The sequence below is a fragment of the Pyxicephalus adspersus genome, chromosome 6, assembly GCF_032062135.1.
Source record: "Pyxicephalus adspersus chromosome 6, UCB_Pads_2.0, whole genome shotgun sequence".
Classification (NCBI taxonomy): Eukaryota; Metazoa; Chordata; class Amphibia; order Anura; family Pyxicephalidae; genus Pyxicephalus; species Pyxicephalus adspersus.
Window position 1 is genome coordinate 22,265,561 of NC_092863.1, and position 72,089 is coordinate 22,337,649.

Below are 72,089 nucleotides of genomic sequence, written 5' to 3' on the forward strand. Positions count from 1 at the left end.
AAGATCAATTTCTAAATCTTGCAGGAACAATGGTGGTGTGAATTGTTTAGACCTGAAATGGTACACTGTGGTGACTCTAATCAGTTATGTGCAAAATTAGTAGCATGGAACATCTCTCTACACTGATGTACATATTGACCAGCAAAACTTACTCCAAATACACCTAATTTACATGCGTCATATGAATTTGCAGATTTGTTTCCCTCAGAAGATACCTTCAATATACTCTTGTACTCTAACTGTCAGACTTGGCATAAACTTAGAAATGAGTATATATTGAATAGCCATTCCTCATTCTGTCTTCCTTTTTGGGGCAATCCAGATTTCCAACATGTGGCCCATCACAAGATCTATGAAAAAGTAGCCCCCGAGATATTTAGTGCTTAGTAGATAAAGCCCACAAAAAAACATTGTCACATACAGATGCTGCAGCACTATATCCTTTTTTCAAACAAGAACTCTTTGTTTACAATTGCAGTCCTATAGCTCTCATAATTCTCCTTCTGACTGGATGAACCCAGTGGATGGCTTGTTATCTTAGCCTAATCCAACTAGGAAAGTGATTTCAAAGGTGTATAAAACAAATTACAAATAAATTATGAGACAAGTGAAGAGCAATTTCTCCTCATGCTGATGGTTTGACGCGTCTATTCAAATGATAAATTCTTTACTAATGTAGCAGCCTCAGATTTATTTTGATATTTTTAATTTATTCAGGCCTTGTCTGCCATTCTCCCAACTTTGTTCAGGGGGAGGACTTTTTTCTTGCCTTATCTTTCTTATTTGATGGGGATTAGCTCTACCCCTACTTGCTCTAAGCTGTTTTGGAAGCAGGTTACCAGCTTTGCAATGGCTAGGTTGGTGAATTACTTACCTTTCACACCAGAATTGGCTGTATTTGGGTCTTTACATATGCAGGGCGTTCAACTCACATGGGGTAGCAGAAAACTCCCATTGTTTCTTTGTTTGGAAAAAAGACTATTTTACATGTGGATATCTCTGGAGGAGCCTACTTTGAAGCCCTTCCTGGAAAAGATTTGTTTTTTTAAATGGATTTCTTGAAGACATCACTTGATAAGGAATACCCATACCCTACTGAACACTTCTTCAGCATATGGGAGTCTTACATAGATATTTTACCAATATCTATGAAACAGGCACTAATAAGCAATTATTTCAACTGGCTTCTTAGTGCATTACTAGACTGCTTTCCAATGACCCACCAATACTACTATGATACTGTAATTGCAGGTATTTCTACTTATCACAATGTAATAAACCTAAACATGTGTCACGCTTGGAGCCATAGGGCCTCTAGGGGGTGCTACTACTTGCACAGAAATGGTGTGAGCCTTCAGAAGGGGCAAGGAGCAGAATCTAAGCAGTAACCAGGTCTTCTCCAGAGACTCTAGCGGTGAGGATGTTGTGCTGCTGGTTACTGACAGGTTGTGTGGTCCTTGGGCACACCAGGGTGGAAGTCGAGGAAGGCTGGAGTCGATGTAGGCAGCAAGCAAGAAAGATCTGGTCACAAGCCAGGGGTCAAATACCAGAGATCCAGGAGACAGACACCAGTGACACAGGGGCCACTGCAGACAAAGGGAAACATGGGAGACGCAGGAAGGGACAGGGGACAAATGTGACACGGGAGGCACAGTGAACACTGCAGACACAGTGGAACACTAGGACAGCAAAATGGAACAGGCAGGGAAGCTCCACACTGGGGAATAAGGGGTTAACACAGGATCTGGACAAGAAGAGCACTGAATTAAACAGCAGATGTAGAGGAAATGCTTAGCAGAACTAGGGGGCTCGGCACTAGTGGAGAACGTTGCACAAATGCTGACTGCTGTGTCCAAACTAGCCATATAGCCAGGGATGATTAAGAGGCTGTTTCCTAATCAGGCTGTGGATGGGCAAAACTGATAAAACTTGGGAGAGAGAACTGCCCACATGTGCAGGAGAGAGGCGCCTGCGCTTTAGGGAGGAATAGGTAAGTGTGACAACATGTAAATGTATTGTTATGCTGCATTTATATTTGGATTAAGGCATCTGCCTAGGCACTGTCTTTTTTTGTGTGATGATGCCTCTTCCACTTTGGTTTGCTTTACCTCCTTGTTATCAATGTGTATCAATACAGTTTTGTCATCCACATTTTTTTTAAAAACAACAATAAAATAGTTTTTTTCCTAAACATTTATTTTAAATACTTTTAAACACAGATTTAAATTACATGATCTTTCTAAATTACAAGACTTGTAAATTTCAATAAATTACACACCCATTTGAGGTGACATAGCAGGATATGACTTTGACAAGCTTTTGTAGTTGTGTTTTCCATACTGGTGTAATCTAATGTGGAAAGCAGAGCTGGTTTCACATTATTGTGAAATTTACTAATCCTCTTTTACAGGTTTTAAGAAAATGTAGAAGTAAAATGCAATTACACTATATGACTCATGATTTGAATATAATATGTATACTTATGTGTTCAGGTTCTAAGCATCAATGCCCATTGTCCAGTAGACATTCCTTTTTACCAGTTCTTGTGCCATGTCCTATATTGTTACATTACATTTGTAGCATTCTGGAACAATTGCTATTGTTGCTACCTGATTAGCTCTTCTGAATGTAGCTGGTAAAATAATATTTTATTTTAAAAATATACAGTATAAAAAATAAATATGTGCTCAGAAGCACATCCAGTGCCTCATGATGTATGGGCATAGTATAGAATACCAGACAATACTGGTTTCTATTGTTTTTTTTAATGTTTTCTAGGTAAAATAATGCCACAAATCAGTAGAGACTCTAGATTGTCTATGCTTTAAAAGTCAGATATGCCATACATTGGTGTACAATGAATATCCACTTATGTGTATTACTTTAATATGGGCCTCATATAAGTTTATATTAAGCTATAGCATACAAAATAATGTGCACAAACTATGCAGGGACATCAAAAATGTGGACTTAGCCACAGGCAGGGTGGCAAGTTAGATTTTACTTACACATACACAAATTATATTTGAAGACAGTGGATGGTCCACAAAGAAGCATGTGACAATCAAAAATGTTTATATTGAACCTTACTAATTAATATTGATGGGCAGGAAATGTTCAGAGCATTATCTAATACCTGAGGTATTAGTGTTTAATTTACCTTTTGATCACTATATCCTTCTCCATGGACCCGGGCAAAGCTGTGGTCCCATGGTGTAGCATTACATGGGTTTATCTTTACGTCCCAAGCAGGAACAACTTTTTTCTACCACAAATGAAACTGTTAATGACAGTAAAATTATGTGTGGGTGGTTAGCGCCACCCTGGAAGCACTTCCACTGTTTGCCTAGGTTGGTCAAGCAGAAGTCTAAACTTGCAAACCATTGTACAGTATGATAGTGCTATATAAATACAGGTAATAATTATTATTATTTTCCAGTTCTGTCCATAACATTGCAACATCTATGGACGGATCTGAAAGCGACTATAAACCTTATTTTCTAGCAATTTGTTATTAGTCTCTGTAATAAGTGCTAGCTTGCTATGTCCAAGGGTCATTCGCTTGTTTGCATCTTCCCTTTTAGTATCAGTCAGTGGGATATTCCTGTTGGCAGAAGAGCCATTGTAGCTGGAGACTTTATTTAGTGCCATATCACTTTTCAATCTTGGGGATGCTTTATTTTGTAGGAATTTATTCTGGATTTGTTCAAACTTGGTCCTGAGAGCAGAAGAAGGCTTGTCAACAAGATCAGGTGAAGATTTTGATAAGGCATGTCTCTGCATCACCATGAGGTTATTCTGGTCAAAGGGAGGATCTGACTGTCGTCTCTGATCATTGACTTTTTCCATAGTTTCTTCTTGTGTATCCTTTGAATTTCTATTCAGATTCTTCGAGATTACAGGCTTATCTTCATGAATCACTGTTATGGCCTGATTTTTAAAAAATGGAGGTGTCTTTACACTTGACTGGCTATCTGAACTAGAGTTGCTATCTGGGTGTATAGAATTTTCTATGAGTGGTGCAGGTTTAGGAACAGTTTTAATAGGTGCCCACCTGGATCTTGTGGGATTTTGCCCAAAAGGCTTACTGTTCTCATTTTCGAGACATGAGAAATAGTCTGCTTCCAGTGAACAGGCATATAAGCAGCGGAATTCTCTATCAAACTCTTCCACTATGTTCCCCTTGAAGTAGGTTACCATGTTGTTGTGAACTTGACTAGAAAGCCAGCTAAAACTAAGGAATAAGCAGAATGAGTTAGAATGAACATCTCAGCAGAATGAAACAATATAATTTATGCTAAATCTCAAAGTCATAAACAATGACCTAGTGTTCCTAAAAGAACTGTATATAATATAAAACTTCATGTTTGTGATAGATTTTATATATATTTTTTGAAATGTAATTTTTTGTTGAGGAATTTAGATTTGCTATAATTATTAATATAAAGTTTTAAAATAATAGAATTCACAGTGGTGCTTGAATATTTGTAAACCCTTTAAATGTTCTATATTTTATTATGAATGTGACCTAAAACATTTAACAAAATGTATTATATTTGATCATGTATTTGTGAAAATGATCCAATAACATATCTGTATGCGGCAAATGTAAGTGAACTGTACACAGTATTTGTTCCGACACCCCCTTGTGCAGTAATAACTGCAACATCAGTAACTTGATTCTCCATTCCACCATATAGAACAGCTTCAGCTCTTGGATATTGGAACATTCACTTTATTTTTCTTTAACCATTCTTTAGTAGAAGGACTTGTTATCTTACTTCATGACCTGATGACCAGTTCACAGACAGATGTCCTGACATTTTCCTTTAAAATTCTTTGGTATAGTTCAGAATTCAATAGTATGTTGTATGGGATTTGGTTGGAGGATGAGAGCAAATACTCTATTGTTTTCAATTTTTCCCTAATGTTCATGCCTATACAACACATTCAATATACACAATTTATGAATAAATTGGTCCACAACTTTTGTCAACTGGTTTAAATCTAAATTAGACCTTTACAAATGGTAAGGTGTTTCACAGAAGTATCCACTTCATCAGACCACAGGCCAAAAATATGTGACAATTATCAAGCTGGATACACTAAAAATATATAATAGCATAATTATCAATTATTCTCAACCAATGAACTTGATAAAAATTTTAAAGCCAACAATTAATTAAACTTACATTATAATATTGTATGTGTTGTAAAGTCATGAACTTTACATGTGTGTGTTACATGTCTTTGTGTGTTTAAGATTATGTCCCTAAACTATTTTTTTATTAGACTAATAGTTCAGAATTCATTGTCCCACCAATGATGTAAAAATGTTCAGACCCAGATGCAGCAAAATAGCCCCAAACCTGAACTCCAACAGCGGAAAAAAAATGATTTCCTGATTCCACAAGGTAATCTGATGTTCCCTAGATCAACAGTCTCTGTTATCTTTACTTTAAAGTTTTAATACCTAGTTATATTCTGTGCTTCTAGAAAAGGATCTTGCTTTATCTTAAAGAAGTCTATAGTAGTTACTTAAACTACTTCCTGAGGGAGCATATTTCACATTTTAACAGATCTTACAGTGAAGAATCCTTATCTGAAGCTTAAACTTCTTTTCCTCTAGACGCAGAGTGTCCTCTTATACTTTGTAACAATCTTAAAGTTATTAGTTGGGAAGAAAGTTCTCTATATAGACCATTTATTTATTTATAAAGGCTGATCATATCCTCCCTTAAACATCTCTTCTCAAGGGAGAAAAGATTGAGTTCAGCTAATATCTCCTCCTAGCTGAGTTTCTCTATTCCTTCTCTATTATTAGTTTAGTTGCCCTTCTCTGCACTCTCTCTAATTCCACAATATCCTTTTTGTGAACTGGCACCCAAAACTGGACTGCATACTACGGATGTGGTCTGATCAATGCTTTGTACAGGGGCATGATAATGCCTCAATATCTGCAGTCTATTACTCTTTTAAAACAAGAAAGTACTTTGCTAGCCTTAGATGTTGACGCTTGGCATTGCATGCTATTATTAATCTATGATCTACCAGAACCCCCAGATCTTTTTCTATTTTTGACTCCCCCAAATGTATGAAGCATGCATGTTGATATCCCCTAAGTGCATAACTTTACATTTATCGATATTAAATATCATTTGCCACTTGGTTGCCCAGTCAAACAGTATATCCAGGTCTGCTTGTAGATTTTAGATATCCTATATGGACCTATTTCCATTACATAGTTTGGTGTCATCTGCAACACAGAAATGGTACTTTAATCCCAAACTCTATATAATTTATAATCATGTTAAACAGTAGAGGCCCCAACACTGAACCCTGGGGTACACCACTAATAACCTTAGACCATTCAGAATCATTATTCATTACTCTCTGGATGCAGTCTTTAAGCCAGTTCTCTATTCATTTACAGTCTTTTCTAAGCCAGTTGACCCTAACTTACATAATAACTGTCTGTTGGGTATTGTGTCAAATGCTTTAGCAAAGTCCAAATACACTATATCAACTGCTACTCCACTGTCTACCTATTCACTTCTTCATAAAAAGAGAGTAAATTTGTTTTACAGCTTTGGTATTTCTTGAATCCATGCTAACTATCACTTATAATAATATTTTCTAGCAGAAACTCCTCCATATGGTTCTTTATCAAACTCTCTAGGACTTTTACAACTATGGACATTAAACTTACTGGTCCAAAGTTACTTGGTATTGACTCTGCTTTTTTTTTAATATAGCAAGCACATTGGCCTTATGATAATCCATTGGTACCATGCCAGTGATTAAAGAGTCTCTAAAAATTAGAAACAATGGCTTTAAAAATAACTGAGCTCAGCTCTTTGAGGATATGTGGTTGTAATTCATCATGTCCTGGTGCTTTGTCAACCTTAATTTTGCCCAACTAATTCTCATTCATATCAATTGTGAGCCATTGTGGCTCATTTAAGGCAGTGACATTGCTATTAGCAATGTGGACTTCAGCTCTGCCATTTTCCTTTGTGTAGGCAGGGCTAAAAAGAAAGTTTTTAGTAAATTCAGCTTCTCTTTATCTCCAGGTACCAACCCAGAGACATCCTTTAATTGGCCTACATGCTCTGATCTGATCTGATCATTTTGCTATCAATATATTTAAAATATTTTGGGGGTTTGCCTTACTTACCTTTGCAATCTGTCTTTCATTTTGAAGTTTTGCATTTACATTACATTTGCATACATTTTATCACCTTTTAACATCTTTTGTTATATTCATTATAGTTTTCAAATGATGAAGGTGATCCTTTATTTTTATTTTTGGAATACCTTTTTCTTATTCTTTATGGATTTTTTAACAAGTCCTTTTGTTTTTCAGTTTTATTTGTACTGTGCAATCCAATGTTTGTGTGTAACATGGGAAACTCTGTATATTTACCCATAATCTCCCTCCAAGTATTGACAATCCACTCTCCACTAGTGACTGACCCGTCTGACCTTTTATCCCAGCTTATTTAACTGTCCTAACCCCCTCCGCCCTATAACCCCGCTAGTGGTAATCCCGAGTCACACTCAGGGTCGCTAAAAAGATTAAAAAAACCCACTTACTTTGTTCCGTTGTCATCCCCCTGCGTCCTGCTGGTCCCTGCAGCTCTTCCCGACATCTATTCTTTGTCCGATCCCCAGCCGGCGAATGCAGAGACAATCCCTGGGGTTTCCCAGTGACGTCGGTGCATGCGTTGATGGGGGGGGGGCTGGGCGGGGGTGTCAGGAAATTCAAATAATTTTGTATTGGATTCACAACAAAATAGCTGTACAATACAAAGAAATCTTGAGATATATATATTATATATAATATATATATATATATTTATATATATATATATATATATATATATATATTATACATGCTACTGTAAAGTATTATAACATGTATCACTATTTTTTTATTTTTAACAGATTTTTGTGTTTTTTTATTTAAAGTTTATTAATAAGTTTATTAAATATTGGACATAATTCGGTGAGTTATGCCTAAGAATTATAGGCCTACAATGTAAAATAAATTTCCATGCAAAAAAAGTAACGCTTTTTGCGTGGAAATACGAAGAGAATTAGAACGCTAGGGGGTTAAATATCCCTCCACCAATCCCCTAAAACTTTCCCCCAGTACAGCAGCCCCCCTTTCATTTAGGTGCAAACAGTCTCTGGCATATAGGTTGTACCCCAATCAGTCCAGTGCTCTAAGAACCCAAACTCTTTTACACCAGGACTTAAGCCACGTGTTTAGCTGTCTAGGTTTTCTCTGTCTTTCCTGTGTTGCACATGGCACAGGCAATATTCCAGAGAATAACAGCAAACTGGTTGAATGGATCTGGGCAGCAAACTATTCTATCAGTTTTCCTGATCGTAGAATCCCCTATGAAAAGGAGTTGTCAACGCCTTCCTGCATTGCCTTCCCCACCCCTACTATTTGGGCTGCTCTCCTGGCTGTTAGGAGTACCAGTAACATCTAGGGTCTGCCACCTGCACATCTTTTTCTAGATTTGCAAATTTGTTAGGGCTGGCCTCCTTTTGTGGGAGCCCCTACCACTCCCTCTAGCTACAGTAACCCAGCTCCTTATATATTCATCCTGATTAATCTTTTCAACCTTAACATCTATGCTAATGACTACCTGCTCAGTGAGCAGGAGACCCCTCTCAAGGTGATCCAGTGATTTCAGTGTAGCAATACGCTTCTCCAGATGTCCAATGTGAGAGTCCAGAAGGACAACTTGCTCACATCTGTCACAGCGGTACTCACCTAGGAGCTGTTGCTCCATTTGTGCATACATATGGCAGACAGTGCTCTGAACAAAAGCTTCCACCTTGCTGCCACTCATTTTCCCAGTTACAACAATTATTAATTTCACAGAGTTATAAAAGTTTACTTACACTTTGTAGTTACTTTAAAGCCATGATACACATCCATATCCCATTGATTGAAAACACCAGACTCTGATTTCACCTTTTCACCTAATTATATGATAATCTTAAGGATTCACTTATTTTTGCCACACACATGGTAATGTATCATTTTTTTTCCAATAAATACATGGCCAAATATAGTAATTCATTATTTAATATTTTCTTTATCTACTTTAAGACTGTTTAAAAATCATATGACATTTTGGGTCACATTCATATAAAAACCTAGAAAATGTTTAAGGGTTCACAAACTTTTAAGCACCATTTTATACATACCCTATTTGGTTCTGTTTTTGAAAAATCTATTATTACAGATTACAAAACTGCTAGTACAGTATCTACTGGACCAGCTTCAAAGCCAGGTAGCTAATACATTTCTAAGTAGAGGTCAGCAACTGCAGTCTACATATGTTCCAATACATGTTTCCAGTGAACACTGCTTGATATCCTGAAGGTCCTATACTACCTACAGTTAAAGTATAACTAAATCTAAAACCAAAAAGATATAAAGTGCAGCTTACTAGTCCTTGCCACCTACTTGTGTGGCTGGCTGCATTTGATCTTCTTTTCAGGCTATGAACGTTTACAGTTAAGTACAAAAAATATGTGTTAATGTACTAGTCACAACTGCCCCTATTAATTGACACGGACAAAGGCAGACATATCCAGTCTGGGTGGCAATCATATATTCTTTCATAGATATACTGAAGGAGTAAATAAATCCATATAAGAAAAGAAAATGTGATGTCCACATGATTACCAGGTAAATGTAAAGCAAACAAGCCAAAAAAAAAAAATACAGGCAGAACTCATCTACGGACTGCTATGTGGCAATATTTTCCAATTTTGTTTTTAGGTTAAGTGGGCAATTTTTTTTTGTGCATTTCAATGTGCATTTCGAGTGCAAACATTGAGAAACAAATTAGTTAATGTGACAGTATATAGATTTTTCTTTTTCTGTATGTGATGGAAGCTATGATGTGAACTCCTTCCCCTCGAAAAGACCCCATGCCAAACAGAAGCCAACAAAGATTTTTTTAGAATTGGAATCCTATATTTCTAACATTTAATCAAAAAAGATTTAATATCCAGGTAACAAATTTTCTTTTACAAACAAATCTCTTCTTTCAATCAGTCAAAACGCAAGAAAGTATCCTCTCTTTACCCTTTGACTTCTTTCCAGAAATCATGTTCTTCCCCGGAATGGCCAGGGACATTTACTCAGGTACCCTTCCTCTGAAGCTTGTTGGTTTATGAGGCCAACTTTTAAAACAATGAGCAAGGTACGTCAGAGAGAGAACCGGAAGATGAGACCAGAATCTTTCTAGGGGCAACAAAAATCAAAATGTCAATGTGTTATCAGTGCTCCTTACCTGTAGGAGCCAGCGATGACATGTTCACAGTCAATCAGCAGAAATTTTGATAGAGACTGTCCAGAGAATTTCTTCCCAGACTTAGTACAGTATGTATCCCCAGTTATAGTTCGAATCTTCATATTCTATTAAGTAAAAAATATAATGCAATACTGTATTTTAAGTACTTGTATGGAGTATTTGAAAATCAATTACCTGCGTTTGAGGAGTAAAACCTAGCAGGGCAGGGCCGAGGCAAAAGGCACTTGCCTTGTCGTCGTACTGCAGGGAGTATAGTGGGGGTTGGAGCCTTTTCTGTCTCTGCATCGCTAAGCCATGTTCTGCACTATGCAAGACAGGGCACCTAACCTGCCAGCCATGCAAATTACACTGGGAGATCAGTGTAACATGTGCCTTGTTTATTCCTATATTATTTTATTACTAAGTCAAAGGCATCTTTTTAGTTCGTGTTTGAAGTAAAGAAGTACTTTGCACCAAAATTCTAGTGCTTTTATAAAAGGGACAAATAAAATAGTTATTAGTTACCTTAAGGTATTATTTACTTTAATTTGCAGTTGAGGTTTTATTAATCTTTTTTTTATCAACTCTTCAGTTCCTTCCCTAGCCATGCAACCTGTCATGCTCCCAGTGTTCCAATGATGCCTGTGTATAAATACACAGTATATTCACAGAGGATGCCTATGAATGTTCACAGAGGATTTGTGTCTGTTTGCTCTATCATTTGAAAATTAGACTTTACAATAATTAGTTTATTACTTCAACAGTGCTGGAAAATAGCCAGATATTGCCAGAGCCTGCCAGTTTCTCTTCCCTCTGGCATTTTATGATCCTAAACTGGTACAGACACAATAATATTATTGCCAGGCATGATTGTTCATGATTCTCTCAGCTTCAGTACAGCTGCCCGCTGATATCATTTAGCAATATTTTGTGTTTGATCCCTAAATTAGCAAGACAAAAAACAACCATGGGTATTTAATGATGAGAATGCAGTGGGACACTTCTTGCATGATTTCCATCTTTCCTTCTCCATCAGAGAGTACTTTTTGCCCGTTCATTCAGACAGGAATGTAAATTTTCAGGCAATGCTGGATTTAACGTGGCATTCTGGGACTGGAATTGTTGTTTACACCTCCTTTTTTACATTTGTTTCATTAAACATAAACTTTAGTTTTTAAACAATCTCAGATGTTTAATTAGGCAGGCATTTGTGTGCAAGTCTGCCCCACCCAAAGGGCCCAAAACTTTTTACACTTCTTGAGCCTTCCTACTTGCTAGCAAGACCACCCATCACTAACAGGGAATACAGGAAGACCAAAGATGAACTTTAATAGGAAAATGTTACATTTGTATATGGCTTTGTATCAACCCATGCTATTTTTCTCTAAATGTTTTTTTTACTTAGTCTGAAATGCCCAAGTTAGTCATTTAATCCTTTTGAATTAAAATATTCTGGTAAAACTTCATGCAATAGATTATGTTTGACATCCATAAAGTACACTGTAGTTGCCAGATGAGGGGATTCTAAAGAATATAAAAATTGCATTTGCTGAATCAATTAAAATAAAACTATTCAATTTAATGCAATTGGAAATCTGTGCAATCAGTGCTCAGTTTGTGAAATATTGCTGTGTGTGCAGAAGACACAGTAAGTCAGGTTGAAAAAAGACATAAGTCCATCAAGTTCAACCCCTAGGCAAAAAAAACATATCTCAGATATAAAACCCTATAAAACCCATATGGACATAGTTGATCCAGAGGAAGGCAAAAAAAAACCCTGTATTTAAACCTCATCTGACAGCCATGACTAATCCCAAAACTGGACCTATAATCAAACTCTTTGAAAGACATAATTCAAAATTTTTTTTTTAATGTTATATGCATTTATAACTTACAGGTAGGTGAATTCTGTCAAATCCTAGCTTCTGAAACATTTCTATAAAGTACTTCAGATTTTGTTCATCAAGTAAGAGGTAAACAGGGACTTTTCTTTTGCTTGCTGCTTCTATAAGATCACATAGAAGGTCAACATCTGTGAAAAGATCCATTACTACTGCAATAACCTAAAAAAAAAAAAAAAAAGAGAACAAATTTATGTTGAATTTAATGTACTCAGGGAAATGCGATGATCATGTCCTGTTTTTCACCTTCACATCATAAGCTTTTGAGGGTACACCAATCACTGAAATAACATGCTTATGCAGTTATATAGAATAGTACAATTTTCATGGAAAGTAAACAGAAACTTTTTTTTTAATAAATGGAAGAAATTCACCAGTAGTTTGTTGTGTCTGTCTTTGTTCTCACCTATGCAAAACTGTCCTGCTGCTGAGCAATTTCTATATAACTCAGCCGGACAATTTTAAAACACAAAAATAGACCTAAAATTACTATAGTAAATCACTACATGATTTAGATACAGGTTGACAATCTAAAATCCGTCCCCTTCAGTTTTCCAGCATGAATTTCGGATCGCATTTACAATACAGGGACTGCAGTACACTGTTTGGCCACTAATGTTTCCATGGCGCTGTTCGGCAGGAACAGCTGTTAAGTCTTGCTTGCTAAACTAAATACATGTTGAGACGTCCCTGCTGCCTGCTCCCTGGAACTGTGCCAGATGTCCGCGGTGCTGCGAGAGGAAGGCTGGTCTGTGTGTGGAGGTAAGTTTAAAAAAAAATCCTGAATTTTCAAAAACTCAATTCGACACTCCTCAGATCCAGAGGTTGCCTGAATTTTGAATGTCAACCTGTACACTTTTGGATACTGAAGAGCATTCAGCATGTGGTAAAATAGTCCAGTAACACAACCATTTTATTAGGCAATAACAAACCAGAATGCATTAAAGACTAGGAGCACAGACAGGGATTGTACTACAAAGGATACAGCATTGTAAAATTGTCCACAAGCAGGACAGTTCTTTTTTATCTGTGGGAATGGGGGGGTGAATAAAAGTGATATAATGGACTTAACTTTCTTTTAAACAACACAACAGCCTCTCAGTGAAACCAATGTTATTTTAAAACTGGTAAGTATAACCAGAGTAAGATAAGATAACCAGAGTAAGATAATGCCTTTAGCAGACTGTGACGTATGTGAGTCCCAACAACATTGAAGCAAATATAAGGTGTATGTATTTTTTGTTTTTTTGTGTTCCTGTTAGGGAGATTCCACTTCCACAGATTCCACTTCAAGTCCAGTCTTGAATGTGAAAGGAAATCTTTTTAAAGTGAATTTGTAATAGGTGTGCCTATTGTGGGGTTTCCACCACCATTTGTTTTGACGACAGCTATAAAATTTTGGATTTTTTGACAATGTTCACAAGGACAAAAAACAGGTGACAGCAGTAAAAGATTAACATTTACATTTATTTACTATACCAAATAACTAAACATTGCCCTTACATACATGTTTAGGTTACAAATAATGTATATTGTGTATTGTGCATACTATAGGCAAGATTGTATTTTCATAAAAAAATTATTTCATCAATTTTTTTTTCTTGGTCCCAATACCTACCTTAAATACCATTAAACATGATCTGTGTATCTAATAAAGTCTACTAGATAATTTTACAAGCAGCAAGTGGTAACCTAGAGCAGGGGTCGCCAATCTTTCCGACCTCACAGACCACTAAATTCATAATTTTAAATCCTGCACAATCCTATGGATTTTAAAAAAAAAAAAAATACATTTGTAAAAAAAAGATCTTCCTAATGATGCCTGACGAGGACTGTGGAGGCTCTGATTCATTGATCGGCTCACGGTTAGGTGAAGTATTACTATTGTTACTATTATAATAAATTGCATTATCTTTGGTATTACTAAAGAAATGCAAAATATTTGTTTGCCTTTTCTCACTCATTATGGGTTTATTTCATTCAAATCTAAGACCAAACAAGAAATGATAGTTATCAAGGTCAGACTATTTGATGCCATTAAATACAACAGCTAAAGAAAATACACAGTTAAGGTCATACTTACCTAAAAGAGCATCTGAGAAATAAACAAATAAAATGAAACAATCGGATGAGAATCGGTATTCAAGGAGTGGGGTGACTGTTGTAATGTAAACAATACTGAAGCATACGGCTCGGCATCGGTTGCCTCATACAAATTAACACTACACTGATGTCATGCTGTGCCTCCCCCTTGTTTTTCTGTCTCTAGTACAATTTGTGATTTTAGTGCAAAATAAAAGGCCAAAATTGTTGTTCATAATTTAAGAATTTATTAGAATATTACTTATTAATAAAACATAAAAATTGCAAATAATGTCCAAATTTTTCTGTGGACCACCAAAATTTTCTCGTGGATCCCCAGTGGGGCTATTGTAAACAGCTCTCATATTCCTTTTTATGTACTTGTTTTGTTTATTGACATCATGAACATAAAAAACACATATATTATTACATTTCTGTATGCACTCACAGCTAGTGATATACCTTTAGGTTGAAACCCCTAAAGAGTCTGATACAAAAAAAGGTGAAGCAGAGGGGCTTGGCTTAGCAGACAATCTGATAGGACCCATGGAGACATAGCTCCTACTATCCCGACACAGAACTGTTAGAATAATGACTTTCTGTGGCACAACAAATAAGCGGACAGTCAGTCTCCACTGTACTTTCCACATGGACAAACCCTGAACTAACAAAACTTTATTTCCTTAACAACATATCAGCATACACAAAACACTGCCATCTAGTGTATACAACTTGCATTACACTTAGAACATCAACATAGTTGTTGTACAATACAAACCTGTATTCTAACAAGAACTGACACACAAAGCCCTAACCGGCAATAGGCATGGGCAGGAGAAGGGTACGAGATCCCATGGGCACCCCTGGTGGGTCCCTCACGGCGGATAGGGCTGTATTTTACCTAAGCACTCAAGGAAGCATTCAGGCAGTCAGCCTCCAAGAAGGCGCCAATGCTTTCACGTGAGCTATTATTATTATTATTAAACAGGATTTATATAGCGCCAACATATTACGCAGCGCTGTACATTAAATAGGGATTGCAAATGACAGACTAATACAGACAGTGATACAGGAGGAGAGGACCCTGCCCCGAAGAGCTTACAATCTAGTAGCTATCTTTCCCTCCAGCTTCTAGGAGTGTAGCAGGGGAGCAGGCATATCAGTAGCGATCATCAGCAACCAGCACAGTTCTACCTGATTCTCACCCCAGCTTACAGGAGTACTCCTCCATTCTGGAACCAGCAGTGGCTGCATCACCTAGGGTGAGCCCATTGCATTTAGCTCCCTCCCCAGCTAGCTCTGACAGAGCCCTGCAAAGGATCCAGCTTGCACACAAGGAGAGTGGGACAGGGAATCCTTCTGCAACACATTCCTTCTACTAGCTAAGCTAAAGTCTAGAGGAGACATCTTGCTTTGAAATTGCCATGCCTAAACATGACACATTATTGAAGAAGCTCACTTCAGTATTAAAGGAGCACTCCGCAATTCTACAGCAACTCATCACCCACCAAAACCGACCTTGGTCTTTTTACACTATCTATAGCTATATAGCTGGAGTGGGAACCCCGACATAGGCTTTTTAGGTTTCCCCAGATAAGACTATCAGCGCAGAATCTGCATCTGACTTTTTTTCCTACACACTGTACTTTAGTAGTCCCTACCTCTGTCTTTACCCCCTCGTGATACCCTGTTGTAACCACCCTATTCCACCACCCTCTATATGAGCTGTCGCCAACTGGTGGTCCGGTGGTCCATGAGAAAATTTAGGTGGTCCATGGCTCTGACCAGTGCACCCCCCCGGAGGGGTTAAGAGAAGGACCCCGCTTGGGGAAGGCCATAATCCCCCTACAGATCGCAAACTCAGGGTGGTGGGCAAGTTGTGTCTCTGGACAAAACCCACCCACTCTCCCATCGCAGGTTCAGACCTGTGAGTGGGCAGGTTCTGGCATCATGACGTGTCTTCCCCTTTGAGTGACACATGGCTCTCTGTGCGTGCGCAGTCCAGAGTCGGTGAAGTTAGTGGTCTGTGACAAACCAAAAGGTTGGCAACCACTGCTCTATACTACCTAGAATCCATCTAATATTCATATTTCTTAAGTGATGACTGACCTTGGCAGTTTCAATATAGAGCTGGTAAGGATACTCACCTTAATATCCAATGCAGTCCTTGGCAATTACGTGAAGTTTAGAAAGAAAGTACAAGAAAATCTGTTTTTTTTTAAACCATTGTATACCTCTGATTATATACATTGTATGATTATTAAACTCTTTGCAATTTCTGCAATTCTCTAACTCCTAGGTGAGTCCTAGTTTTCCTCCGACTACATACCTTGCACAATAATTTTATTCTATGTTGTTATTGCAGTTCCCTTTCTCCTAGATCTACCTAGGTACCACATTCTTAATATGCTCCTTTTCATGTAGACAAAAAATGTTTCTTATGATTCACCAGTGATACATTTTATTGATATGCCCATGGATCCAATTACAGTTGCCTCTTCATGGCACATTCTATGTCCCAGACCTTCAGTAAGACCTGTATGTATTATAAACCATGTTTGCTTTTTCAATTCTCGGCTCCTCATCAAGATATACCTCTTCTGATCCATACTTTCAATACCCAAGTTTCTTTCCTATTACATAGTGTGTAATGCCCTTGACCACCACATACACTTTCACTAATCCCTTTACCTTCACATGATCATATTTAGTGATCCCTAGATATTGAACTAACCTTCTCCTTAAACAACAAATTAGGCACTTTTTATTCACTTTTACTTCCACACCTCTCACTTTATAATACAACTTTAAGTTTCTCCACTACCCATACAATTTTTTGCTACATACCATGTTTGTTTTTTTTCTTCCTTCCTTCCTTTGTTCTGTTCTTCCTTCCATTTAACAGCTAACAGCATAGCATCGCACAACATTAGAGGGTGTTGTGAGAAGCTATGCTGTTAGCTGATAATTGATTTGATATACTATGGTCCAATCTATGAGCAATATTGTTGTTCAGATCGTGACGTCTTGCATGTTAAGACAAATGGCAAAATCTTCTATTGGTGTTTAAGTATTTTCTAAAAAAAAAAGTTTTGTTACTTGATTTTATATATGTGCAAATTAAGTCCCCTTTTTTTCTGCATATTTTGACAGTTTAGCCTGAGCCACAGGCAACAGTGGGCGTGTCTGTTCCCTGCTCCTTCTCCGCGCCTCTGTGCATAATTCTCTGCTCTTCCGTGTTTCTAGTCTCCCCTCCCCTGTCCTCTACCTTTTTTTTTTTGTACAGGTGTATTGGGACCCCGTCAGGTGCATGCTTCTGAGGCTACAGGGGCGCCGACACCTCGCCTATTTAGGGGCTTCTGGCTGCGTCCGCTCCTGGAAGCAACATGCTTACCCCTCTCTCTCTTTGCAGTTCTTAGCATCCCTGAACCAAGTAACAACTTTGTTATTTCTGATCCTCTACCTCAAGGGTGCCCAACCTACTGTCCGCGGGCCATGTCTGGTCTGTGGAACTGCCAGATTCAGCCCTCTGATCATTACCTCTCCACTCGTTGTCTTGCCGCGGATGGGGCGCGCATCTCCTATGTTTCTCTATGAGATCCTGCTACTAGGAGGGAGCTTTCTGAGCAAGCTTTCTGAGTGTTAGTTTCTTGAGAGTGGGCGTGTACTAATGATGTCACCAATCAGCTGTGGCTACTCCCCGCCCACCTTGTACTGTGAGATAATCCCAGCAGCAGCAGTATGAGAGCTGTGTCTGTTCATGCAGCTGTCTAACTTGTGGCTAACTTCCCCAACAATACATCAATACGGCACCATAACAAGATAAAAAAAAAACTATACCTGTTATACTGTACTACCCTGTCACACATAGCTGGCCACTTACCTTTTGTGAACCCCAATTTCTCTTTAACAGTAGAGAAACTGAAATGTAGGATAAGTGGGGGAGCCTTGTGGCCACCCCCCCCCCCTCCCCCACCAAAGCTTCATCACTCCTACCATACCATGATACCCTGTCATATATAAATGTCCGCCTAGGTATAGTGCTGTAGGTATAGTGAAATGTAGGATAAGTGTGTATGGTGTAGTTTCTGCTCTTTGGTACAGGAATATTGTGCAGAGAGCAATATATGACTGGCTAGCACTGTATGATAAAAAAAACTAAAGCTATCTTTCAATAATAAAATGTTGAATTAACAAAATAAGCATCAAATGAGTGCAGAAGTTCTTGACTTTTCATCTTGCAAGTTTTTTTCTAATGTCAACAGCCCCCAGATGAAAAAAGGTTGGGCATCACTGCTCTACCTGCATAGCTTCTACCACCACTAGTGATTTTAATAATAATACCATTTAATTCAATAATCCTTTTCTAAATTTTAGTAAGGCATTATTAGTATTTAGGTCTGGTTATATAGTGCACACAGTATATCCTTATTATAGACTATAGATTATAGAGGAGGCCAACAGATGAGGGACTACACTTTTTTCTCCCACCCACACTGGACATACTCCCGAATTGACCACTTTTGGGTCTGCAAAACTAACCTACACCGTATTAAAGGCTGCTCCATTGGGGAGACATTCCTATCTAACCATGCCCCGCTGACTATGCAGCTACGTACACACGTCAGATTTTTATCGCCCGATAATCGGCATCGGCCAATTATCGGGCGAAAATCTGGCGTGTGTACAGTCGGTGTCGTCCATCGTCCGGACGACCGACCTGCCGGATCCACGGACGATGGACGACAGCCGATCCTAATGAAAGGGAAGGGGAGAGCGCGCAGCAGGGTGCCGCTCCGTCGCTCTCCCCCTCCCCTCTCCATAGAGCATGAACGGTGCTGTATGTACAGCACCGTTCATGCATCGTGCACTCCCTTGTCGTTGGAAAGGATCCTGAAAGATCCTTTCCAACGACAAAAATTGGAAGTGTGTACGCAGCTTAACTCTCTTGTGAGCTCCCTAAATTTTGGAACTGGATATTGAACGATTCCCTTATCCAAGATCAGGTAGTGATAAAAGAGATCACTGCAGAACTCGGCCATTGTTTTGCATTAAACCACACCCCCGGGAGCAGCCCTATGCTAGTATGGGAGGCACATAAGGCAGTCATGAAAGGACACTTCCAAGAGCACAGGGATCAGCTTAAAAGAGTTAGACAGCAGGTAATTTTGAAATTACTACCTCAAATACAGGAATAAGAAGAAACATAAATGTGAGCCTATGCTAAAGGAAGGACAGGAATTAGACTTCATGAGGAGCTGTTTAGCACCCTTATATATCAACAAAGTGAAAGCCAAATGTAGGAGATCATTCTATGAGAAAAATATTAAAGCCATAATATATATATATATATATATATATATATATATATATATATATATACACACACACACACACACACACACTTACTATATATACACTTTTACTAAACAACTTTTTATAAACGCCTATGACGCGTTTTACCACGATTTGACGGCATTTTACATGTGTTTATAAAAGTTTTTTTTAACCCTTTCAGGGAATGAGTACAGGGGTAAATAAAACATATTACTCATTCCCTCAAAGGGTTAAAAATATGTTTAAAAAATTAAGACCACACTTTAATGTTTAAGTAATTTATTAAATGTGTGTGTTTTCTGTAACTTTTTTTTGTTTACAGGTTATTCTACAATTGGCTGCGGCAGCATTCATGACATAAATGTAGCTGTGGGACTCCTGACAGCGGGGGATCCCCAGGCACTTTCAGTGCTCCATGATTGGCTGAGGAAAGGAAAATCCTGATGACGCTTGAGCCGTCATCAGGATTTCCCTTTCCTCAGCCATTCAGCACTAAGTCCAGTACTGATTGGCTGAGAAAAGAGAAGCCCTGATGGCAGCTCAATCACAGACGGGTGCTCTGCTCTGCTGATAGCTTTGTTTTCTTGATTGCCCCTGCAGCCTGGGCAGAGCTGTGGCATGTGTTCTCCATTCAAGAACACATGCCACAGTTCCCCTAGGGCTGCAGGAGCGATCATGAAAGCGAAGCTGTCAGCATAACAGAGCTCTGCTGATTGCTCCGCTCTGTGATTGGCTGAGGAAAAAGAAACCCTAATGACAGCTCAAGCATCATCAGGGGATTCCCTTTCCTCGGCCATTCAGCACTAGAGGTGAATGGGGAGACTTGTCCTCATTTACCCCCTAAGTGCCCGGGGATCAAACGCTGTCAGGAGTCCCACGGCTGTGCTCATGTCATGAAGGCAGCCATGGGAATTATCCTTTTATTGTGGGATAACCTGAAAAAAAAGTTGACAAAATTACACAAAGCACACATATTTAATAAATTACTTTAACATTAAGGCTTCGCATTTTAAAATGTTGCAAGGAACGTTATCTATAACACTCAAAAACATGCCTCAAGGAAACTTCCTGGTGTAGATTAGCCCATTGAAATGCATGGGAATTTCAAACATGTGCTTTTAAAGCCTCAGGTTAAATGCTGGGGAAAACGTCCGTGCAGATTCAGCCTAAATTTTGTGGAGAATTTTGATTAGAATGATTATTGTGCTGTATCATGTATGAAATATTTTGAGTAAGAGTATTACTTTTAAAAGCAATCATTTACAAGATATAACACCTACACAGTTGTACATGTACATATTGTTAATAAAACTCTTGTTGAAATATTGTTCCCCATGTTTGTTTGTAATGTTTTTTAATATACAAACATTGAAAATAAAGAATGTTATAAAAAAAAGGCAAAACAATTAGGTTTAATTTTTAACATGAAAAATAATTTGATTGGATACTATAGGTACCTACATTGTTACTATTTTTACATATTTTATTAGTTTCTCACTAACTGACCTTGGGAAATGATTTAGTGATCAGGGGTGTAGTTGTAAAAAAGGAGAGGGGGCCCGGAACGTGCCCATCCCACTACACCCCTGCCCATGTGTCACTCAAAGGGGAAGAAACTGCTTAGAGGGACAACCCGCTCACCGTCCTGAACCTGCAATTTCATACGGGAGCCAGGTGTGCCCACTCCTATTTTGCAATAGATTCTTTGGTGGACCGCAGCTCTGGCTGGTGCAGCCCCCCCGAGCGAAGTCCTTCTCCTGACCCTGTGGGGGGGGGGGGGATCGTCCATTCCCGAAAAAAGTAAGGGCACAAAGTAAGGGCATTCCTGTTAGTGATGCTTTTTTTCTTTGCAGAATTTATTTGCTTACCCTTTTAATTTATTTTTTGCAAGGGATTGACAGCAAACAGATAAATGTTCAAATTAAAAAATGCATCTGCTTTACGTAAAATACCAGTTAAACCAGTTATTTGAAAGTAAGGCAGAGCTTTGTTGGAGCATGTTGTTTGTTGAATTCAACTGATTAAAAAGTTTCAAGCCTCCCATCATACAGGGACCATATAAAAATGTAGATTTTGATAATGAATCATTTTAATTTCCTGTATTACTATAAGCATTTGTCATGCATGAAATTAAGCAGCTGTGTGATCTCCGTTTAGCAACCCGTTAACTTATTGTCACTGCTGCATTTTACATTATAAAAACAAGCTTATGCCTTGAACTTGTGCCCCACAAGTTTCCAAATATATCTGCATTGCAAAGATCCTATGCTATTGGATCTGCCAAGATTGCACTCCACACAGTGCAGATAGGTGTGATAACTCAAGAAAGTATTACCTGCAGGGAGGATACAGGCAATACAAAAAACTAGTCTTCTGCCCTTTCCCTTTTTCTAAACATATTTTTCCTTCTTTTCCCAATTTAGGATTTTGGCAGGTTGTAAAAAAATTCAGGTTTGTACTGTATGATAGCATATGGTCAATTCATGTGATCATAAAACAAACTAGTTACTAACGGACTTTGTAGAAAATCAATTGTCCCAATTAAGTAGTGGTAAAAGTATCAAGACATGATATTGAATAAACCATTTTATAGATATAGGAGCAGAGCTCTAAAGCTGGTCATACACATAAAAAACTTTCAGGCAACATGAACTATTTTTAGAGAAATGTCACGCTATGGATGAAGCATGTGCATATGGACATGAAGTGTCTGCAAGGATGCAACAAAGGATGGCAATACAATAAAGCCATTATAATTTTGAATAATTAGGTAGTAATCTGGACATCATTTACAAATTTATAGTGGTCATTTTATACATTTATTGATAACAAAAATGCTAAACCTGGTGTAAGGCTCTGGCCCAGCATAGTACTCGTCAGACACCAGTCCACCAAATCAATGCCACACTCTTCACCTATAGCAAGACCCTGCTAAGTCTATGGAGACTGGATATGTTTCCCAGCACACGGTTGCCTCCAGGATTTGGACCCAGGCAAGGGATACTGTCTGGGGAAGGGCTGGCAGAGGACAAGGAGCCCACAGATAAGCAGTACCAAGATTCCAACAGTAGCAAGTCCAGAATACAGAGCAAGAGGTCATTCACAGGTAATCCGTCCATCAGACAAGGTACACAAGGGCAAGACAAAAGCAGAGTCAGGGTCACAGTCAAAAGGTCGGTCCAGGCAGCAAAAACTCACAGGGTCAGAAACAGGCAAGGTCAGCAACAGTACATCAGACAAAAACCACCAGCAGCAAGTCAGCCTATCTTAACGCTACAACAGACACTGGTAACTGGGAGCATAAGAGCTATAACGTTTCAGCAGCCAATGACTGTGCATGATGGAGTCATGCCCCCAAAATCTCCTTCAGCTGTGGACAGCCTCAGAGTGTGTGCTAGGGATGCCTAAAAAAAATACATCAAGCTGCACGACTAAAGAGAAGCAGGGGCTGCTGCTATTTCTTAGTTCTTCTTGCTGCTACAATTGACATTGCTGGACAGAATAAACAGTGTATGATATTACAATGACACACAGCACAGGATTGCCGGACAGATAAGCATCTCCTAACATTACCCCCCTCCTGAGGAGGGGCCTCCAGACCCTCCACCCAAAATTTTTCAGTATTATCACTTTGAACCTTTGTCTGACACCCAGAAGCCCACATTAAATTTGGCAGGACATGGGACCAGGGCTTGTCAGGAGGGTGCAGTGGCTGGAGGGTTTTAGCTGGAGCTATGCAAAGAGTTTTACTGGAGTGGATCGATTTAGGAATAGAAGCTGAAAAAGATCTTGCTTCAGGGAAGCTAAAAGGTGGGGCATCTGCATGAATATCCTCAGTGAACCTGTCAACACAGAGAGGCAATGAGTTTGCTAAGAAAGTCTCAACACATGCATTCCCCCATCTGACAATCTGCCCGGATTGCCAATCAATTACTGAGTTAGACTTACACAACCATGGTGGTCCTAAACTTACAAGGGTTGAAAAATGTTCAGCAGAAAAAGTGCAGTGCAAGAATAGCAGTTTTACCCCTACCATATTCTAAAACAAAAAAAACTGTGTATACAAACAATTTAGGTTCTCTGGCATACGGGAGCTGTAACCACATTGCAACCTCATTGCCAGTCTGAACCTAAAGCTGCGTACACACGGCAAATTTTTCTCGCCCGATAATCGGTATCGGCCAATTATCGGGCGAAAATCTGCTGTGTGTACAGTCGGTCGTCGTCCATCGTCCGACGACCGTCCTGGCGGATCCATGGACGATGGACGACGACCGATCCTAATGAAAGGGAAGGGGAGAGCGCGCAGCAGGGTGCCGCTCCGTCGCTCTCCCCCTTCCCTCTCCATAGAGCATGAACGGTGCTGTATGTACAGCATCGTTCATGCATCGTGCAGTCTTTTCTCGTTGGAAAGGATCGTGAAAGATCCTTTCCAACGAGAAAAATTGCAGGTGTGTACGCAGCTTAACTTATCTTTTTGAGTGTCCATTTATCTCAGGTCAAACTTGCTCCTCTTAAAACAAATAAAGGCTATGGCTTTATTTAAATTCCATCAGAAATAAAGTGTATGATACATATCAATATAGTGTAAGCATAGACATACAGTACATATGTAATTAAATCTCATCTCTACTCAGCGCTTTAATGGCATTAACTTATGGCATTAACTTATTTGTATCACACTATATTCAGCGGTGCAATCTAATTAGGTATTGTGCAACAAGTAGTTACATTTCTCAACAAAAATAGCAAAAATGTTATTGCTCCTGTAGACATTGGGTATCTAACTGCTGTCCCTAAGGTCCACATGCAGGCCAGGATTTTCATATAGGCTGGTCCTCGAAGATACCCATGGCTTAAAGCTTCTGTGAGTGATGTATTGCAAACTTTAACTCAAATTCTACTCTCATCACTGTCATCAAGACTGAAATTGAAAAGCTGTCAGCAAACATTAATGATGATGATGGAAGAAGGAAATGAATAAAGCAATGTTCCTTATTTACACAGATTTCCTGTTACTTTCTGTGAAGGAACTATTGTCAACCCTTTGCAAAACAAATAAAAAAAGGTTGGCCTTCCAAAAAGTCAAAACACAACTGCTCCTTGCTGGGTCAAAAACATCAGAAACTGGACTGGTAAGTGTTCTTGCGTAATATGTACAGATGAATGATTCAGCTACCTGCTGGGAAATTATTGGTTTCAGCATACAGAAAATATTGAGTCACAGAAGCAGGATGTTATTATAATACTTTCACATGGTTTATTATTGCCTTTATAATCTAATCATGTTGTGCAAACAGGGCAAATCCTCATGCAAGGTTTATATTTATTTAAGAACTAGATATAGCTATATTAAAACAAGGTGATCAAACATCAGTTATTTCATTTTTATCTTTCGTCAGCAAAGCAGGTTTTGACCAAGTTTCTATTTAAAACTGCACTATTTACAGGGTGCCAGTAGTGTGCATTGGTAGGTAAGCACAGGGAAACCCCTCCAATTTTTTTCCATGTGTAATTATAACATATTAAATAGATCTACGGTAATTACACAGTTCTCTTATTCAAGGCCACATGCGAAGTCTCCCACATTTCCCAGAAGACAGTTTAGAATGTAGGGACGCTGAAGTATTTAAACTTGTTTTTCACAATATGGCTTGATGTTAGGAGACTTTGGGTTAAACTGTGTAAAACCCTATTTACATTGTCAATCACTAGAAGTTGTCTGGTTGTTTCTTGAAGAAGATAAATTGTCCGTGATTACCAAATGAATAATACACATTTGTGTTAAGTAAAAAACACAATGTACTTATCATACACTTTTACTTGATAAACTTTATAACAGATAGCTTAAAGAGTCACTATCGCCTTACTAAGGAACCATTATGACATTTCATTTTTGTTCATATTTATATTTACTGGTCCACCTAATAATATTTTGTGAATAAATGGGAACTTTAGTATTTTTGCTGTGCTTTAAAGATCTTGGTTCTGCACTATTTTCAGTGATAATATGTGCTTATTTCCGGTCTGCTTTTGTGATTGTTGCAATCTGATCCACTTATTCAATCGAAGATCTGCCAGACCCAGTCTGTGTTACCATTTCTACCCTTTACTATTTGAAAAACCCCAGCAATAATTTTAGGTTGATGTGAGCATTTGAAATACATCCCTTGTCCTGTGTGAAACCACTAAATATCTCATTAATGGCGCTGTCCTCTCATTTGTTTTGCTTAGGTAAAGGGTTATATTAATGATATAAAAAATACACAGGGTAGAACCTGAAAGCCCAATCTCTACATTGCACCTGGGAAGCATTGCTGCCATGTTTCCAGTCACTAATGTGTATGCAAAACTAGTAACAATGCTATAATACAATGATGATACTGCAGAATCCAACGCTACAGCCTGGAGAATCCAGAGCAATAGTGATGTAGGCTGCAAACCCGGCAGTAAAATACAGCCATCAATTTGGCAATGGATGGTACAATGATGCGTTGCAGGCAGGTGAGGAAGGTGAGGGGAAGGGTGTTTCAGGAGCATACAGAGTTTAGGTTTGTTAAAAAAAATCATTAGCGCTTTTTTTATAAAGAAGAAAATCAGACATGCTGAATCTAGAAATGACATCAGATTCATTGTATTGGCTCTAGTTCTTGTGATACAGGAATCGGAATAGACGATTTTACCAACGACAAATGTAAACACAGCATATAATTATCAATCTTTATTTACACCAATGTTTTGCATTTCATATATTAAGCATGTAGTAGCATTATTTTCATGAAACTTTCATTTGCCTTTTTTTTATTCATACATTTTCTTTTTTTACAGAAATTTTAGTTCTTCAAGAAGTTGGTTAAATGACCCTAATGTATTTTGCCACATTGTGGTGAATATTCTCGGCAAAAACAGAGAAGAAACATTACAGAATTTGTGAAACTAGCATATCTTGCATATTTTGGTATTAAACTGGGGGACCAAGATAAGTATTGGGCTGCTCATCTGGTATGCAAATTTTATGTAGAGTGTCTACGTCAGTGGAAAAATGGAAAACTGAAAAGTTTCAAATTTGGTGTAATTATGGTATGACAAGAGTCCAAAAATCATCATAATGATTGTTAATGTAAAAGGTTTCAATCTTTACAAGAAACACAAGTGGGAGTACCCTGATTTGGAATCAGCAAGATGACCGGTGCTGCATGGTGCTGATGTTCTGATGTTCCCATACCAGTGTTCAGTACACTCTCTGATATTTCTGTATCAGACATGGAGGAAGTGAATATAAAGGAAGTGTTTCATCAAACCAGCAGTTCTCCCAAGAAGAGCTCAATGATTTATTACGTGACCTAAGTCTGTCAAGACAAGCATCTAAACTTTTAGCACCCAGGCTAAAAGAAAAGAACTGTCTGAGACCGGAAGTTAAAATAATAATTTATAGGACAAGAGAGGTGACACTCCTACCATATTTCAGTGAAGATGGAGACGAACCCCAGATTTGGAAACTAATAAATGATTAAAATTTCACAAAATACATGACTGATACTGAAGTATCTGCTTGGCACAGCTATGTCAAAAACTTCTTGGGTAACCATAAAGCACAAAATTATGAACAACTGGTACAAAACTTGCTCTTAAACTTTAAAAATTGGGGTGCTACTACAAGCATAAAGGTACACTATCTCCATAGCCATTTGCAAAAATTTACAGAAAACCTTGGCAACTTCAGGGAGGAACAAGGGGAGAGGTTCCATCAAGATATAAAGGTGATAGAAGAAAGGTATCAGGGCAGATGGGATAGACACATGATGGCAGACTACTGCTGGAGCCTTTAACATGATTGTCCAGATCATCAGCATAAAAGGATATCATACAAACAGAGTTTTTCAATGACTTCCTTTTGATTAGTTCTGTAAATATGCTGAATATACAATATATTTATGTTAAGTATTTCAAAAATTAGAGCAACTGCAATATATGCCTGTTTTCCACGTTACATCTCTTTTATACTACTGTAAGTACAGAAAATGTCTATTAATCTAACCCCATCCCCTGTGTCCCACTCCACATGGAACCTTGAATTCTTTTTTAACAACAAAAAGTGACAAAGTCTACCAACAAGTAGACTTTGTGTGGAGAAAAAGCTTTTGGGAGATGTAGATCTGGTTGCATGTCAACATAAAAAAAATTAGGACCCCAAAAGCTGCCCTTTAAAACGTTGACAAAAGGGAGTAACAACAGTTGTTTCTCGCTACAGGAACAAGATAAAAGAAAATGTAAGGATTTTTCTCAACCTAACTATGTACATGCTCTAGAAGGGGTAGTAAAAGTAGAAGTAGTAGTATTCTGGGTTCATTTGGGTAATGCTTAGGCATTTAAAAAAAAAAAAAAACAAAAAAAAAAAGTTGAGACTTCCGGGTGGAAATGGCGACTGCAAACTTACAGAGCTCCCACAATACTGAGCACAGCAAAGCACACTGCAGGGAGACCAGGAGTCCCAGGAGCAAAGTAATGCCGAAAAACAGAGTGCAGCACGCCTCTTTAGTCTGCAGACAGCCTCTTTGAGAATTGACAACAATTCTTTGAAAAGTCATCAATCTCAGAACCAGGATGCAACTTACCAGACCAGTTTTGTCCTCTCTCACAAGATAATTCTAGCTTATCACCATATCAAGATCGAGAGGTAGAGGAACCTTATATATCTGCACCTGCCTCTGCATTAGTAGATCTTATGTTTACCTATATGTCAACTTCGGTAAAGAATGGATCACCAGACCCTTGCCACTGACAATAAAAGTGCTTTAACAGCAGCAATCTTTGACTTGAAGAAGAAATTCGCCCTGTAGCTGCAAGATTTACAAATGTGGAACAAGCCTGTGCCAGCAGAGATGCAGATATTAAAGGTTTACGCACAGTCACAGCTCACCATTCACTACTGGTTATCGCGGTACGTCACCACTCAGAAGACTTTGACAATAGGGGCAGACGTAAAAACATCTGCATCAGAGGATTACTGGAAACGGTTGAGCTTGACCACTTTTTTATGGCAACACAATCAATATTTAATGATCTTTTAGAATGACCAGCTGGATCACCAATAGAAATTTAAAGAGTACACATAGCTTTTCAACCTTCTGCCACAGAGGGATATCTGTCCAGAGATGTTTTTTGCTGTCTACTAAACTTTCCTTTGAAAAGAAAAATTTTGAGACAGGCACCTGCTTAAGACCAAATCTACTATAATGCTGCTGAAATCTAATTATACCAAGACCTTTCTACCATCACTCTCCAAAAGCGTAGAGCACTTCAACCTTTAATCACAATATTAATGTAACGTTTCATACCCTATCGATGGAGATTCTCATTCTGTCTCTCAGCCACTACAGATGGACAAACCTATCATCTTCGCACTCCAGCTGACCTACCATTATTCCTGCAACACCTGCAAATACCAGAAATAGATCTGCTGGACTGATTTTCAGAGATCCCTATACTGAGCCAAAGGCCTCCGATGGCGGACGATGACCACAACACCGAGCACAAGCCGGACAGGGCTGGGATGGTAGGCCTGGGAGGGGTAGAGGGAGATAATGTCACCATGCTGGGAAACGTAACACGTTTTGCCAAGGGACCATTGAAATCAGCTAAGATTCATATTGTAAAAAATGTATAAGCCGATAATAGGAAAATATATCCATTTCTCCTCAACTCCCAAAAAGCCACCCCCTTTTTTTCCCCTCCTTATCACTAACAAATTAAACAATTGGTAATGAGAATCGATATGGGGCGATACCTCCCACTGAATGGCTTGTCTTTTTATATACCTTAGCTAATATTACAGAGTACTTCCTGTTAATGAGAGGGATGTATATTATCCTATATCATTTCAATGACTATCTGCGCAGTGGATAGTCAACCAATATTCAATATTTAATTTGCACCGCAAATTTCATACATTTCTAATTGTTTGATGCTTTCCTTTCTAGTTTAGAGATTTCATGGATATGTTCTAATTGTTGATTTTGAATAGTCACAGATTAAGATAAAGGGAACATAGGATTGCCACCCTCTGTAAGACGAAATTTTCTTGACATAAATACAAAATATTGCTCCCTGACCATAATGAGATTCACTATACAGAGGAGGGCCAAACGACATCTGTACAATAGTTGCCGTTATACTATGCTTGCATGTTTGAAATATTCTAGGGACAGGCAGACTATAACTATGTTCTATGGTTCTCCTAAATTCCCGGTATTAGATAAAACCAAACAGATTTCTCACAATTGCTGTTAACATCATAGTCACCCCATACCTCAACTCGGTTTTACCCCCCCCCATTCCTTTCCCCTTTTGTCTCTTTCCTAGTTTTGTTTTTTTTCTCTCGGGGATGTTTGTTTTGACCCTAATAATATTATATTAATGCCCCCACACATTAGCTCACCCCCACACATTTGGGCAGTGCCTGCCTGACTGACTGCATCCGGTTTACCTTTGGCAAATGAGTGAAGGAAAGTTACACTCACTCCGGGTTACTTTCTTTATACCTATTCCTTTTTCCGTAAGTTCTCAGAGTGGATCTAAAATAAATAATCTTTACAGTAGTGCTTCATACACCGATTTCCCTTTCCCAGCAAATTCTTTCTAACAACTTTACCCTTCCTAGTTTTAATCATCCCAAAAGCACGATGGACTCTCTCGCCAGACCCTACCAGGGTAGATATACAAATAACAGCTTACAATCCTGGAAGTTCCTATCCATTAATACCAAGAGAGTTAATTTACCTGAAAAAAGATCTATGATGATGCCTATAGTACACCAACATAAGCCCTATATAGTTTTTATTCATTTTTGCAACAAGGGCATTCAAAAACTCACATTAATCAGATACCCTACAGTGTTTCGTGCAACCAGCCCAATATCAAAAAGTTCTTTTCGATTATATTCCCCAACCTAGTCCATTTTCAGCTAGAAGAACAATTAATAGATCAAGAATCACAGACCAGTAATGCTGGCTAATTTATATAGCACCAATAAAGGAAAAACCCACAATTTTTTCAAAAAATAACAAGACTAATACAGGGCTTCTCCAAGGGAATGCTGATATTAGGAGGCGACTTCAATGTCCCTCTGAACCCTTCTCTAGATTTCTCCACAGGTGCTGCCACCTTAACTTTTAAAGCCCTATGAAACATCAAAGCATCACTATCTTCTTTCATGATACATGATACATAGTGTATATTTATCCATATAATCAAATACTAAAGACTATACACTTTTATCCCACCCCCACTATCACTACTCACGTTTGGATTATTTTTTTCTGAATCCTTCCTTGAATCATTAGTGACAGCATTGATTGAACCAATTACCGTATCCAACCACGCAACCACCCAGAAAGAGAAACCAGAATGAAATTCTGGAGGTTTAACCCTTCCTTGTTGGGAGATGTGGTGGTGATGAATGATGTTCAAGCAAAATTAGAAGAATATTTTGTAAATAATGTAAACCCAGATACTGACCCAGCACTGATATGGGCAGCACATAAGAATGTAATCATTATGTTTTCCTAAAATGGACAGCCAAATTTGAAAGAGCGTGGCAACATGAAATCTCCACACTCCTAAACAATATACATAATCTGGAACTAGCACATAAACTTCCCAGGCTGAAAAAACCCTGAAGGATCTGACAGAGCTAAAAAAAAGGTAAAATGAGCTCCTTTTCTCACAGGTTAGGTGCTCCCTTGCCCTATCGCCAAAATTCATCTATCAACATAACAATTAAAGTGGCAAAAATTTAGCAAGAGCATTACAGGCAAAACGTCTGCAATACAATAACACAGATTAGAGATTCAGCAGGCTGTTTACATTTAAAATTAGAAGAGATTGCCGATCAATTCCACTCCTTCCATACACAATTATACAACATAAGTCCACCCCAGCAAACAGAAGGGGAACTAAATGAAAGAACACGGGCTATTCGTACCTTCCTAGATAGATACGGCCACACCAGAATATCTGAAGAATCCTCTGAGAAATTAGAAAGACCAATATTCAAATTTACTCAAGTTCTCAAACAATTAAAACCAGGGTAAAGACCTGAGCCTGATGGGCTGACCACTCAATACTAAAAATCCTTTGCCTCAGTGCTATCCTCATATTTCCTTTCCACAATTAACTTGTTTGGAGAAGAAAAATGCCACCACCAGAACTTCTGCAAGCCCATATTACAGTTATCCACAAGGAGGGTAAAGATGCCTCGTGTTGTAGTAACTACAGACCCATATCATTGTTAAATGTAGATCTTAAATTTTTTGCAAAAATTCAAGCCAACAGAAACTTACCCATTATCGCACAATTAATGGATCTAGATCAAGTAGGATTCATCCCAGGTAGAGAATCAAGAGATAATACTATTAAGGCTCTCAATCTAGCTCATTGGGCTCATCGCTCTCCTGATGCAAGCTGGAATTCTATCTATGTACCCCAATTCTTCAGCTAAGATCGGAGTACTGGTCTTTTATCTTTACATCTCACTATACAAAAAGGTGCTAGGCACTTTTGCCCTTAATTTTTGTCCTTGCTTTAGAACCACTAATAAATCAATCAATCAATCAATCAATCAATCAATCAAAATTAATGTTATGCTGAGAATAATATACCTAATGAAGATCATACCAATATTCTGTGGTCAATAATCACCAAGGATTGCATTCCATATTTTGACTGCTCCAAAACAAGAAAGTGGTATTGGGCTACCAGATATCAGAAAGTATTATGGGGTGTGTCATCTTGTTGATTGATGTACCAACTCTCAATTGAAGGATTGGATTTCATTGGAACTATTTTATACTCGTCCCTTTTGAACATGACACCATGGCTCTTAAAAAGACACTTACAACCAGGCATTCCCATTCACCCTTTTATTGGTGCTTCCTTTAGAATCTTCCTGGCTGCAATCAATCTACATTATTATCAACACCCCTTGGTAATACTGACGACCGTTTCTGCAAACAATGGGATTCGGATTAAACCTAAAGTTTTCAGATGAGGAATGAAAGCAAATTAACAGACTAACAGTAAAAGTCTCACAAAATGTGAATATACAAGAAAATAATTTTAAAATTGGTACATGTTGGTACAGAGTACCCCACACCTTACAGAAATAACGACACCAATGCGATAGAAGCTTTGGCGCTGTGGGACAGAGGAAGGCACATTTCCTCATGTGGTGGAGCTGCCCACACATCCAGCCTTTCTGGTAAATACGATACATAAAATAACAGGGGAGTGTACACCTGTGTACCCTGCGCAAAATCTACTGGAATGGTTGAGGCAAATTGACCGCATAGCGGAGATGGAGGAACTGATACACTCTTCCCGGGATGCTATGTCTAATTATTATGCCACCTAGGCATGTTGGAGGAGTTTCTGTGAATCTTACCACATCTCGTGTAATGTACATCAGTAGATTTTCACTACGACGTGAGAGTCCCTTATACCATCATTCTTTGCCTGTTTTACCCTTCCAGTCCCTTTCCCTTTATCCTTTCATTTTTACTATACCCTAGGAGAAAAATTTGGACAAGAATTGGTATTTTTAATTTTATAAATACAAGAAAATACACTTAGGATTTTATTTGCTTTACAAATATAACAACAAATCTCTATTGGAATTTGGCTTGAAATGTTGTCATAGGGAAGGGAACGGTTAGAACAGTTAGATCTCATTTTAAATATTGTCTGTTGGTTTTGCTGATGGTCCCATTCTAAACAAAAAAAAGCTATTTTAGGCCCTTGTTACTTTGCCTGTCATAGTTACAGTTACATAGTAAGTCAGGTTGAAAAAAGTCCATGAAGTTCAACCACTAGAGAAAATAAACATATCTCAGATATAAAACCCTATGGACATAATTGATCCATAGGTGATTGCAGAAAAACAAAGATTTAGGTCTAGCAGTCTATTCAGGCCTTTTCCTCTGACACACACAGGGCTGTCTGATTAATAGGTTGTTTGAGAATATGTCTGTCTCTATGTACACCATTAACACCTAGGAACTGAGTGAACTGATCTCGTGTAATGTACAACAGTAGATTTTCACTACGACGTGAGAGTCCATTATACTATCATTTTTGCCTGTTTTACCCTTCCAGTCCCTTTATCCTTTAATTTTTACTAAACCCTAGGAGAGAGAATTTGGACAAGAATTGGTATTTTTATTTTTTTAAATACAAGAAAATAAACTTAGGATTTTATTTACTTTACAAATATAATAACGAATCTCTATAGGGATCACAATTCCGTGTAAATGATTATGCGATTTGCAGAGAATTTTCCCCTCAAATATATCAATCGCATTTGTTTCATTTAGACTTCAGATTTAGACATCTAGGGAAGGGAACGGTTAGATCTTGTTTTCAATATTGTCTGTTGGTTTTGCTGATGTCCCATTCTAAAAAAAAAGCTGTCTATTTTAGGCCCTTGTTAATTTACCTGTCATAGTTACAGTTACATACGGTAGTAAGTCAGGTTGAAAAAAACCATCAAGTTCAACCACTGGAGAAAATAAACATATCCCAGATATAAAACCCTTTGGACATTAGGTTTGATCCATAGGTGATTGCAGAAAAACAAAGATTTAGGTCTAGCAGTCTATTCAGGCCTTTTCCTCTTACACACACAGGGCTGTCTGATTAATGGGTTGTTTGAGAATATGTCTGTATCTATGTACACCATTAACACCTAGAAACTTCTAACAGTTATGTGTCAGATCTATTGCAGTACCTCTATATTGCAGGAGGCAAACACCATCCTGGCAGACAGGGTGTAAATGAACTGTTAAATATAGCAGCAGTTACATCATTATTTAGGGCTAGTTGTGACAAATGCGATTACAACCAAAATTCACGTGGCACAGCCAACACCTTGCTCATTTTACTGTTTTTGGTAACATCATATAATTATTCATATACAGGTCACAGGTTACAGATTTTGTTTTGGAAAACCATATATATTTCAGTTACGTATTAAAAAGACCCAAACTCAACCATGCCTTATTTACATTTAATATAGAACGTTACGAACCTATGTCAACGTTTGTATTGCTCTTCCCCCATTGGAGACATTTATTATGTTCTACATATAAACTGGCTGTCAGCACAAATTCTGGTACTGAATTTGGCCTGAAAAGTCCCAAAATTGTTATGTTTTTCTGATAATCAGGGCTGTGGCCTTTTGCTAAATGTACATAGAGGAGTTTTCTTTACATATTTTTGTGTACATTATTGAAAGTAAACCATTATCACAAAGAGCAATTGTTTAATCTTTAGAAAGCCAGTCTAAAAATAGAAACTAAGAATGTGTCCAAGTGCTTAAGTTAATGGTCTGTGGTGGGAGGAGGGGCTGTCTGACATTCCCAGTGACAATCGATTTGTCTTTGGAGGGTCATATTATTCACCTAAGGGGACCTTTAAAGGACATGAAAATCAAATGACTACAATCTCAAAAGCTTTAATATATTGATGAAAGTCATTGTTATTGTTTTTTGCAGCTTTCAATAAAATAATAACCAGTTATCCTGGCAGGAAGTTCCTTGTTCAGACACTTCCTGTTACAGGATGACAGGATTCAGGATTCCCAGTTGTGCTTCTGCACTGGCTAGTGGACATTTATTGGGGGCTGTAAATGGCCATTCCAAAACACATTAATATTATTATTATTATTAAAAATAATAAACAAGATTTATATAGCGCCAACATATTACACAGTGCTGTACATTAAATAGGGATTGATAGTTGATTTACTGTTGTCACCATGATAGAACCCTTCCTGAGAAATGAAGCAGCCAATGCAGGGAATATGCATGCTAAGAACTTTCATGCTGCTTTTGTTTATACAAAATACTTCAGTATGCAGATGGTAAGGTAATGTCCAACTTCAGCAAATTATATTTAAACTTCTGGTGTTTTCCAGTTGTTTGTGACTCATATGCGGAGATCGTCAAACCTTTTATATCTGTGACACCAGCAGAATAAATTAATGATCTCATGAAAGTAATACAAAGTCAATTATTTAATCCTCAGAGAGGAAAACTAAGAGCTTGATATGGATGCTGAGTGCATTGTGGGTTGTCTATGCATTCCCTAGCCTTCTAACTCGGTGGCATGTGCACTGACCTAGCAATGCTCCTGCTCTAGATATAAAATGAGTATAAAATATTCAGAATGCAGTAATATGTATTAAATGCTTTATATAAGTATCTTCTATTGGCATTAATACCAAACTTACCGTTTTTGCTTTGTTAATGAGAGATCGTATGAGATCCTTGATGTCATTGTTTCTGTGCTTTTGGAAGATAACTTGTACTTCGGTACCTTTACTTCGTGTGAGCAGGGGAATTTCAGGCCAGCCCAGCTCCAACACAGGCACATCAATGTCAGACATTAAGGGGAAGTAGGTGCCAGATGTCATCTCGGAAAGACTGCTATCAGGGACACCATCACCATCCTTGTCCAACAGTGTGTCTTGGAATTTGTTATTAGCATTTGTATTCCTGCATATATATTCTATATCTAAACTTGAGAGAAATGGCAATTCCTTCTCCTCTGTGAGTGCTTGGAAGTATGCGTTTTCTCCTTGTTCCACGAGTGAGTCTGTTGCCAGTCGGGCAGACTCATTGTAACTAAGATCCAAAGGGGAACTTTGCCTCCAAGGGTTCTTTAGCTCTTCCACTCTGCTTTTAAGTTGGCCAAAGGACCTAACTCCTCTTCTCACCTCCGGATTCAGCATTGTTGTAAGGTAAATTGCACACGTCCCAAAACTAATGTGCACAGCTTCAGTTTCTCCCTTCTGGTTGTTCCTGATAAGCTTTATATATGAGATCAGCAGTCACAATGGCTTTCAGTTTACCTGTCACTAGAGAGTATCAGAATGAATTTGTTTCCACATGATCTTTCCTGGTATTGTGGAATGCACTTCCTCCTGCCTCTGTTAACTATCTTTTAGCTGCCTAGCCTTAAATTGCCCTACCCCCATCCAGCTACCTGTTTGTTAAGTTTTGTTCACCCCTCCTGTTGTAACAGTAACTATTCAACTTGTTCCAGCAGGCTGCAGATAAGCTCTACTAACAAAACAGTGCTGTTTTATTGGACTATTCAAAGTTGAATCAATCAAATGGTTTCTTTAGTTACCATATATCAAAGGAAAACAAAAATTATATATATATATATATATATATATATATATGTATACAGTGTGTATCTATATATGTATAGGTTCACGTTTTCACAACTTTTTAGGCAGTGCAACTTACCTTCATAAAGTTTTTGTTTAGTATTGTCGATATCTTATTGAGAACATGAATGCATAATTTTATTACTACTTCAAAAGGTACATCCTTTCATTTAAAAACACAATGTGCTGTCCTGTAACACAAGGGCCTGATGTGAAAGGCTACATGGATTTTAATGAAGGCTATTTTTCATGCGCTTTTAGTGCAATGTGAACCTTGATCCAGCAAACCTGAAATGGATTTGTTAAAAGTTAATTGCTATTTGTTAGTAAATCTTTTCAATCCTAGACCAGATCCATTCCATTTTTGCTGTATCACCCAGGCTCACTGATAAAAGTGTTTTTCTCCATTTTAACACATTTAAACAATCATATGCTGTGACCAGTACATCATTCTTCTAATCCCCATCCTTTTCTTCACATTCTTTGCTGACACACAAAGGGAGCCAAATTTTTACCAAGTACCTGCAGACCAGTAAGTTTAATGTCCATAGTTGGAAAGATCCTAGAGAGTTTGATAAAGACGCTCATGGAGGATTTTCTGCTGAATTCAAGAAAGATTGACAAACAAATGTACTTTTTTTTAATAAAAGGGGAAAGTCACTTCCCCTTTGAGTGAAAGCCGACTCCTGGCACATGCGCAGTATGGAGCCAGTAAATTTAGTGGTCCGCTGGTCCAAAAAGGCTGGTGACCACAGATCTAGATGGTGTCATGTAGTAAACAGAGAAGGATGGTGGAAATAGTTTGAAAAATACATGTTAACCCTATACAGTACCTAGGGCCCTTAGATCATACCAGGTTGTATGTTGAAAAGTGTCCATGATCTCTGCCCATTCGGCAGGATCAAGCGTGAATTGCAGAGAAGGCATCCAAATCTGAAAGAAATGGGAAGTATGGGTATCAGGGTGATGGGCAGCCCTGTTAATAATCATCAACTTATGTAAAGATTGTTGTAGTAGCTCCTCGAACAGTGGGGAAATAACTGTAGAATGAAATTGAGCTGTGTGGGCGACCGCCTCATGTACTAACTTTGTTACTTGGGACAAAAAATCTGATGTCCAGAATGCTAAAATTCATGGCCAGGAGCTCAGTGCATGTTCTAGGGAACTGGAGGGAAGTCCACATTTGGGACAAGCTGTGTGGTAGTGGAATACCTGGGATTATTTGACTTTAAGATCAAAGGCACAGTAGGCTCTATGTACAATCTTGAAGTGAACCTCCCGCCAAACCTCACGACAGATTTCTGTAAAATGGCCCAGCTGTTTTCCAATAAATCAAGGGTGTCTTGGTAAGGTAGGTCTAAAAAATTGGTCCACCAAGTGACTTGTTAACTTGTATTTAAAGTAAGCCCTGAATTTGTCTCAAAAAAGAGTGGGTAAGGAGTGGGTAGATATCTGCAATGGACATATGAGAGAATGAGTCCCCTAAAAATTGGCTGTGGCCGTAGGCCTATAGATAAATACCTTGATAGGGGAGTTATTAATGTGCATTTTAACTGCATATAGTAAAGTTGGTGATGAGCTAGCAGTGCATATTTAACCCCCTAGAATCGGAAATGGTAGTAGTTGGTCTCTATTATCTATTAAGTGTGTCAGCAAGGTAATGTCTCTTGCTGGCCAAAATTTAAATGCCTTGAGTTGGTTTCCTTAAAAAAACATGGGGGTATCTGAATGGGTAGTGCCAGGGACATATAATGGTAAAATTGATACAGTTTTTTGGTTTCCCACCACTCTATGAGCGTATCCCTAAATAACATAACTAATAGTTCGGGGGGAAGGGGGGGGGGGGTGGTAGTCAACAGAGGAGAGTGTAATATCCTATGTAATGATCATGGGCGTACCATTTGGGCCTCTAGTGTGGTGTGCGTATATTTAGAAGTGTTATGCCACCAATTTCTGGCATGGCACATAAGTCACGCCCGATTGTACTTCCTGATACCTGGGAAGATAATTCCCAACCGATCAACAGGTTGGTAAAGTTTAAGTTCAACCCTAGCTGGGTGACCCAGCAGCGTTGTTTTTATGTAAAAAAGTAATTCGGTCTTGGATTGATTATTCCAAAAACCTGAAAAGGCCCCAAATATTTGTATGTGGTGGAGCCATCCAGAAAGATTCCTCCGTGGGTTTTTCAGCATAACATCATCTGCAAAAAGTGCAGTTTTCACTGTCTTTTGGCATATAGAGAGTCCCTCTAAGAGACCCGGCTCTATAAATGACTTTGCAAGGGGCTCAATTGCTAAGTTAAACAACAGAGGTGACGGGACAACCCTGTCTTGTCCTTATGTGTAAAAGGAAGCTAGACAAGAGCACCCCGGCATCATGTATATGAACCTGCCGAGAAGAGTAGATGGACTGCAACCGTGCATGTTCCAGCTGCATTGGCAGTTTTCTGATATTGTAAGTAGATCTACCCAGCAGGAAGCCAGCCTGGGCTGGGCCCACTAATTTCAGCAACAGTTGAGCCACACAATCTGCCAATTTTTTGAGATAAAAACACATCTTGATTGATAAGCGAGATTGGCTGAGGGTCTAAAGCTACGTACACACTTCCAATTATTATCGTTGGTAAACGAACGACGAACGATCCTGCACGATATCTGCGAACGATGGTATAGCACCGATCCTGTACATACAGATAACGACACGATCGTTCGTAGATATTGTACACACAATAGATTCGATCGTTTGAGCGATACAGGGAGTGACGTGCACGTCAGGAAGTGAACGAACGTTCGTTCATCACGCATGCTCAGACCATGGACGATCAATGAACGATCGTACACACGAACGATGGTCAACGATCGTCGTCCAATCTGATCCGCTGGTCCGGTCGTTCATTTCCAACGACTTTCCTCGTTCGTCGGCGTCGTTGGTTACTTTTTTTATGAACGATTTTTGCCCAATCGATCGTTCGTTCGTCGTTCATTTTGAACGATAAAAATTGGAAGTGTGTACGTAGCTTAAGGGGTCCTTTTGTTTTTTGGGAGAACCTTGATACACACCAATCGGCCTAACATGAGATAAGAAGTGGTAGTGAAGAGGTTATTATATAATGTATCTAAGGGTGAGGATATTTCCTCTACAAGAATTTTGTAAAATTTTTTGAAAAACCATTCGGTCCTGGAGCTTTAACATTGGCGGACCACTTTACATTGCCCCAACCTCCTCAGAGGTTATTTCTGAATTCAAATATTCTATATTGTCTGACGATAAATGTGGCAAGACTACCTTGTTGAGAAAAGTTTTCCCCGCAGCTTGATCGCTGCCGATTGAGGTGTGAAAGCATTCATAATAGGATGCAAATGTAGATACTATGTCTCTTGGGGAATGGTGAATCAATCCAGATGAGCCTCCAATGGCCACAAGAGGAGTTGGTTTTCGATAACCCCTGGCCAGATTAGCTAAAGGTCTGCCTGACTTGTTGCCACAATGGTATAGTTCGACGTTCCGGTAAGAATGGATCATCTTGTCTTATTGAGTGATCCAAATGTCAAACTTATTTTTGGCTTCTAGTCACCTGTCTTGATCCTTAGAGGACAAGGAAATTTTATAGGTGTTATACGCTAAGCGTGTTTCTGCACAAGCTGTGATGTAGTTGGCTAGAGTCTTCTGCTTCAGAGTAGAACTATGACTGATTATATTTCCTGGCAGAACAGCCTTGGCCGTCTCCCAGTATAATTTGGGTCATCTTTGTGGGTGGCATTGTGATGTTCTTAATACAGCCACCAATATTACATAAATTGTTGGAAAGTGTCATCTTTGGCCAGCAGGGCAGAAGAGAAGAATCCATTAGTGATAAAGACACCGGAGATTACTAGTGGGTGTATTTCAGAGACCTTCGCATGTAGAAGAAGGTTGGCATTGATTAGAATAGATTCAAATCCTAGAATACCTTGAATGCACAAATGAAAAATGAGAAAAGTCTAAATCAAGGGGGTGAAGGTGCCGCAAAGAATCAGCTAGGGCAGTGGTAGCAAGAAAATCTTGATAGTGTTGGTCATTGAAGTAAGATGTGCGTAGCCGGTAGGGTTCCGGTCTCCTATCCCCCATTGTGTTAGGTGTGGCATTAAAGTCACCAGACTTTATAGTGGGGTGTAAAGGCAGGGGGAGAAATGCATTAGACATCTCCTCATAGAAAGCTTGGTTGTCCTGATTGGGCCCATAAAGTGCCATGACTTTAAGAAGATTTGGGAATTGTATAGTAATTGTGGCCCATCTTCCTGCTCTACAGTCATTGGACTTGGACATGACTTTGAACTGCAGCTTTTTGTGGAACAAAATTAATGCTCCGGCTTGTCAGCCCTATGCTGAAGCTCCCTAAATCTCTCTCACCCAATGCTTGCGCATAGAGTCGCATAGGGGGAAAGGTAAATAGGTTTCTTGAAGCAATGCTATATCAGCCTCTAGTTTCTTGAGGTGGCACTTTGTGTGGCGCGTTTGTGAGGATGGTAGATTAAGGTGGTAAGTATTGAAAGAAGTAAAATCATACATCGGTGTAGCAGGTTGTCCCAGCAGAGCTGACCAGTACATTAGGCAAAAATTGAGACAATCATTGATATGACTGTAAAAGATTGAGGTCCAAAACATTTTCAGAACATGTTCAAAAATTATATCCAGAAACAGGGAGAAACTTCCTTTTTTTTCGAATATGCAGGATGATAGCAACAAAACTATTAGTCAAATCTGGAGGAAAAAGTGGTGCATTTACCATCTGATGCAGGGTGGTAACAGACAAGCTGACGACTCAATCCAGAGTGATCAACATAAAAGTTGTGAACCTGAATATCAGGTTGAACAAAGTAATGCCTTTTTGTATTGAGTACCTGACATGTATTGATGTAGGCTGGGTATGGACAAACTGCATTGCATATTAAGCTCAGCTTGAATCCAGTGAAGATGGAGGAAGGGTATGGCGGGAACCAGTTCCCGATGGTGTATGGTGTGGGGAATCTGATGTTGAATCTTCAACCAGGTTGGTATTGAAAGTCATTGCACGCTGACACATTGACAATGTGTGTCTCCTGGTCAGTTAGAAAAATTTTAAGGACTGCAGGATACATCAGGGCAAATGTAATGCTTTTAGTAATCAAAGCTTTACAGGTTGGCGAAAATGGCTGTTGATGTTTAAGAGTCGGCAGAGTAGTCTGCAAAAAGCAGAATTTTGTTGGCATCCAGAGAAAATTGTGGGTGCACCCAATAGGCCTGGAGAATTTGGTTCTTGTCATTGGAATCAATATAGTGAGCTACAACTGAGCATTTATTTGGACTAATTTTTCAAGTTGGCTTAAAGGGGTCCAACTCCCAATGGTGCTTTAGGACCCAGATCTTTGAGTAAAGTAGTGGCACACAGCTTATGTAGCTCCATCCTTTTGATGTTCTTCAGAAGGACAATAATTCTTATATTATTACACCTTGTATGGTTTTCCATATCAGTAAGGTTTGTTGCCAGGTTGGAATATTGCGTTCTCAAGATTTGTTGTTGATGATGTATACTGGAGAGCTTTTCATCAAGAGCACTTACGTTGTTACATTGCCAGGATGTCATCTTCATGCTTGGCTACTGCTTCAGTAACCGGCGCTGGAATGGTAAGTCTTTACTTTCTTTTAATGAGGATGTCAGTAAACAGATAGACAGTGGAGAAGTAGTTGATCAAGTGTACTTGGACATTTGACACAGTACTCCACAGGCAGTTAATATGCAAGTTAGGGCCAAAAGTGTAAAAAGTCAATCTGCAAATTGATAGAGAACTGGCTTAAAGACCTCATCGAAAGAGTAGTGATTAATGATTCACACTCTGACGGGTCTAAGGTTATTATTGGTGTACCCCAGAGTTCAGTGTTGGGACCTTTACTATTTAACATCTTTATAAATGATATAGAGTTCGGGAATAAAAGTACCATTTCTGTGTTTGCAGATGACACCAAACTATGTAATGGATTTAAGTACATACAGGATGTATATAATCTACAGGCAGACCTGGATGTATTGTTTGATTGGGAAGCCAAGTGGCAAATGACATTTAATATTGATAAATGTTCTGCACTTGGGAGCTAACAACATGCATGCTTCATACTGTCTATGGGGAATACATTTGGGGGGGGGGTCAGAAGTAGAAAAGGATCTGGGGGTTCTGGTAGATCATTGAATTAAAAATAACATGCAATGCCAAACTGCAATATCTAAAGCTGTCTGTCTTGTCATTTTTGTAAGTACTAGTACTAGTAATAGTAGTAGTACTGTTGCGGACCTTTGACTTTGACCTTTCCTGACATTCTGCTTGAACTAAGCCTGGACTGACCTTTGCCTGTGACCCCGACTCTGCTTGTGCCTTTTCCTTTGTACCTGGATTGGTGGACTGATTTCCTGTGTTTGACTTCGGCGTGTTCCTGGATTCCCTGGTAATCCTGTACTGTGTATCTGTGGGCTCCTGGTCAGCTGCTGGCCTATCCCCAGACACCAACTTTTGCGTAATAAGTCCTGGGGACAACCGAGTGCTGGAAAACGCAGCGAGGGCTGCTGTAGGTGCAGACTGCGGTGTTAGATTGGGGGACTGGTGTCTGGAGAATACTGGTACTGATACTGACCAGGGTCTTACACAAACAAACAAACAAACAATGCCCATTGAGTAACAAAATAACAAATTTAAATTACATAATCTAAAGCACCTACTGGTATGTTACAGCGGAGGATTACACAATCTGGCTCCACTTTTTTTTCTACATTTGGACACCATGTTATGGCCTGGTTTGAAATACTACTGGCCATCCCATCACACCACATCCAACGGACCCAAGGTACCCTTTAATTTTTCGTGTGTCATACCAAGTGGTGTGTTGGAACAGAGACATCAGATCCTTAATCTCTATTTAGTTCTATGGGTAAAATCCTTGACCATGTTCCAAAGAAACATTTAGTGTACCACTTTTTGTTTCTCAGAGCATTAAGTTTATCTATGGAGTTTAAGGAAAATCTCCTTTACCCATAATATATTCAGAGGTATTTGTGAAATCCACTTTTTTACTATCGGCTTTTTAGTGACCAACAGACATAAAATTTCCCATCTAGTCAGTATTTATTATTATTGTTGTTGTTGTTATTTGTTTAATATTGTTTATTGTTGTTGGTTAGGGGCCTGTAAATCAGTAGATTAATTGGATTCCACATTATGTAAGAGATAAAGGATAGGGCAAAGGTTATGTTGCCACTCAGTTACTGTTGCCATATAGCACAACGTCTCTGTCCAAAATTTTTGGATGGTTGGGCACAGCAAATTTAGATGAAATATGTTGGGGTGTGGCTTTGAACACTTGGGACAAGCTGGTAATCTAACCAGCCAACATATATTGAGGGGAATGTTAAAAGCCATATATGCTCTGTGTATTATTTTAAATTGTGTTTTCCAACAACTTTTGCTGGCTACCATTTTCAGTATCCTCCGCCATCCTTTTTTAATGTATTCCTATGTTTTTTCCAGTGGGCGCTTGATAAGATCTGCCCATTTTCAAATGACAGGGCCCTGGAGGGGTATCTCGGAGGTAGTCATGGCTCCCAAAGCCCCATGGATCCAAGAAAGAGATGTTTGCCATTGCATAGAAGTGACTCTACATCCCCATTTGGGTAGAAAGTTTGGCATGGAGCTAACAACGCCCTGGTTAAAATGTCGAATTTGCAAATATTGCAGAAAATGCGTGTGTGTGTGTGGTATACCAAATTTTCCAAATACAGGTCTACAATGGTTAAAATTCCCTTAGCGTCCCATATCTGAAAATTTGTCATCTCCCTTGTGAAAATATTGAGAAAGACCTAATTGGAATTCTAGATGAAATTGTTTCTGGCATGAAGAGACAGGACCAATAGGGGGCACTACGGCTTGCATGGAGGTGCCGTTATCCCTGAGAAAGGCCCAGGCATAGAGTCTAAGCAATAACTAGGTTTTCTCCAGAGTCTCTGATGGTGAGGATATTGCGCCGCTGGTTACTGGCAGGTTGCGGTCCTTGGTCACACCAAGGTGGGCTAAACAATGTACCAAATCACAAAGCAGAAAGATAGTTCAGGAAGGCTGGGGTTGAGACAGGCAGCAAGCAAGAGAGTCAGGTCACACGCCAGGGGTCAATTGCCAGGGATCCAGGAGACAGACATTTGTGACACAGGGGCCACTGCGGGCACAGGGAACACAGGAGACACTGGAAGCAACAGGAGGCACAGGTGACTCACGGATATCCACAGACAGAAAGGAACACTGGAACAGAGCACAGGGAAGTTGGCTGGGAGCCAACAGACTGGACAACAAGGGGTTAATGCAGGAGTTGAACAGAGGAACCACTGAATTAAGCACCAGGTGAACAGGAACTAACTCACAGAACTAGGGGCTCAGCAAAATGGAAACACGTTGCATGAACACTAAGTGCAGTGTGTGAGCTAGCTAAATAGCCAGGGCTGGTCAAGAGGCTATTTTCTAATTGTCCAGCAGATTGGACCGAATTGATAAAGCTTGGATTGAATTGAACTGCCCACATGCACAGGGTAAGCGTGACAAATTGTACCTGGGCAACCCAACAGTTTATTCACCTTCCTCCACATAATAATGGTGTCATGTAAAACAATATTATGTTTTTTATGGGTTGGTAACCCTTGAAAGGGTCCATAAAATAATCCTTTTAGAAGCTGATTAGAAGCCATTTAAAAAAAAAAATAATTCAAGTCAAGGATGGTTCAAAAACAGTGCTGTAGTGTAAAACAGCCCTTTATAGCCCACTGCATACTTAAAAGCTACCAAAAGACACCAAAGGGATCTGTTTATAAAGCAGTAACTCTGACATTTACTGAAACATTTCCTGGTGGGGAATCTTCCAGGTCCATGTATTTCAATAGCAGTAATTGACTCTCCACCAAGCAAAGTTTCAGTAAACGTCAGATTTACTGTTTTATAAAAAGACTTCCAATTGTTTAGGTAAATGCAAAATGCAAAAAAAATAAAAAATACTCCTCCTGTGTCATAGCACCCCCTAATATGATGTGACTATATAAAAAACTGTTTAATAATATTAATTTGTTGATTACCCATCTTATGTATCACCCAAGCGCACCTAACTGTGTTTTGAAATATACCTGAATTATTAAAAATATATAAGCTATTAAACTCAAAAAGCACATTTTTGTTTTTTTACAGTGTCAATAACTTAAGCATATCTGAAACCTCACATATGCTCCTGCCAGTATTGTGCCGCACTGGGTTTATTGCATGTAACTTCAGGAATTAGTACATCCAGACCTCTAAATCCCAGTGTACTGCTGTTATGCAACTTTTTTTGTTATGCATGACTGTTGCATGTAAATAAAATATAACAAGAAACATTTACCTGTAGAAGAAAAAACAGAAGACAAACGCTTACTGCTACTGTCTATACCACTAAATTTTGTTATCTCAAATGAAGAAATGATCCTCCTAAATCTACTCAGAATCTGACACTTTCAGTTTTTCCTGCCTTTGAGAACATTTATGCTCAATTTAAATCTGTATAGATATAAGAATTGTCTATTGTGCAGCATTAAACTGATTTGTGCCATTTTTCATGATTTTGTGCCACAAAAAGCAATTACCCAATTTGAATGGTTATGTGGACTTTTTTGACCCCTGTCCTATAGAAGAAAATTTGGACATCTGCTCGGAGAAGATTCCTCTGAGGACTGTTGCAGGCTGACTGACAGTCTATTACCTTAGGCCTTTTTATGTGTGATATTGGGGATAACATTAATGTCTGATCTCCCCTAAATGTAAAGTAGTCTCTTTAAACAGACCAGGGTCAGACCTTTTCCCTTATCAGATATTTCTGTATAGGACAACCATCATCCATCAGATTCTCTAGTTTACAACATCTATTGTAAACATTGGAGTTTTGTCCCTCCAGGTGTCATAAAAATCAGATAATGCTAGTAGAGTGCCCCCTGATAGACCTCTAGGCTGTATTCAGAATCCCATTTATTATTCATCATTACACTTTCACTATACAGTCTTTACAGATTAATTGGATTGGTATGGTGAGCATTTTAAGACCAAAAATTAGTCTCTTAGGCCTCAGGAAATCATATTTAGTCTGTTCTGGGGAACCATAGGTCTCAGACATGCCTAGTTTGGTCTCTGTGTACTCCGTATTTTGTGGTGATTAAAAATACGGGATGTTGTCATTTTATAAAACCTGAATTTATGAAAATATGAATATTGCTAGATCCTGCTTGTGTCCACGCATAATCCATGTTGACACAGCCCCACCCTTCTGTCATTGGATTGTTTTATTAGTCCCACCTCTGTTGTTGGCATAGAAAAAGCCTTGTAAGCCTAGCAGAGAGAGCTCTCCCTGATACTATCTTGTTGCTAAGAACAACGGCATTGTCACATTGAGCACTGCAGGCAGCCCAGTGACTCTGACTAATAACTTTGATTTTATACAGTAACCTGGACCAAGGCAAACCAACTCTAACTAAGTATAATTTCACAGTTTTCCCTTTTTATTTTACCCAGTTGCTATTGTTCTGCTATTGTTCTTTGATTCGTATTTATTTTTAATGCCCTGTTTTTGTATATTTCTACTTAATAAACACTATAAAAAGTGTAGCTGAATCTCTGAATGCTCTAAGTAGAAATAGTGTAACTTGATAACCGAAAAATGCTACTATAAACATTGTGATTTCTGAGACATCTCTGTCTGGAGTGGCAGCAGGTGACACAGACAGTAATAAAGAAGCAGAATCATAACTGCAGTTGTCAGGGGTAACGATGCGTGCTTCCGTCTAAGCACTTGGTGGTCTAAGTCTACCTGTGATGGTGTGTTGGGCAAGGGGTAACAGAAAGGTTAACCTTGTCCCCATGACGGCCCTGCTCAGCCTGCTGGTACCTTGACTGTGACTGAGCGTGCTGGAAAGTCTATGCACAGGGTGTGGGCTGAGAGAGGGCATTCATCACATAATGAAAGGTATTTATTTTCCCCACTCTCTCTTGTGGGTCATTGATCCTTTAATAAGTTGACATTGTACCACTAGGGGCTATATTATTGCAAGGTGGTAACATGAATGATGTAAAGGCTAAGAACTACTTTGGGTTGCATTGTACATCAAGCATCATGCATTTGTACACCACATAGAAATAGTTGACGTTGTCAATACATTTGAAGGAGCAAGCATTAAATCTTTAATTAAACAGTGCTTGCAAAATATTTGATCTATACAAGACATAAAACATGCTGTACTCATTCCAAACACAGTGGTCTTGTCAATAACATGGCATACTGTACACAAAAGTACTGGATCATTTGATGGCCAATTTGTTTAGAGGTGACTTTTTAAGCAACTAAAGCACAATGTATTGATGTTGTTATAAGGTAATACAAATTTGTCAGCCACATTGTATTTAGCATTGGATACAAGAAAAGATCTTTGAGGAGCAATGTGTCACACCTTGACAAATAAACTCTTTTGTCTGCCTGACTTCCTGTTTCCCTTCAAAAAGTTGTTCTGGTACCTTTTGTCTGCAAATAATTGATAATAAATTGCTTGTTGAACTAGAATTTCCTCTTCTTCTCTCCTTTCATTTTAACTTCTTAATGGGTAAGGTCAGAATGGTAATTACTTGTTTAACAGGACCTAAAAATTGCACACCATAATTTAATTAAATAATCACAGAAGCAAAGTTGGGCATAGACCTTAGTGAACCAACAGACATGTTTGATCGAACATCCACAATATCATGTCTTATGAGTGAATTTCAGAAAAGTGCCCTAGAAGTACAAGTGTTCTTGTATAGGGCAATACAGTATGGATAAGTCATGTGCAAATAGTCCAGGCGTTTAGGAAAAAAATAGCAGTAGGCAGAATCTTGTAATATTATTAGACCTGTGCCATATTAGTGTCAAGGTACAGATCTACATTTAAGGTGCGGTACAGTGTATCTAAAGCCAAAACTAATTTTTTTTTTGTTAGTAAAGAAAAGGTAAGTCAAATGGTGTCACAGTACTGCAGGGCAGGACCGTGGACCCTCTGTGTCAGCAGCTCAGTTGGTACAGACATGCACAGGGCGCAGAGTCTAAGCAGCTGCCCGGTCTTCACCAGAGCCTCTAGGGGTGAGGATGTTGCGCTGCGGGCAACTTCCAGGTTGCGGCCCCCGTGCACCCGGGGCCCCCGAGGCAAACCAAGAGAGTAGTCAGACAAGCCAAAAGGTCAGGGCAGGCAGCAAACAAGGTTGGGCAGGAAACAGGCAAGAGGTCAGGGCACACAGCGAGCAAGAGTAGTCAGGAAACAAGCTGGGGTCAGTACACAAAGAATCTGGAACAGGAGAAACAAACAACAGGAACCTGGAAGCAGAGCCAAATGAACTCCTTCCTTGTTCAGGCAACTTCCTGTTGCCAGGTCACTTCCTTAAAAAGGGAATGTCAGATGATGGGCGTGGACCAAGTGAGCCGCAGACATCAATCCCACCAGCAGAGGGAGTGCTGTTGTTGAGATAATCTCAGGTGTTATTCAGATGTTTTCCAGTAGAAGGAGTGGGTCTGCGGAATACCCTGGTTCTCTGAGGCAAGGGAACAGCTGACAGACAATCACCTGACGTGGAACAGGAAGTATGCAGAGTGTTGAGTCAGAGATGGTGCTGGCAGCAGGGGGACTGCAAGATGGGTGAGCAAGAAGGAGGCACATATCCTCTGGATCTGCAGGGATCTGTGACAAATGGCTGTTTGTTGACATGGCATTACAATAGGCCTGTTCTCTCTCCCTAGGTTTACTTTTAATCTCATCTATCCACATAGTTCCAAAAGCTAAGCTTCTACAGTTCTGGCTGAGATCACATTTTAAATAGTGGCTTTTCTAACCATTTCATACGGAAATGCAAGAACTGCAGGGAAGTGCTTCTACATACTCAGAGAGGAATCCAATTTCATTAACCTCTCTGGAGGTCTGAATAATAAGTATTTTTAAATGTCAAAGCGGTACATTTAAAAATACTTATTATTTAGAATTTCCCGTCTAGTCCTGCCGCACAGCCGCACGGTCCCGCCCCCCAGCTGCACGTTTGCACTTTCCATGCCCGGCCGGCATCTGCGTGCCCTGGCCTCACGTGCCCAATGTTCACAAACCGGGAACGCAGATGCCGGGTGGGCATCGTCAGGCTACACAGAGCAGCAAGCCTATTTGTCATATTTCAAAGTGTGTCTGAGGTTTACGGATGTGGACAAAGGGAACTCGTGATAAGATGCCATTTGGTACACCTATGGTTTGGCGAGAGCCAGGAGATAATTTTAGTGACTGTTACTTTTGTATAGTGGAAACTTCAGATATACCAAAAAAAAAGGAAACATAGAGTATCCTAGTCTACCATCGGCTATACGCCCAGTGGCTTATTCAGATGAAATCCCAGTACCGGTTTTTGTTACACTTCCCTCTCTTGAAGAACATGAATATGATGATAAACTAGGTGACAACAATGATGAAGAGTTTGAAATTGAAGAGGACTCTGTTCATAAGGGATTTGATCAGCATGAGGTGACCCAAAACACCAGGTGATCCAAACATTCTACATAAGCCACTTGTTGATAGAAAGAATATTATATTCCTGACTCTGCACATAAAACTGGGTCTAATGAAGCAGTTTGTTAAAGCTTTGCCAACTGAAGGAGACGGTTTCAAGTACCTCATTTTGGCATTTTCTAGCGTGTCATTTGAAAAAATAAAGACCGGTGTGTTTTATGGTCCACAGATCTGGACGCTCATCAAAGATGAACATTTCATCAGGACAATGTCAGAAGTCGAAAAGAATGCTTTGTTATCATTCAAAGCCATTGTCAAGGACTTTTTCGGAAACACACAAGCAAATACTACACAGAAATTGTTCAGAAACTCTTGGAGAGCTACAAAATGCTCGGTTGCAATATGAGCATCAAGGTGCCTTTTCTGCATAGCCATCTTTCTAAGTTCCCGGAAAACCTTGATGCAGCCAGTGATGAGCAAGATGAACCATTCCACCAAGATTGTGGCAAGATTTATTATATTACACCTTCTGATTGTTAAATTGGTAGGTGTAAGTAAAACAACCCCATATGTAGGCAACCTAGCTGTTGACAAATACTTTCTATCATGCTTATTATTTCACATATAGTAAGTGTGATCCAAGACCAAGTCTGCTTCTTTTTCCAGCAACAATACAGATGTGCCACTGCCCTAACACAACCTGGTGATCCCTTTATCACATGATCTTGCTGACAGGAGAAATATGCCAATTGTACCTGCCTGTTTCATGCCTTTGGCACAACACGCCTGTAGCATAGCCAGCATTCTTATGACTGGGAAATGGGTAAAAATGGGTAAAATTGTTTCCTGTAATCTGGAAGGTAAAGTGGAAGCTGACAATATAGCTGTTTTCAGATCTTCTAAACCCTGGACATGATCTTTCAAGAAAAAGGTGTTTTTCTTAAGTTAATACAGCATTAGTAAAGAGGCATTTGGGATCCACTCTCAGCGGAACCCTACTGAACTCCAGAAGGCTCACAGCTGTCTGACATAAAATGTTTTCTAAAAATACAACTTTTACAGCTTACTTTAATTTGCTTTATTACCTGTCCTAGCTTACCTTACCTTTTTCTAGAATCTGTCCATTTAGTACCTCATGCAATATTTGCATGTACAGGGTGAATTTATTCCTCCTTTATGTTTATTATTTTTGCATGTTCTCAAAGGCAAAAAGATAATAAATATCTTGGTGCAAAGGCATATAAAGGAAAGCATTATTCATCACAGAGAAACAAGCAGCAGTTGGAGGTATCTGACCCAACCTAATGAGGGTTTGGTACCTCGGGAGTGTCTGCCTCTACTATCCTATTTACTGTTGCCAGCTTCACCCTGGTTTCTGTTTCAGCCACTCCTCAGTAGATTGTATACAACACTCTTTCCCAAATTCTACAGATTGTCCTCATCCTTTGTTCTTAATAATGAAGTACATGAAGTACAATGAAAGTACAAACAATACAAACAACAAATAAATTACAAACAATCCAAGCAACTAATTACTTACAACAAATTACAAACAGTACAAAAAACAATATGTGCACCAGATCATAAATCAGCATCAAATATAACAAATATAACGTCTCATCAACAATATTACTATTGACACAACATATACGCTTGAGATCTCACACATCATTACACTAGAACCATTCTCACAACTTGCTAGATTTAAATAAACCATAGACAACAAAAATACCCGCATCTCAATTTTCTCACATAGATGTCCTAATTTAATAGCAGTGCAGAAGACATATGCACCATATTCCTCATATTTCCATACTATCAGCTGCAATCTCTAGCTTAGTTCTGTAAACTCTACTGCTTGTGTTGTATTTTATCTAGCCTGGGGTGATATAATGTCCTTTGTCTAGCTTTATATCTTGTTGGGCAGAGGTGCACCAGCCACTTATTTCTCAAATGTTTTTTGTTCAATCCTCCTTCTTTGTTAGGTTTAAATTGTTGTTATACTGGTGTATTCATCCAGCCTCCCAGAGACAGCCTTTTCCACAGATTTGCTCACTAGGCACAAATTTGAATCTGTAATTCCTGGGAGTCCCTGACTCCCATGATATGTCCCAGACATACCAGTTTTGATCAGCGGATCAGTTGGCTCCCTGTGCCAACAACACAGAACCCAGTCTGTGTGTGGAATTACCAAAGACTTTTACAGCATAGTCTCTCTCTCTGAAAGCATATGCTATTCACACAATTACACCCTACACACTCTAATAAACAGATAAACACACTCACTGATACACATACATCCACAGACCTGCACCTCACCACCAATGTGCTTACAATTTAATAGATCAGATGTAATCCTTCTTAATATACTATTGAACAGAATATCACCCAACACATTATCGTCTTCATATAGGCTAATATACTATTGTACAGAATATCACCCAACACATTATCGTCTTCATATAGGCTAATATACTATTGTACAGAATATCACCCAACACATTACCGTCTTCATGTAGGCTAACAGACTAAGCAGACAATTAATCTAAAGGCAGTTGTGGATAACAAGTTACAAAGCTCATATTAGTTACCATTTTGGCTGCAGTGTTCACTGCATCCTGCGAGACAGGACTGTTTACCATAACGCAGCTATAGGTCACGTTACTGCTTGTCCGAGACCACCACAGTTGTGAGGATTGACCCAACCTCACTTTTGGCAACCAGGTTAGTTTTGAGGAAAACATTAAGGACATTTAGACTGATTACCCCCACAGGTTCACAATACATACACATAAACATCTCACACACATGTGTACACATCTCCTAACAGCTGAGGTTCGAGTGATGGAACTTGTGACTCACCAGACAATGTAACTTAGCAATGCGTAGCAAAGGAAGAACCCCGGTAAGCTAAATGGGCTTTACATGCCGGCTGGGGCATGTTCTGATTGCTCCAATGCAGTTACTGAGGTGCTGGTTCAATCGTCATTTGTCCATCCCAGGTTTCAGCACCAAATGTCAGGGAAAAATGTTTCTATTTCTTAAAGAAACATCAGCTGTTAGGTTAATATTAGAATCGTAAAAGAACAGACACAGACATCAGTTCATAGTTGCTGTTCTGATTTATTCAGAAAAGATGGTGTTATTTAAACATAGTAAAGTAGTTGGTACAGTAGGAACTTCTATGACTCCCTGGCTTCCAGTGACAGCTGCCAGTCTGTTGAAATTGGGTCCCTTTTCCTGAGATCGGACTCCCCAGCCAGAACCAGAGACTGATGCGGGCAAGATGGCACCAAGCTCTTTTTACACAGCAGCTTCCTTATCTGCAATGTTGCTAAATGCCTCTACATCAGGCATCTGCAGTGGATGTTTACTCCTGTGACTCAGTGAGTCGTTCTTCCTTGTTCTTAGACCCTCCTAAAACTCGCGACAGATATGGAGGCATGTATGCAACATATTGAGTCAGTCAGAGGGGACATTGCATCTAAGGAGGCATATAAGTGTACGCATTAAGGAGGCTGAAAAGGCCACAGGAGATTTGGGACTGCAGGTGGTTCAACACACTGATATCCTTAATGAGCATACCACTCTTATACACCACCTATTTTATCAACAAGATGCCAAAGAAAAATGCTGCAGACACAATAATAAATGCATTAGAGGCATACCTGAGTCCATCACACCTACTGCATTATTCTCACCTGTCACTGCTCTATTCAATAAATCCCCCCCCCATAGAGCCCTAGGAGCCAAGATCCTGATCATTCATGTGATATCATCTGCTGCCTATACTCTTTCCAGGTTAGGAAAGCTATCCTGAAAGCTACAAGGATGAAATCCTCTTTTAGGACACTAAAATCCACTTCAGGAACTTTCACTGCATACGCTGGCTTTTTTTATAAGGCGCTTTGGCCTACATTATCGAAAATGTTCAGTAATGCAGGGGTATGTCATTTTAACTTATAGCTTTTAAGGATGGAAAAATGTTGACCTTTCACCAACTTGGAGGCCTGTCTACACTCCTTTGGATATTCAACTTTTCACAAATGCTTTGCTAGATTGACTACTGAGACCTTGCTGACTGGATCCTTCTTTAAACTCTTACACTGTCACACTTGGGGAGACGGGGCCTCTGGGGGGTGCAACGGCTTGCACAGAGTGGTGTGAGTCCTGGGGAGGGCCAAGGCGCAGAGTCTAATCAGTAACCAGGTCTGCTCCAGAGCCTCGAGTGGTGAGGATGTTGCACTGCTGGTTACTGCCAGGTTGCGGTCCTTGGGCACACCAGGGTGGGCAGGATGATGCACAGTACAAAATCAATAGGCAGGAGAATTGTCAAGGAAGGCTGGGGTTGAGGTAGGCAGCAAGCAAGAAAGGTCAGGAACAAGCCAGGGGACAAGAACCAGAAATCCAGGAAACAGACACCAATGATACAGAGTCAGCGCAGACATAGGGTTCACAGTAAGCAACAGGAGGCACTGGCAACATGGGAGACACAAGGATCACTGCAGATACAGAAAAACACTGGAACAGCAAAAGAGAACAGGTGAGGAAACACCAGACTTGGCAATAAACGGTTAACACAGGAGCTGTAAAGGACAGGAACTGGACAGGGAAAGCATTGAATTAAACAACAGGTGTAGAGAAAATGCTTAGCAGATCTAGGGGGCTTGGTACTAGTGGAGACACATTGCACAAATGCTGAGTGCTGTGTCTGAGCTAGCTAAATTTCCCTATTGACCAGCGATACTCATCTTTCTGATTCATTCTATCCTACACCTGGAACTCAACAAGCTGACAAGCCTCACTACAACCCATATTACAGGAGCTGCTCAAATGGATCTGGACTGTGGAGTTTGCCACATTGTTTAGTGTACTCCTGTGACTCCACAATTATCTGCTACAATGTATCATTCACTCTGTGCTCTCTATGCTGGATTTATTCCCTCTCCCCCTCCCCAGTCTGTTAACTCCTTGTCTGCCTGTTCTTTCATTCTGCTTTCTCTGCTGCTGCTGACTCCTGCACCTATCCTTTCTACTACTGCTTGGTGGTGACATCTCACTCAACCCTGGTCCTCTCCCCCCCTCATTAACCTCATTCTCATTCACACTACCCATAAATTCCTTCCTGCTTACTCTGGCTGTCTATGGATTGCCAAATCTGTAATAAACTAACCTCTATCCACAGCCTTCTCCTCTCTGGACCTCTAAACCTCCTGGCTCTCACTGAAACTTGGTTTTCCTCCTCAGACTCTACCTCTGCTGCTGCACTCTCCTATAGAGGCCTGCACATTACTCATACACCTAGTCCATTCCCTCTATCTTTTCCGTCCCCTGCCTCTCATTGTTGCTGGTATCTACTGCCTCCCAGCCCAGTTTCACAATATTTGGATAACTTTGCCTCTTGGCTTCCACATTTTCTTTCCCATGACCTTCCCACCCTCATTCCCTGTGACTTTAATGTTCCAGTGGGTGACCCCAACCATTCTTTTAGCCAAACTGCTCTCTATTACCTCTTCCTTTGGACTCACACAGAACAAAAACAGAAATCTGGCCTTAGCTCCGACTTTCATGGATCACAAAGCCAGGCTACATCACCTTAACACTGTGCTCACCAAGCTTCCAACTGACGCAGTCACTCCTCATCAATTGATTCCCTCCTAAAACCCACACCTGCTCCCCCCACTACATTCTCTGCCCAGGACATAGCCAACTATTTTAGATAAAATTGTCAAAATCAGACATGATTCTCGCCATGCTACTCAAAATATATACACCACTTCCACCTGTAAATCATCCAGCAGCTTCCTCAGACCTGTTACTCTGGATGAAGTCTCCTCTCTTCTCTCATGATCTCTTTCTACTACCTGTCTGCTTGACCCAATCTCTCTGATCTACTCCGTACCCTTTCCTCCACCCTCGCTCCAGTACTAACCGACATATTCAACCTCTCCCTTTCTACTGGTATCTGTCCTTCTGCTTTCCAGACCTCACTAGACCCCTCCCTACCTTCTAGCTACTGTCATTTCTCCCTTGTCCCATATGTTTCCAAACTTCTTGAGCGCCTTGTCTATAAAAGGCTCATCGATTACCTGAATACAACTGTCTCCTTGACCTTGAACCAGTCTGGCTTTCGAGCTGCCCATTCCACTGAAACATCCCACACTAAAGTGGCTAATGACCTCCGGCAAATTTTCCCTTCTCCTTCTTAATCTTTCATCTGCTTTTGACACTGTTGATCACCCTCCTTTTAATCCAAGTCATGCACTCCATTGATATCAGTGACACTGCTCTCTCTTGGTTTGCTTCCCACCTGTCTGTTTCTTGTAATTGTATCAATGGTAATTCCTTCTCCCCTACTCTTCTCCCTGTTGGTGTTCACCAAGGGTCAGTCCTTGGACCGGTTCTCTTTTCTCTGTACACCTCCTCACCTGGTAGTCTCATATCCTCCTTCGGTTTACAGTACCATCTGTATGCTGATGACACTCAAATCTATCTGTTCACCTGTGACTGTCTCCCTCAGTGCTGGATAAGGTTTCATGCTGCCCTTCAGCCATTTCGTCATGGATGGCTGACAGATTTGCAGAAGCCTGGAATAAACAGAATTCATCATCTTCTCCCCCTCAAATTCCAAATCTCCCCGACACTTTTTTTTAATACATTTTTTTGTTTGTTTCAAAGTTTTTATTGACATTTTTAAATTAAGTAAACAATAACATTACACAACAAATTTGCATAGAATAACAGAAAAATAAAAAAATAAAAAAGGGGGGATGAATGGGTGAATAGGGGGTTCAAAACAAAAGAAGAAGAGCACCAACCTGTAACCAGACATCAGTAGATTAAACATATGAGGTCAAACATAGTTCAACACCTCTTAGGTTACAAAGTCTAAATACAGCAGGCAATAAAGTAATTTTCCAATATTGACAATGAAATACTAATACGTACAATAGTACAAAAATAGAGTTATTCACAGATTTAAAGCTTGTGAGGTATACAGGCATTTCAGGTTTAGAGTAAGATCATAAAGGTTGGCGGGTAGAGATACCTTTTAATCATTCACTCCCTTTGTAAACATTAAAAATCAGTTAGGTTTGTTTTTGGTGAACTAAAGAGGAATAATGGAAGCTTTAGCAAGCAATAGTAATCCGAGCAGTTAACAGGATGTATTTAATTAGTCTAGTTAACTGTTTCGGAGCTAAATGCTCTAAATGGGAAAAAGGAGCACACTCTATTTGGCTTGGGATGTTTACCTGGGTGACAGAACTTATTAGGTTGAAAATGCGGATCCAAAATCACTGAACCCTAGGATATCTCCACCAAGCATGGAGTACAGTGCCAGTCTGACCACATCCTAGAAAACAAAGAGGAGACACAGCGGGATTGGCTTTATGGATTCTAACTGGGACCAGGTACCATCTCATTAAAACCTTATAATTGGCCTCTATTATTAAAGTGTTCAGAGATATTTTGGAAATGGACACTGATAGATTCTGTCATTCTTGGGCACTCCGCTTCACCTCCAGATCTGACTACCATTGTTTCATAAAGGAAAGTTATTTATATACCATCAAGATACTTTGGAAACAGTTAAATAACTGCAAGTTTTTTTCAAATCCCCTACTCTGGTAGGTTGGTTTCAACCCTTTAAGTTTATTTTGAATAAAGGTCCTGACTTGTTGATAACGGAAAATTTCTGTATATGGAAGGGAGAGGCTCTCGTGCCTCTCTAGCCATGCCATCAAGAAAATTTCAGATTCTGAAAAATCCTTTGTTGCGCCACCAAGAGAATTGAGCTGGTTCACAACCTGGAGGAAATTCAGGATTATGCTATAAGGACCTCGATCGGTATTGAGGGGCAGGCCAGGGACTCCAAGTTAGTCCATTGTGGTCTTGGATGTAGTGGATGGAATAGTAGTTTGGCGTAACATTTTGATTTGGTGTGATCATTTTGATTGCAGCTATTCTACCGAACTGGGAGGGGGGCCAGAACGCTATATATTCAAATCTCTAGCTACTGCAGGAAACAGGGATGAGTATTTATGCTGAGTACAGATCATGGTAAGAAGAGATAATCTAAATGCCTAGATAGGTGATTGCTTCGGGTTTCCACGTGAAGTCAAAATTATCTTTGAGTTGGGCGACTATGTCTGGCGGTGATGAAATATTTAGGGCCTCCAATTTGGCTCTAGTGAGTTTTAGATCTGACACCTCTGAAAAGGAGCTCAACTCTTTAAATAAGTTGGGCAAGGGGATGAGAGGAGAAGTTATATACATTAAGGTGTCATCAGCAATAAGTCAACATTTATGTTCTATAGGACCACATTAGATGCCCTTGATGTCAGTATTAAGCTGATTACAGCTATTGCTAAGGGTTCAATAGCTAAAGTGAAAAATAAAGGGGAGAGAGGGGAGCCTTGTCTGGTGCCTCCGCGGATATTAATCAAGGGTGAATAGTCTCTCCTAATTGCTATTTTGAAGAAGGGGGAGGAGTATAGAGAGGATATAATTTCACCAAAACCCTGGGCCAAATCCCAGTTTGAGAAGAAGGGTTTTCAGGTATTCCCATAATAAACTGTCAAAAGCTTTGTGTAGATCTAATGATCTCTTTTTGGCCCGCTATCCCAGTTACCGTTTACAGCTGAAATCAGGTCTATCGCACGTTTAGTTTGGTCAGGGGCATGTCGATGGTAAAGAAATCCCACCTGGTTTGGATGTACTGGTCTAGGAAGAAACCTAGGCACAGAGATAGTATTTTTGTCATAATTTTAAGATCGCTATTTATTAGGGAGATAGGTCTAAAATTAGAGACTTCAGCAGGGTCCTTGCTAGGTTTGGGGATAACACTAATTAGGGCTTTATTATCTTCTACAGCTACTTAATTTCCTTTGCGAAGGAAATTAAAATAGTCTGACAGGTGATCGGCTAATATCTCGCTAAATGTCTTATAATAAAGGTTGGGTAAGCCATCTGGACCAGTGGAACTATTAGTTTTAAGATTTTTAACGACTCCCATGACTTCCTCAATCGTAAATTCTTTATCTAAGATTTTAGCGTGGGATTTACATAATCTCGGAATTGGGAGACTAGAAAAAAATGTTTAAATTTTAGAACTATTTTTGGATTTAGGTTCTTTGTAGAGCATCTGGTAGAAGCTATCAAATGCTTCCAAGACCAATTTTGTGTTTTAGGATAATCTTCCATCGCCCAGTTTGATTTTTGGAAGCGCAGTTGTTTGTGCCCTAAGATTTAGTTTAATTGCTAGGAGTGTGCCAGGTTTCTCGCTCCAAGTAAAAAATGTATGTCTGGCCCATCTCAGTGTCTTTTCTGCCTTGGTTTTGAGGTAGAGGTTTAGTTCTGTGCGCAAGACTTCAATTTGGTCACGTAAATCTAAGTGGGGATTTTGCTTTTGTTGTAGTTGTAACGTCGATAGTTGTTGTTGTTTTTGGTCAATTAGGAGTGTGGCTTGTTTTTTAAGCTTGGTACCCAGGGATATAAATTGGCCCGTAATATGAGCCTTATGGGTCTCCCAATTAGTAGAAGGTAAAGTATCAAGTGGGTAATTACATCTAAAGTATTTTTTTAACTGATTACCAATAGTCTGGCAGTGGGTGGGGTCACTCAAAATGGATTAATTAAGCCTCCAATGTGATTTAGAGGTTTTGGATCCTAGGCCTGTAAAGGTGAAAAAGTACTCGATCGTGATCGGACCATGAGGTGGCGAGGATGTGTGCCGAACTGAGGGCAGGAACGAGTGACGAATGGAGGAATGCATGATCTATACCTGAGTATTGTTTGTGTGGAGAGGAGAAAAACGTGTAATCCCTTGTGGATGGGTTGTGGTCCCTCCATGCATCCACTAGATTAAGGTTATAGAGCAAAGAAGCAAACTGCAGGCTTTGCTTGAGGGGATGTTTATATGTTGGTCTGGAAGTTTTGTCTAATATTTGGTCTAGTGCCAAGTTAGAGCTGCCAATCAAAATCAAGGCCCCTTCAATAGAAGGGGAGATTTTATCAAACATTTCATGGAAAAATCTCATTTGACCAGAAGTAGGAGCGTAGTAACACACTATAGAAATAGAAACTAGGGACCCACCCAAGTTTCTAATACCATCACATTGCGCCTGTCATAGTCTTTGAGTTCAGTGTAAAGAGTGAATAAGACTGACCTGGAGAACCCTAACACAACCCCTTCTTTTTTTTCCTTGGCATTGGCTAAATACATCAGAGGGAAGTTTTTATGGAATTATTTGGGAAAAGAATCAGTAGAGAAATGCGTTTCCTGTAATGCTAAAACATCTATTTTCATGGCATGGTAGTATTGGAATGCTTTAGTCTTCTTAACCGGGAAAATGAGCACTTGCACATTATGAGTGAGACAAAGGTAAACCTTGATTAGCCATTGTCATTACAAAGACTTGTTATTAAGATGAAACCTGGACTCATGTGTGTAGACTCCATGAATGACCTGTTATAATCACAACTAAATATAAACTTGATGGAAAAGGATATGTTTAATGTACACGGCTAGACATTACATTTTGTGGAAGAAACTAAATTTGAAAGGGAGGACTGCTTAACAATGGTGAATGATAATAAACCAGAAGTTCATGAACTCTTCCTTCTTGGTTTAGGGGAAGATTGCACTTGGGACCAGATGGGAAAACTGGTGACGTAGCTCCACCTGCTGGTGATCTATTTGTAGGATCCACAGAAATAATTCCCAAGTGTTCCAGTAGATTTGCTCCTTCAGCAAAAGTTGAAAATGCATAAAATTTATTTTGGTAGTTGAAACATACTCTAAAGAGAATGGACCAGTGGTTTCTAACATTGTAGGAGAGAAGTGCCTGAAGAAGAGGTTTAAAGGTCCTCCTTTTATGTATTGTGGCTGGTGGGAGATCCGCAAAGATCTACTGTATATCAGGTAACCTTCAATAGCCAAATCTGGAGTCCATGGGGCCGCTTTCATTAAGGCATGTTTGGTATGAAAATAGTGTAGCTTCACTATAATGTCTCTAGGGAAGTAATCTGCCCTTGGTGCTTCTGCGTCTCTATGTAGCCCATCAAATTCCAAATGTAAGTCGTCACATGATGGTAGGACTGATTATATGAATGCTTTTATCATAGTCTCTTAAGTTTTTATTATTTTCAGGGAGACCTCGAATTCAAAAGTTGTCACGCTTGGAGCGATTTTCCAAATGCTCAATTTTGTCCTGTGCTATTTCCAATTATTTTTCTAAGGGAGAGATAGCTGTGGTATTTTGGTGACCCGACGGGTAGTTTCATCTGATTTTTTTTCAATTAAATCTAGTCATTGGCCCAGAGATTGGGAGTACTGTTTTAGGTCTGAAGTGATTTTAACTATAGCTTTGTCCAACTCCCTTTCAAGCAAAGCTGCAAATCTGGCTATAAGAGAGAGGCATCTCCATAATATTCAGCAGAGTGAAAATGAGCTGCAGGACAACTAGCAGGGCTTTCAGGGCTGAAAGGGACCTGATCTATTTCAAGGGGGACACAGCAGATACCCCACTGGCCAGCAGACTGTGCCACCAAGCCAAACTGAATAAGTTATACTGATTGAACATTCCAAATCATGGCCCCACTAGCCACTGGCACAAAATTCTGGAGGAATTTCAGAAGCATCTAGGCTCTCTGTATGGAGACCAGGATATGACAATGAGAAGCAAATTACATGCATTTTTCTAGTCTGTAACCCTCTTCAGTATGCCTGAACACCTGCACACAACTTTGGAAGCTGATACTTCTACAGAAGAAGTTCTAAGAGTTATACATACTCTGTTGCCCAACAAGCACCCAGGCCCCAATGGCTTCACAGCAACGTTTTACAAAAAATGTGGCCTTTTATTAGCGCCCCACCTTGCTAGCCTGTTTAACAACCTCCTTCAAAGGGGATAGCCTTGGGTTGGACACACTCACCGCTAGCATATGTATGTTGCCTAAACCCAACACTGATCATACCACTTGGACACGTTTTAGACCCATTTCCTTGTTGAATTTGGATGTCAAAATTCTGGCAGCAATTATGGCACAGCATCTGAATTCTGGTATTCTGTAATGGAGGACCCGGTCTCTCTAAAATTCAGGGAGAGCCGGTTCATCCTTCCCTACCCCCCGTTTGATCGACTGTGCTGGGCTGATCAGAACCCGTTGATTCAGTGCTCTGCCTCTGATGCTATAGCGGCTTAAGGCATCAGAGGTTTGACGTCACCATGAGGGCCCACCAAGCAATAGCGAGTCCTACACTAGCATCACTATCTAATTATCCGTATAATCATGCCCGTATATGAGCTTGAGCCCGTGCTCACGTATCTTTATTTGTAATTATTTTATTTATTTATTTTTTAATATTTATTTTATTTTTTTTCTCAACCCCAAACTTTATTCAGCCACCCACAAACAAACGAAAGTAGCCTGTTTCAAATAATACCATAAATCAACAATATAGGCATGGTGATTTACACATGTGCAGTATACTTAGTAATTAGATTTTCTAACCCATTTAAGGATGAGTCCTGGTTTGGACAGCTGCCACCAGCTTTTTTCCCCCTACCTCCTCACACAACAGTAAGTAATGATTTTACTAAGGCACCTAACCATAAAGTTTTTATTTAATTTTCTAAAGATATTTAATCTTTTCTCTGTCCTAACTTAGGACAATTCTTCCTTATACTCGAAAGCACCTCTCTAATAATCCATAAGATCTTCTTTGGAATACCCTTCCCTATTTTTGATAGTATTCCTTACATTGCTTACAAGATTCAACACATATCTTCTGAGGTATGTTTTATATCTAACTTTATTATTATACTTGATTATTAATATCATATTCGATCATTACTTAAAAACTATAAAACAAAACCATTATCATTATTATTTTCTCATTGATCTATCATAGGTTGAAGATATATAAAAAAATAAAACAGCAGCCAGTGTACATATTTAAATCGTAGGTACGCCATTTTGTGGATTAAATGTATATTACATAATTAGGATATATTCTGTGATGCTACAAAATATATACATAAAAGAACATCCTTTTTTTTTTAAATATATTTATAGATACCTCCATCTACTAGAACTGGATTAATTAATAATTATTATATCATTAAGATAGCCATCCAAGTAAGAATTATATTTCCTAAATATTTTTTTATTATTTATTCAAATACATTAACATGTTTATTTACACTTGCGATTATTTTTCATATGAAATTGTAGAATCTCCAATCGAGTCATTTCCCCTTTTTTGTGACATTTTCTGGGTCGAATGTACTCTTCCAACGTCTTCTTGTGAGGTCAATATACCAACTAAGTTTAAGACTATTTAGATGAATCAGCTTATTTCAAACTTGTCAAAATTGTAAGAATACTGTGGAAATTCTATACTATACTATCCTTAATGTAATTTCTAGGGTCTCGGCAAACCCCTGAGGAAGCCCGTTTAGGGCGAAACGCGTCGGGAGAGACCATAAGTACAGTACTGACCCACATCTTGGACTCTTTAGTGAGAGTATTTTATAAAGTCATGGTTAAACATTCCCATGGCCTCTTTTACCAAATATGTTTCCAAGAATTAATTGTTTTAGTAACTGAAATAAAAGGTTTTATGTCATGCTAGATTTATTTTCTGCCATAAAGAGCTGCTATCTTTCCACTTTTTCCATTTCTTGGGTCTACTTACAACAGCTTTGTTTGGGGATTTCCTACCTGATGCGAAACGCATCAGGTAGGAAACCAAGTGTTTTGCTGTAAACCTAACTTGATGTACTATATAAGTACTATGTCATGATAAGACTAGCGCATCAATGTTAGCCTAAGGCTAAGTATAGATGGTTATTGTCTAGTTTTTTAGGATGTTTAAATACAATTTAAAATTTCTTTTAAAAAAACATACTCTTGCCCCATAAAAGCCTACTTTTTTCCTTTTCTCTCTCTCACAATACTCTCTCAGTTTTAATTTAGGCTGGGCAAATTGGAGTTAACTCCCTCTTTGAACCCTCTGGTCTCATCCTTTGGTGGAACTTACTTCTTACTACTAAATATATATTATCAATGTTATTATTAGTGTTATTAGTGTTATTATCAAGCAGCCCAGCTGGTCCCTTTGGCAGCATACCACGCTGTTTCGCATTCACCTTTGTGGGTCTCAGTTGAAGCATCCTTGATTTCTCCCATTGCTATTGACACAATGCTCTGGATCTCTCCGCCTCTACGTAAGCATGTAGATGATCCCATCATTAGGGACTCTGGTAAATACTCAGGTAACTTCTTGTCCCCACACAAGCCATTGGCCACCCTGACAACCCGGGATTTGTGCCAGGATTTGATGACCGTAAACGTTTTGATTGGTGGATTTCGAATTTTTTCAGTGCTTGCAAATTAGAAATTATGTGCAGGGCACTAAGTCTCCCTTGAGCTCCCTATTTCTTAAGAAAATGTCTGTGATAAAGACCCTCTGGGAAGTAAGGAAATACTCTCATTGGTTTACCGATCCATACTTTTTGCCGGTTACTCACACCCATTACCGTATGTCTCCTGTTGGGAGGTGGACATTGGATGCACATTGGATGAGGCACAATGGCAGGAAATTTAGGAAACTGCAGCTCATGGTACCCCTAACATATCATTCCACGAGGCCAATTACAAACTTCCTCTATGCTGGTATATGGTTCCCACTAGATTGGCCACCTACTGCCCTGGCTGTTCTGGTTACTGCTTTCGTGGCTGTGGTATGGCAGGCACTCTCTATCATATTTCGTGGCAGTGGCCCAAAATTAAGCAGAGGGAGTTTTTGAGGAAATTTACACTAAGCAGCACGGTGGCTCAGGGGTTAGCCCTCCGGCCTTTGCAGCGCTAGGTCCTAGGTTCGAGTCTCAGCCAGGACACTATCTGCATGGAGTTTGTAGGTTCTCCCCGTGTCTGCGTGGGTTTCCTCCGGTTTCCTCCCACATCCCAAAAAAAACATGCAGTTAGGTTAAATGGCTTCCCCCTAAAAAAAACGGACCTTAGACTACTACGTTATTGACATATGACTATAGTAGAGACTTTAGATTGTGAGCTCCTTTGAGAGACAGTTAGTGACACGACTATGGACTTTGTACAGCGCTGCGTAATAAAAATGGCGCTATATAAATACTGTGTAATAATAATAATAAATTTTGGGCAGGGATATTTGCAAAGACCCGTGCGAGGCACTTATGTATTAGTATACATAAGTATACTAATAACCAAAACAAAATGTGTAAGAATAAGAATATTTTTAAAGATAAAAATGTTCTCTGTATGGTGGCTTTAAACTACATAATGAGCGTTCACAGTATATGTAGACATAGCTTTTACACACCAGAGGGCATTCCTGCTCTTTCATCAAAGCAAAGACGGCAAAGGGACAACATCAAATATAGTTACAGTCTATATCTAAAAACATTATTGTCTAATAATACTTATATGGTGTTTTCCAAATAAGATAAACTAGCTACACATATTGTAATTTAAATAGGCAATAGTCTTTGATCCAACCACAATTATGAAGGCCTTTTTTAATTTGATACTCTGCTTAAATAGCTTTTTGTGCTACATAGATATTGGAAAATCTAATACAGATCATAGGAATGTAGTCAATAAAGTGAAACTAAACTCCTTTGCCAGAGCCAACATCTTTTCAGGTTCCTTTTCAGGTCCAGAATCTTTGACCATCTTGATTGGCCAGACTGGCATGGTGTTACTCCTGTACTTGTGCAACAAAGTTCATTTATTCCTGCCACTAATGTGTGCTGAGATTGCACAATAAACTGCAGAAGTTTGTGAAAAGGCAGGTAAGTTTGTTTTATTGCAGAAGACACTTAGCCTTTCTGCAAAGAGCGTAAGGAACCTGTCTGCTTCCATTTTCTAGTTTTTGTTAGGTTTTTAGTTTATAGGTTTAGTTCCACTTCAAGCCACAAGTTCTTACCCTAACCCTTAACAGGGAATGCCCTCACCACAATTGATGTGAACAAACACTATATTCAAGTCAGTATCAGTATGCATCATATAGTTCCCTTCAAATCCAGAAAACACGGAAGATCCGTCGCTGTAATAGGTGGTCCCTCACCAACCAACCGCCTTAATGGCAAAATGATTTTCAGTATCTGCTTTTCATTAAAGAAAAACAAAGAGGACAGATGTTCATGTAGCATTTTTTTTTCTAAACCACACAAAAACAAGTATCATATACCAATTAAATATCTGTGATTTATCAGCACTCTCCACCTTACATGCATTTCATTGAGAAGAAAAAAGTCTTCTCAGCTTTTTGATAAAAAACAAATTACTACTGACTACTGAAACACAATACCTACCATATAGTGACAGATATTCTGTGTTTTCTCGATATGAAAGACAACTTCATAAGTGTATACTGGCCTGAGTTTACTGCTTGATTACAATAATTGTAATGGAGTACATTGCCAGTGGGAGGTGAGGTAAAGTATGGTGTGACTCAAAAATTACATTGTTTCTATAAGTGAGCAGACCAGCTGCTACCATCAGAATACAGAGAGCTAAAGAGTGTACAGAAACTGTTACATATATGCTATATCATATATTATTGATTTGCCGTTAATTTTGTGATCCACTGTTATGGAACTATAGCCTTTCATGTTAAACTTCAGACAGCTATGATTTTACAAATGGTAATGCTACCTTACACCATGGAAAGCAAAATTGTTCTGTATACTTTTGCTTACAAAACTGAAATTCTGAAACTGATCATGTGACTATATACTACCAAAATGAGCCTATTCTAAAACAGGGAAGTGTTAATAGTATAGTAAATATATTATGTCAGGCAAATTTACACATCATTTTCAACTGTCACATCCCAAACTTTCTATTTGATCATTAAACAAACAAAAACTTTTGTCACGCTAGGGGAAACAGGGCGACTTGGCAGCGCTACTGCTTCCACAAAAGCAGTGAGCCCTAAGAAGGGCCAAAGCGCAGAGTCTTAGCGGCAACCAGGTCTTCTCCAGATTCTCTAGTGGGGAGGATGTTGCGCTGCTGGTTACCACCAGGTTGGGGTCCTTGGGCACACCAGGGTGGGCAGGAAGATACACAGTGGCAAATCACTAGGCAGAAGAATTGTCGAGGAAGGCCGGGGTCAGGACAGGCAGCAAACAAGAGAGGTCAGGTCATAAGCCAGGGATCAAATACCAGGGATCCAGGGAATAAACACCAGTGACACAGGGACCACTGCAGACACAGGGAACACAGGGGGCACTGGAAGCAACAGGAGGCACAGGCGACACAGGAATATCCACAGACAGAGAGGAACACTGGAACAGCACAAGGGAATAGGGTGGAAACAACAGACTGGGCAACAAGGTTAACACAGGAGCTGGACAGAGGAAACACTGAATCAAGCAACAGGTGTACAGGAATTAGCTCAAGAGAACTAGGGGCTTGGTATTAGTGGGGACACATTGCAGGAACGCTGAGTGGTTTACAAAACATATTTCATTAAACCATATATAAAACTTTTTAACAAAATTTTATTACAAATCTTAAAATTCACATAAAAATCACACAGTAATGATACTCTAAATTGTATTATCTCAATGTTTCAGTCGATGTGATGATATCTGCTTCAAGACATTCATTAAGACCTATAACATTTTATATATACAATATAGAAAAGTATTCATGTTTAAAAAACATTGCAACATAACTCACTTGTAGGTATACAGACATTCCATTCAATGTGGACAGCATGTCCTAGACAAAGTAGGACCAAGGGCACATACAGAGCCAAGTAGATGAATAAACCTATTCCCCTACATCACTTGAGAGTACTGCTGCATCCAAAACACAATAAATTGTAATTAGTACCGAAGTAAACACTATGTATTATTAGGTCTCAGAGTGAGACTGTTTACCAAAAGTTATTTTTATAATTTTTTAATACTAATGAACAAGGCAAAACAGGAGAAACTACAAATGGAACTTTTAAGGCAGCTAGACAGGTATTCCACAAAAAACTTATTGACAAAATATTAAAATGCTCAAAACATTATAGTTTTTATTGTTCATAATAAAAAAATAGCAAACACTTACAATACAGGCAACTGCCATCATTACCACCCCTTTCTCCCCCCCCCAGAAATTGGCAGGGTGCACCAACATATATTTCCATCATCTCATTCTGGAATATGTAAGTTTTAAAAAAAAAACTTTTTCTTCTTGGTTCATATGTTATGTTTAAAGTTTTGTTTCGAGTTGTACCAATACACTCATCATGGTATGCTATGAGGAAAGCAGAACAAATTATTTACTAAGATCCTATGTTAATTTATTTGATTCTCTTTACCAATAGTCAAAATTTCTTATTTATAACGAATGTTATGATATATTTTTGGATTGTTTAAACCATATACTCAAATATTTTGTTTTTTGTTGTCTATTATTTTACTTCTGTAACTTCAGATACTTTCCGGCACTGTACCTCGCAAACGTGACAATACCCCTGAGAAAGCCCAGGGCAATCAAATTGCGTCGGGTAAAGTCTCACCACATGTATGCGAATGATGACTGTAAATTAAGGTTACACTGGACTTTATTGGGGTACCTACTGGACCCCTAAAATTATAAACAGCATTTAGTTACCTAACTAGAGTCAGAATGAAGGCCAGATATATGTGATTGTATATTCTTACACTAACTATATTGCTTGTTATTATTTACAAAAACTACTGTAAACAACATGCTCTATGACAAAAAACCTCTCTTTTGCCTGCTTCTACACATTACTTTTGGTGGAGTTACATAGTGCAGGTTCACTCTGTAGTTACATATGGGTGCAATTTATATTGCATAATGTGTTGTGGTAGTACACAAGTTGTGGTAGCACAATACATGTACAGTGTAAAAAAAATAGGACACCCCATTAAATAATCAGCTCTTTATCAAATTTGCATGTTTGAATATCAATCTTGTTTTTATTAATCTACAGAAAAATGATTTAATTGCAGGTAAACAACAAAAATTACCCTCGATTTACTCATTGATCAAAAGATATTAACAAAAATGTGTATTTTAACTGAGGAAAAAGTTAAGACGCCTACCCTCTAATACCTAGTGTTACCCCCTTTGGCTGAAATACCTGCATTGAGACACTTCTTGTAGCTATCTACCAGTCTCTCTCATCAGTCTGAGGAAAGTTTTCCCTACTCCTCAATGCAGAATTCTTTCAAGGCACCCGACATGGCATTAAGATCTGGGCTTTGAAAATCAGCCACTCCAGGACTCTCCATTTCATAGTTTTCAGCCAGGCTTTGGTGGATTTACTGGTGGATTTACTGGTCATTCTCATGTTGCAGGGTGCAGTTCCACTTCAGCTTTAATAATTTTTTACATCACTGACTTAAAAGGTGAGGAGCAGTGAAATTGTACATGTGGCAATAATAATTTCCATACATTAATAATAGCCTACATGTACAGATAATTTGACAATAAAACTGTTTTGTACAGTGTGTTTTCCTTTTACTAGTGTCCATTTCCTAACCTTTGAACACATAAAACGGGTAAACTACACAGAGAAAGCAATACAAAGGGACTTGTGGTGAAAAACAGACCAGGTAGGGAAATAAACATTATACATTAACCCCAATGATTGCAGGGTAATTTGTTACCAACCAGATAACGTTGTAAGAGGTATAGATGGATTTGCATATTGTAACCATGGCTGCCATATGGACCTAAACTTGTCATGGGAATCTGACAAAATACTCGAAAATTTTTCATTCACTAATATATTATTTATTCGGACTTTCACCTCGTGAAAAGGTAGAATCTGCTGTTTCCAATGGTGTGCTAATACTTGTTTTGCCGCAAGTAAAAAATTGGTAACTATCTGAAATTGTCTGTTGGTAATATTTGACGGTTTGAAATGTAGCAGAGCAACCCAAGGATCTTTTATGAGATATATTTGAAGCATACCATTCAAAAATGTGAATACTCTGCTCCAAAGCCTATTTACAAATTGACACTTCCACCATACATGTACTGCTGTACCCTCTTCTGTACAGCCTCTAAAACACTTTGGTTCATGCAATGCTTGAGCAGGAGGAAACCATATACCATTGTATCATGACCTTATAAGCCAGGGGTAGGCAAACTTTTTTAGTCAGGGGCCAAAATCTGAAAAAAAATTTGCCAGAGGGGACGGGCCGATGAAAGAGTGGGGGGGGGGGCTATGCCACCATGACGCCCCCTGAACATGGCGTCATGATGGCATAACCCCGCAGACTTGAGCCTGCGATGGGAGAGTGGGCTGGGTTGTGTGCAGTGACACAGCGCGCTCACTCTCCCATCACAAAGTCAGACCCTGCGATGGGAGAGTGAGTGGGGTTGTGTGCAGTGACACAGCCTGCCCACGCTTCCCGGGTTTAGGCTGAGAAGGCAGCCAGAGGGTTCCAGGCTGAGAAGGCAGCCAGAGGGTTCCAGGCTGAGAAGGCAGCCAGAATCTGTTCCAGGCAGGAGAATGGAGTCAAGAGTGGGTTCCAGGCCGCATGAGAGGGGACAGAGCTCCAGCAGAGCTCCAGGAAAGCCAGCAAGCAAAACCAGATTGAAACAGTGTTGATTTAGTGTTCAGGCTACTGTTTGTAATTTTTGTTGTGAAGTGCTGGAGAATGTGCTGTAACACGTGCCTAAACAAATAAACCTGCTGGTAATTTGGACTTTTGGAGTCTGCTGCCTCTTATCTTCCCTGTAAGCGTCCTGTTACCATAAGCAACCCCCAGTAATATCCAACAGTGCCATTCTGTCTCAGAAGAATGCTTCCGGCAAGCTTAGGACCTGTGGGTTCTTTTCAAAGAAATTCTCTCCGGCAGAGAGAAATTATGCTATCAGAGACAGGGAGCTTCTTGCTGCCAAACTTGCTGTTGAAGAATGGCGCCATTTGCTGGAGGGAACTCACCAACTTGTGAATATTTTCACCGATCACAAGAACTTACAATATCTTCAGACCGCACAATGTTTAAACCCCCGTCAAGCCGCTGAGCTCTGTTTTTATCAAGATTCAACTTATTCCTACTTATCGACCGGGTTCCAAAACTGTAAAGGCAGATGCCCTTTCTCGTTCCTTCGAGAAGGAGAATACTGAAGCGGAACCAGCTTTCATCATAGACCCATCTCGAATTGTGCCCATGGCCCCAGGCCAGCTGGTTCGAGTTCTGCCAGGAAAGACTCTTCTTCAAAAAGGCCGGCGCTGGGAGATACTTGGATGGGGGCATGCCTATAGGTTCTGCATCATGGGCAACGGAGGACTTTTGAACTGATTAGCTGTAAGTACTGGTGGCCGGATCTGAAACAAGATGTGATGGACTTCGTGGCCACATGTACTGAATGTGCCAGACACAAGGTGCCACGGAAGCCTCCCTCAGGTCTGCTACTTCTGCTTCCCACTCCTGGTCACAACCCTGGTCACACATCTCCATGGACTTTGTTACCAACCTTCCATCTTCCAATGCTTTCACTACAATTTGGGTTGTGGTTTATCGGTTTTCCAAAATGGTCCATTTCATTCCTTTACCTAGCCTCCCGTCTGCCTCGACCTTGGCAAAGATCTTCTTCAAGAAAATTGTTTGCTT

At 39.4% G+C, this 72,089-nt stretch overlaps 1 protein-coding gene across 1 annotated transcript; it reads right to left on the reverse strand.

The window, feature by feature from the left end:
* Positions 1-2,749: 2,749 nt before the first annotated feature.
* On the reverse strand, positions 2,750-36,637 carry FAM83C (family with sequence similarity 83 member C). Its single transcript, XM_072414926.1, has 4 exons — positions 35,931-36,637; positions 12,221-12,388; positions 10,326-10,450; positions 2,750-4,234 (listed from the first exon to the last, which is right to left on the reverse strand). The coding sequence occupies exons 1-4, from the start codon at positions 36,429-36,431 to the stop codon at positions 3,463-3,465; spliced, it is 1,566 nt and encodes a 521-aa protein (XP_072271027.1). The 5' UTR covers positions 36,432-36,637; the 3' UTR covers positions 2,750-3,462.
* Between the last annotated feature and the right edge of the window lie 35,452 nt (positions 36,638-72,089).

Coding starts and splice junctions, on each gene's coding strand:
- FAM83C (XM_072414926.1), bottom strand. CDS start 36,431: ATGCTGAATCCGGAGGTGAGAAGAGGAGTTAGGTCCTTTGGCCAACTT. Junction 12,389..35,930: donor TCATTAACAAAGCAAAAACG/GTAAGTTTGGTA, acceptor TTTTTTTTTTAG/GTTATTGCAGTAGTAATGGA. Junction 10,451..12,220: donor TTGACAGAATTCACCTACCT/GTAAGTTATAAA, acceptor TTTACTTAATAG/AATATGAAGATTCGAACTAT.